Source organism: Perna viridis, chromosome 3 (assembly GCF_037379345.1).
Source record: "Perna viridis isolate PV_CMFRI_1.1 ecotype Kerala chromosome 3, ASM3737934v1, whole genome shotgun sequence".
In the NCBI taxonomy this organism is placed as follows: Eukaryota; Metazoa; Mollusca; class Bivalvia; order Mytilida; family Mytilidae; genus Perna; species Perna viridis.
In genome coordinates, this window is record NC_142447.1 from 1,518,658 (window position 1) to 1,590,746 (window position 72,089).

The window sequence follows — 72,089 nt, forward strand, 5'->3', positions numbered from 1 at the left end:
GGAGAAATATGAAAAAGTTAACTTGGAATATGAAACGATGTGTCAACATAAATGATCGCAAAAAAAGCACAATAATTGTTTTCAAATGTACAAAACAGCATAACTTTGGGATCAAAGCAGATCAAATGCCGTATAAAAGTTGTGTGTATGTGTGTCGTTAGTACCATTCTGACTAATAATAACACATAACGGCAGTATATTCATTTTCTGCTTTCCAGCATTGCTCTTTTTATATTTATGTTGTATATATCATTGATTGATTAAGCAGGGGACACCTATCCTACCGGGCAACTGGTCAATGTTCCCGTTTGTGGTGGGTTGCTCATTTGTTTTTGCTTCTTTGTACGTGTTATTTTTGCTTTTAATGGCCTTTGTTTTGTGCATCTTTTTTCCATGTTTTGTCTGTATATTTGATATATGTATTGTTTTCAATTTCTGCTCGGACGCTAGTTCCCTTGATTTCTCTTTGCTAAAAAGTAAGTATTTGAAAAGATCATTGATTTGTATCTCTTTACGTTTTCAAATATCCACTATGACATATATTTTGTATTATTTTCAACACCATGGGTCTTGCATTTCCACGCTTGCTTCCTTCCAAGTGACTTCTCAGAAACTGTGCAGATATCATTGGTTTTACAAATATTGCCAAACTCGATATCATGCATACTTTCGACTTTGCAGTTCGCTTGATAAGTCCAAAGGTGCGGACATAAAAGTCCAGCGCCCCATTTAATGCTTGTGTCAGACACTCTTGAAAACTTGATGCAACATCATGAGATAGTTGATCTTTTGATCTATCACTTACTAAGCACACGAATACACATTTTCCTTTCGTAAAAAGTCGCATCTCAATTTGGTCATCTACTTCAAGCACTGCTGCTTGATAATACAAGCTTAACTGTCCATTAGTTTTCTTAAAGTTCCATATGCTAGTTACTGTGCTCCAATAAGATGGAAGGCAAGAGCCGATGGAACATCCAAATTCTTAAGACTGTAAGACATGCAAATTGACTTTTGGGCAAGATGTTCTTTTTCCATCAATTCTGCTGGGGCTCGCCTCTTCACCATACTAAGGACTAAAAAGTGGTTTGACTTTTTTTCTTTTTCGCAATTAGTTGGTTCAACTAAATATATTGAGATAAATCAGCAAACGAATCGCAAAATCCTTGTATTCATCTGTTGGCATAGTCTTGCAAAAAATGCAAATCTCCTCTCGTGATCATACTTGTTTTGTGTAAATTCTTAAATATGCTCATAATCTTTTTATCTTTTGGCCAAAACTGTTCATCTGTTATAAAAGATCTTAGAATGTTTACCACTGAGGTCGGTTGAACTATTATAAATTCGTCCAATCTGGGATGTTTGTAGTACAGACGTTTTCCTAGGGTGTGCTGAGTAGTAAGGAAAACTTCTAGTTGTTAGCTTGTTATTGCAAGATCGCCATTGATTGCATTGAAATCGTTTAGTTCATTTTTCCGAAGTATGGTCGTCTCCTGTTCGCATAAATCGGAGATTGACATCTTAAGGGGAACCCAAGCTACTGGCAACATTTGTCCCCACGTTGGTTTTTAAAAGCAATATCAACCAATAATTCATGAAGCCGTAAAATTTCTGACACATCTGGATCTGTGGCATTCATAGAGGACAAATCATTGTACCTAATGTGATTTGATGCCTATGGTTGCCAAATCTTGATTTTAGTTCATTTATATATTCCTTTTCCAGGCTTGCTAATTTGTCCAGAAACACATTTATTTTTCACAATAAATTACGATTATACAAATTAAAATATTAACAGATAATGAGGCATGATAAAGTCAGATCAAAACTCTCTCTGAAACAAACAAAAGAGTACTTATCTGAACTGAGTTATATGTTCTCAAAAATTGTGAACATGTTTCCACTACAGTAATGAAAATGAAGTTTATTAATATACATTCATATATCAAGCGTCCACTCATAATATCTTTTAAATGTCAGAAATAAATCCTGCGCATGTGTGTTATATATTTTCATGGAATCATAATGAAAGTCCGATACAAGTGAAAGTTGTTTTCTAGCGGTAATTATTCTTCAATATTTACCTTAGCTCCTCTTCAATGAAGTCAGTTTTCCTAAATGTATTTCCTTTCCATTCATACATGAATAACATGCAAATTTCAGTGATTTATAGCCAAAGTAATATGCATTCAAGGCTAATAATATGACATATATTTTATCTGTCCATACCAAACATTATGATTTCTTTGAATGATAATCGTGTAGTCAAAAACCGTCAATGTTTCTATGATTTAAAATGTGTCTTGTATTAATTTCGACAAGGAACTATATAAATTATTTCCCAAATTTCTTTCGATTCATTTGCCATCTTAATATGTTCTGTGAAAACCAAACGCCTATAAACGTCAATAATAATAACAGCTAAAACCATAATTTCACAATTGTGACCCTTTAACACAGAGATACAAATAATGGGAATACGATTTATACCGCAGGCAAAATTTTGGCGGCAGCTTAATGCTGACAGATGCTGGCTGTGATTAAACAAATTAAATAAGACATTACTCCATACATTCAGTTTGGTTCAACAGACAAATTAATTTTCAATTACCTGTGGAACCTTGTCTCTGTGTGTGGCTCCAAACAAAATGATTGGCATAATATCGTTTCCAAAACAGCAACATTTAAGTACAGAATCTACTCAATAGATGAGTGTTTCTGCATATGAAAAGTAGAGTAGAACAGTGTGGCTTTTCATTAACTGATTATTACTTATGAATCTGTGACTTTTTATGAGCAACTTGGCGGGTGTTTCTAGAAAAGCAGAGGACGCTTACCCTACCGGTGCACGTGGTCCAGGCTCCCTGTTTTTAGTGGAGTCCGAGTTGCTCATTTGCTTTTGTTACTTTTTATGTATGATTTTAATTACTTTATGTTCTTTGTTGTGTATGTCTGTTTTACATGTCTGGTCTTGGATACTGGATTATATTCTTTTGATTACCGCTATAACCTTAGTTCCCTTGATTATTCTTTTAATGCATACATAATATGATCATTCAACTTAATGGCATCTATAAATGAATTTTAGAAATAAAAACATAAAAAGATAAGAAAGAATAGGTTAAAGTATAACGTTAATCTGAAATAAAATTGAAAATCATGCATAATGCAAAGTACACAAATATTTAATACTTGACTTCTTATACCTGTTTTAAAGCAATGTTCTATAAATGTCCAAATATTTTAAAGTACATGAACATGTTGCTGTTATTTGCTTGTTTGTTTGTTTGTTTGTTCGGTTTTTTTTTGTTTTGTTTTGTTTTTTTTTTTTATCGTTTTTTATTGGTGTTGGTACAACACGAGTGAGGATTGTAAGGAGTGCATAGAAAATCGTTTCCATAAGAAAAAAATCAGTATGTATTTACCAATGGCTGTGATACTAGATTGTTTTGTTGTTATTAACAGCCCTTTGATACCATCAAATACTTGCATTGTGTTTACATACTTAAAATACTGACCAAGTCAAAGTCTCAGGTTCTGAAAGATATTATGACGCAAACAGTGTTTTACTTGAAAAAAAAAATGATTTGATATTATCTTCTGTTGTAACTTTACATAAAATGTTAGTACAGTGTGCATTCTGCTTCATTAAAAATATATTACATTGTGATTTAATTTCAGAAGGAACACAATTTCTAATGTATCAAAATTTGTCTATCATCTCATAGACCGAATATTGTAATTTGGCATCATCAACCTTTTTTGATGATTGAACAGTTCAATTTTGATACTCTAATTAAATTGTAGGGATGATTGTCATATTTTTCTGTCTGTGAAGATATATTAACCTCAAACACATTTTGTACACCATTGCATCACTACTACTTAATTATATTTTTATTGAGGATATTGCTTGACAAAGGTACAAAAGTTATAGAAATTGAACTCCAAGGACTACTGAAAGTATATTGCATCAAAGTCCGCTTGAACCCTTATTTATGCTTGCAGCACCTCTTAAAAAAAGGTAAATTTAATTGTTAACAGATAATGTAGTAAACTTATCTTATTAACATGAAAGGTTATTGTCAATATGTTCTCTCCTTTCCTTTTTTGATTACCCTGTCTTGACTTTTTATGAGCAATTTGGCGGGTGTTTCTATAAAATCAGAAGACGAATCTTGGTTCCCTTGATTACTCAAAGTATCTAAACAGTATATTTTTGATCTAATGAACTTGTAATGTTTTATACTTGCAACCAAACATCAACCAACTTTTCTTAAAGGAACCATTATTCTACACTCGAGATCAATGCCGTTTCTTCCAAAATACATAGTCAACCCGTTTGTTGACAACCACGTCACAGGAATTTCATCGTCTATAAAAGACACTGACTAGTTTAGTCTTTCCAACCATACATGTAAAATTTATTATCGTACGACTTGTATGTTCCTTTTGTAAATAGATCTTTGAAACATTTTCCGACTTCAGCACATGACTCCTTTAATGAATTAAAGGTAGTGTAATGTTTAAAACAAGAGTACGAAAATGAAAATTGCTGTTTGTTTGATGTTTATTGTTTTGTGGATTATAATTTTATAGAGATGGGCATTTATCTTGTATCCAACAAGAAGACGCATACAAATACCAGCAGATCAAGCAACCATTGATATTTAAAGACCTCTGTATGCTATTTATAAACGTAATTTATTACGAATAACATGTAGTTGAACTATGACGAAATTAAAAGAACACACGACCCTTTTAATAACCACCAAAGATATGCCACTGCTGTTGACACCGAGGGTATTTACAAAATCCAGTAGTCCGATATGTCTGACACCGAATTACATCAGATCTTGTTTATCATATTTATCCAAATTTACAGTATTACAAATTTCTAAATACCTAAATCAACGAGGCGTTATTCCATGTATCACACATGGTAGAACTCCAGAGAAAAATATGGCATTCTATTTCGATAGTTTTCGTTTTGAGTATTACTTGTATATACTCATATTTTTATTCAGCTCTGCCTAAATGCTATTGATGAAAAATTTGAAAATATAAATGATTGGTACTTTTTGTATTAAAATGACAAAAACAAAACAAAAAATTTGTATCTGTTTTTAGTCTATCATTTTTATCAAGATTTTTAAAATATTTTCTAAAGAGGTTAACTTAAAATTAGAGTCAACAGAATTAATATTGATAGCTTCCCCTTTAACATATTAGTATACTTTAACGAATGATAATCATCATTGTATGTAAATGTCATATCTAATTGAAAAGGGTCCTTTCATTTGGTATGATATTTATTTCAGGGAATTAAATATCGGAAAATGACCAAGGGGAAATATCAGGAAGGACATAAAACAATGATACTTGCCTTATTTGCGCTTAAAATATAAGTGTCAATCTTCAAAAAGTTTGCCTTACTTCAGAAAAATATTTTTGGTGTGTAAATCTTTGCATGTATTCGGTGTATGTGTGGGGGGAATTTTTTTGTTTTTGTTTGTTTTTGCCTAAAACTTTCAATACGAATTTCGGACTTACCTTCAATAGCACGGTAGCATCTTCTTTATCACGTCTTATTGCAAGGTCTAATGCTGTTTCTCCCTAGATATCAAACATTTAAAGTAAACATAGTTCAAAACATAAAGTGGTGGCAGTGAATTGTTGTAGGTGTAAAACAGTGCGTGCAGTGTAGGGTATTCTACATCGACGTGATGAACATGGTGTTTGCAATGGAACAAAGTGGTTTAAGTTAGGAGTGGGATAATAACTCCATAGAAGAACTGTAAAATACCGCATTTTATTAATTCAATTATTCTACTTTCACCACTGTTTAAAACATTGCATTATTCAATGTTTATATGTCTTTTTTGTATTTTTTAAATATTACGCATTGAGACTAATACAACGCTAGGTTCGTAACAAATCTGAAAAGAAATAAAAAAAAAGAATGCATTCTGTTTCACGAGACCTTAGCCACATCAGTTTACATAAGGGTAAATTTATTATACTGGAAACGGACTCTTCATATCAGACAATTAGTAATTAAGCCAATGAGGGAGAACATTTGGTACTTACAGTGTAATGATGTTCATTATAGTCTGTTGAAACCTATTGTTGTTGAATTTAAAACTATTTAAAGAGTAATCAAGGGAACCAAGACTCTAGCAGAAATCATAAGAATGTAATCCAAGGCCAAAGACTAGACATGAAAAAACAGACAATCACAACAAAGAACACTGAGTCACTAAAATGATACATACAAAGTAATAACAGTAAATGAGCAACTCGGACTCTACTAAAAACCGGAAACATGGACCAGTTGCATCGGTAGGGTAATCATCTTCTGCTTTTCTAGAAACACCCGCCGAATTGCTTATACAAATTCAAGTCCGGAGTAGACAAAAGAGGAATTGAAAACTATGACACGTTATACAAATCAGTTTTCATGATGCTGATGGATGCACAATCCACGAGTTCATGATGACGACCATTAAACTTCTGTAGTGAAGTTTCAATCTTGTAGTAACATAACCCTGCTCCAGAAGCTTAATTGTAAGATGTCTAGCGCGATACAAAAAGTCTGCGTAGATAAGGCAAATTTTGGCATAACATTCAAAGTTTAGCTTCTTGTTATTTCAAAAAAGTCTGTTTGCCAATGTGTTGCCCCAAAAATACCAAAATTAAAAGAAATGAAAACGTAGGGACATGAGGTATATTGGGAACAAAAAGTAATTCCATTAAGTGTCAGTCGATATATACAGTCGTTCCTAACTTCATTTTTTTTTCATAAAAAGGTAACCTTAAAATCTCGCATGTTGATTGATGCGCCATGAGCCACAAGACAGTCTATGGTGGCGTCAAAACCTCTACCTGCTGCTACATGTAACGGGGTTCTACCCTGTAAAAAATAACAAATGATACAGTTATACAATATTTAACATTATTGCAATACACAATATTTAAGTCCTTATTGTCACTCTTTAATATGTTTTGAGCTAGCTTTCAGTATGGTTTATGTGGATGTATTCCATGGCGAGACTTGGATGCATTATTGACTGAACTTTATGGTGTGCTTGTTTGTTGTTTTAGTTCATGTTTTACCTTACATTAAAGAGAGATATTTTGCACCTTATAAAGAGAAATCTAGGGAACCAATATGCTAGTGAATTCAACAGAATGTAATCCAGGGGAAAAGACCAGACATTGAAAACAAACACAACAAAAAACATAAAGGAATTAAAATAATACATACAACGCAACAAAAGTAAACGAACAACTCAGAAACCACTACAAACTGGGAGCATGGACCAGATGCACCGGTAGGGTAAGCGTCCTTTGCTTTTCAAGAAACTTCCGCCGACTTACTCATAAAAGTCAAGTCCGGGGTAGGCGAAAGAACAAGGGAAACTTGTTTAACCAAGCTGCTTATTTCATGTCCACGGTCAGGTGATGCATGTCATTAATGTGTCTTTGGGTGTTATAAAATATTTCTTTGATTGATTTTGAATAATTGACATCGCTCAGTGACGGTGGATGTTTTTTTATTATCGGGATATTTATGAGCTTACGTAAAGATGTTTACAGTTGGAGAAGACCTTTTTCTGCAAATATTTATTATTTTGTATTTAGGCATATTCTTGGGCATTTACTATCTTTCACCATATTCATTCTTTTTATATACCGGGGTATACAAAATTATCATACATACATGCACTTAAAACGTCAATGTCAATTTCGATAGTTTGTACAAAATAAGTTCTTTTAGATATTATTTAAACTTTTGCAATATTTCAGATTAAATACAAATGAAACAAAATATAAATCTCATGCATATGAAATCATTATAATGATTCAATTCTGAATTAATGTGAGTAGGTTTATTTAGGTGCAGATGTACATGATCATGAGTTTTGATAGACGATGAACATTTGTGACAAGTTCCAATTACTGGTAAATATGATAAAACATAACATTTTAACTGTGCCTTAAAACTGAAGACAAAATTAACAACTGAACCTGATAAAAACAAACACCAAGATATAAATATAAACAGTAAATGAGAAAAGCATGATAGTACCAATTAAAAAAAGAATGGTAAGTTTTACCGATGGCAATTACATATTTTACTTCTAATATTTTTATTATAATATATCACTTACTTTGTTGCTTTTTAGATCGACCGTTGCCCCATTCGTAAGTAAACTGGAGACGATATAATCCCGATCACTACATGCTGCGTTGTGTAATGGTGTATCGGGCTAGAACAACGAACAGTCGATAATAAAAAAAAATGAAGTACAGCAGAATTGTTCTAAATTCCGTAACCAGTTTAATTGCCTGGATCGTTATGGTGTATCCATCTGTACCATGAAAACTGATTTATTCAACGGGTCATAGTTTTCCTTTCCTCATTTGTCTACCCCGGACTTGACTTTTCATGAGCAACTCGGCGGGTGTTTCTAGAAAAGCAGATGACGCTTACCCTACCGGTGCACCTGGTCCAAGCTCCCAGGTTTAGTGGAGTCCAAGTTGCTCATTTGCTTTTGTTACTTTGTTTATATGATTTTAGTTACTTTATGTTCTTTGTTGTGTATGTGTTTTCCATGTCTTTGTCCCTGGATTACATTCTTTTAATTACCGCTATAATCTTGGTTCCGCTGATTGCACTTTCTGTGTCTTATTTTATAGCTGAGGTTTCAGTATCTTAAAATATTCACATATTTTTTATACTCAAATGAAAATATCCATTGTATGAACTTATTTGGTTACCACATGGGCTTGTTAATGCTCCTTTATAAAACTTAAACAGATTTTAACGTAGTTAAAACACAACATAACATAAATATTGCTTTATAAAGGCTCATACCGAACACAAGTTTGAAAATGAGAATAATTGTACATGTACAATAGATACATCAAACAGCAAAACAATAATTGAAACGCTTAAACTTTTTCTTTTTGTATTTGATTCTGCAGAGATGATAGAGTGACATTTCTGTGTATCGTGTTTATGTTTGTCTGATATGTCCGTCTGACTGATTCCTTTTGGGTGATTACACCGGACAACATCTTTTACGCATACTGAAAATGTATGAAAATAAAAAATAATCAAATCTCTGTATAATCATCTTTATAAAATATATTTTTGTATGCAATACCACTCACATGTTCAGTGCATCGACCAGAGCCCCATACAATAGTAAATAGGAAACGATAGTAATGACGCCTCAAGCAGTGGCACATTTCCCTGAAATTTTAGACATAAAGAAAATACTCATACGACGTAACTGTATTCTGATTTCAATTCTCAATTTCATTCTCCTCATGAACTTTTGAGTACGTCACTGAACATGATTTAACAGATATATTGACAAAGGTCGTATACTACAAGGATAGTTTATGTTTAACAATGATATTGTTTATATCCTTTGTATAAGACATTTTAAATAAATTACATTTACTTCCAAGGCTGTTGCATTGAGCAACGCCATACTCGACTGCATAATGAAGTGGTGTGCGGTTTTTGAATTCAAGATAAATTGAGACTCACACTATACAGATTAGCTGTTTTTAATTTTAAAATTTTAAAATTTTATTTTTTTATAAATGCAGCACGATAAATCACAAACTAAATATCAATAAAACACATTTCACTGTTGATACAGTCTTACAATCGTTACATAGAAATACAACCGACGCATTTTTATTAATTATAAATGGTAGCCTGTATATTGATATCATGTTCGTTGTTTGTTTGTTTTTTATTGTGAAATAATAATATTTAACTATTGTGTAGGTTTAATACTGCTTAATTTGAGATCTTGCCACATTTCATAGATGGCAGGAGGTGATATGCACTCATTATCTTTGCTACATCTCAAATTTGGTAGAGAAGAAAAATCATGTTCTATTATATATCAGACTTAGGCTGGGATCACACCAAAGTACTTTAACTCCGCTGCATTTTTTTTCGCCTGTCTCAAGTCGGGAATTCCATTATTCTTTATGTCTTGTTTTGTTTTCACTTAACTTTTTCGCTATATTGCTGTGAATATTGTTTGGGGAGGGCCAGCTGCAGCATCCGTATGCTGTTCATGTTGTTCATTGAAAAGCCATGATAGGCCTCTAACTTACATGTTTTATATCGGTGGAGTTGTTGTCTTTTTGAGATATTCACAATATACATGCTATAAGACAATATATATGAATGCCCTAACCAATTCCATTAAAGAAACAGGAAAGTCGAAAATTTTACAGCGTATATTTTTTGCTTAGAGGAGTAAAAAAAACAAGTATTTCTTGAATTTCTTGCAATATCTAAACAAGCAAAAATATTATTAAGTATAAATGTACACTCATTCAAAACACTGTATCTCATCAACTTTGTTTTTGTTTCTGTTTATAGCTGAGTCTTAACAAATGTTCAACTACCCACTTTTTTCTTTAATCATGGCAAACATACAGAGAAGTGCTCGAAGTACATCTGTAATGAATATAGTTTTCGTCAATAGAAATCCCGTAAGGAGAAGGATTATGCAGATCTATGGCCTAGTCTCTGGACCGATTTCTCATCGAACAAGAAACCGAGCAAACATCGGTTGCAAAAAATATTTGTTTTATACTCATAATTTTAGAAAGCAAAATCGAATCGTTGAACATTGAAAATTTGATGTACTTTTTATGACACATTTAAATAAAACATACTAACATTTAATCTACTGCATTGACCAACGATTTATTATCTAATAAAATGGCGACAGTAAATTCGCTTTGAACTGCATAATTTAGAGGTGTGTCTCCCTAAAAGGAAATATGATATCATTTGACCTTGGTACAATACTATTTTTAATAAATACTTTTAAAATCGTAAGGCAAAAACTAAATAAGCGATTTGAAAAATAACTTACTGTAAGTTTTAAGATAACAACGAATTAAAATAAACTTTGTACACCTCACCTTTTCACTAAAAATAGATAAAAGCACTTGATATGAGTAAAATTCAAATGTAAGAACTCAGAAACAAAACAAGTATAGCTATTTTTTTAATCAAGCAATATAAAAGCAAATAACGAACTCATTTTGTCCATATATTACTATAATTTTCTCGATATTATATTACAGTATTGGGATATTTTTATTATCCTCGCTTGAAAAAAATGTTCAGTTATTGAACTATAGATTCAACAAGTTCATCTACATACAAAAATAAGCTTTCAAAAAGACGATGCGATTTCTTACAATAACAAATGCGTATAAAAAAATAAAAAAAGGATATAATCATTTTGTGATTGACTTATAAAGATCGTATGTCAGATAATTTGTGCGGAGTGCTAATTTTTGCGTATAAAGGTGTTCTTTCAGAAAACTTCCCCGGTCATTCTGCAAACATTTTTTCTTGACTAGAGCGCCTATGTGTTTTATCTATTGGAGTCTGCTGAAATTTTAAGTATACATGTGTAACGGGAGAGCATGATTTGACTTCCACCGAGGACCGAACCCTAGACCGGTCGGGGACAAGCCAGCGACAAACCGATTCGGCTAAAGAATTAATCCTTTGGCTAAGTCAATTAACTGGCTATTTAAATCTCACTATTTACTACAACGCAGGTAGGCCGTCCTAACACATTTCCCCCACCTTAAGAGTCTTCGTACCACGAACGACTCTAACACTAGCTCAAAAGCTAACCAAACCCCGTGGGTTTTTTAGTTGGGCTCCAAATGTAACGGGAGAGCATGATTTGGCTCACAAAATTATACTCCGCCACCGAAGATCGAACCTTAGACCGCATGGTGACAAGCCAGCGACAAACCGATTCGGCTGAAGAATTAATCCTTTAGCTAAGTCAATTAACTGGCTATTTAAATCTCACTACCTACTACAACGCAGGTAGGCCGCCATGCCACACATGTTTCTCTCTGACTCGCTTAATTTCACACTCGCCAAAAAAAAAGCAAAAACAAAAAACAAAACAAAACAAAACATAACAAATCACCGTAAGTTCACGCAAGCTGTTGCAATTGGAAATCGTAGTAAGCATTTTTAGTGTAAAGGAAATAATTTATATGTACATGTACTCAAGATTTTGGTAGTTTTTAATTTAAGATTGAATAATTATTTGTAGGAAAATGGCACCGATCAAAAGAAATTGAATGTTAAATGTTATAAAAACAACCTTTAATGACATGGAGTCTTTAATTTCAATACTTAACAAAACTACCCCGCTCCAAAACTTGTCCACGACAAAGCATTGCTTAATATTTATTGCTGTTAAAATTCACTATCAGTTGAGGGTAGCGCCAAAGTTAACAAAGTCTCAATTCATTGCGGATTGATAGAATAAAATAGCGATGATTTTTGCAGCAAGAGTTACTAAGCCATTTACAATTACACAATTCTATATGACTTTTAAGGAAAAAAGACATCCATGTAAATATGTAAAACAAAACAAAACAAAGCAAACACACGAAACAAAACAAAACAAAAAAGATAATATTGTCCATATCGTTTCGGTAAATTGAGTTATAACTTCATTAAAATGCACTAATTTCGAGGGAAGATAACTTTGTCAAAAACCTCATTTTCTGACATTCTATTGAACAATTCCAGAACAAAACAGTGATGTAGAAATCAAATAGTGTTCTTTTCAAACAGAAAAATCATTGTTAAATGACATTTTATTGTCAGATTGATGGTGTTTTTACATGCATGTTTCTGATAGTTTCCCATCTTGCCTGAGATGATTCTAACAAATACCAAAACTTAATAGCTAAAGGAGGAACGGAAGTAAATGTTTCAATAGATAATTTTAACATATCATTGTAAAGAAGACAATTATCATACCAGATCCATTATACCAATACCTTTTGTATCATCGTCATTATATATCTGAAAAATTTGCACGAATGATCACCTCTTCCTGCATTCCGAAAAAAAGAGCAAATAAAAACATTATACAACATTTAAATTATCGGCATGTTTTTGTTATATATCTTTAAGATAAAAAAAGAATCTAGATAAAACTTGTGTTAACATTCCACCATTTCTACAGGTATAAACATGATACTAGTACTAATTTTGTCTTGACCATTCCAACCTATGACATAATAGTCTAAACAATATTTAACCGTTTTATTAAAATTTGTTCTGTCACCATTACACCATATCTTTCTTTGAATAAATGAACAGAAACTAATAAATTAATATCAGAGAAATTGATTTTATCAGCCCCAGGGAAGGCGATGATCAACTTGGCATCCATTGTAAATACATTAAGTAGTAGTTCACTTTAAGAGGCAGAATTGTTTCTTCATTGTAGTTACAGCAGGCTCAGGTATAACGTATGAGTCAGTTGTAATATTAAAACATTATACGTATGTGCTGAAGGAATGTTGCCACAGATGACAGGAAAGTTGACAATACGGAATGAAAAGTCATCCTGTTTCTCGTATATAGTGGTCAATAGTGGTCCTTGTCCATCGATCTTTATGTGTAGGTATAGATATGAAACCGATTTCACATCTTCTGTAGTATCCTTTATCTTAAGTTCTTTGGGGGGTAAATGCGATGTATTAAATCCAGAAACTCTAGGATTGCCTAACGAGTTACAACGATGTATGAAGTGTTTGAATCGGGAATTTAACTGAGTATGACAAAAAAAGAATAAAAAGGGTTGAAAAATCATAGGTTTTAAAAGCTATAGTATTTTAAAAATAATCTTTTGATTTTTTCAGGATCCACATCTAATTAATACCACTACGGGAGTAGCACATGTCGTGGTAGGACTTTGGACAGATGTGAGTATGAAGTCAAAAGAAGTCAAAGGTTAAGAAACAGGTTAAGTGATCCATTTTGCAGATCTCAGCTATGAGTCGCAGAATGGTGTTTTAGATTATAAAGCTTTATTAGCAAGTTGAGTTTTTATGTAGAGATAAAGAAACCTTAAACAACGTCATCATTGAGGGAAACTGTCTGATATGCACGATATTAGATATGTATGTACATGTCAAGTTTAGTTTACCACATTTATTAGCAGTTTATATACATTTCTGAACTTACTATATATCGCATTAAATTTTTTGTGATCATGTCCTTGAGAAACAAGTCCTATGAGGTGACGTTTGTTTAAAATAGGATATGCTAGTAGAAAATTAGGCAACTTTTTTAAGAAATAATGTTAGAAAATAAATTATTAAATTGTTAAATGTCAGTCATTCCCAAATAAGAATGTGCATTGCTTTTGTTTGTTTGTTTGTTTTTTTTCAGTAAATTGGTATTTGCAGCCTAATAAGCAAATTTAAATGTTATACCACCATCCATTACTGTGAAAGCCCTTTAATTCGTTGATACCCATTTCTGTGGACAAGAGAAGAATTACAAGTTTATGTATTCTTGAATTCGTGGTTTTCAGGTTTTCAGTAAACACATGTATATCAATGAATATCTCATTTTCGTTGGAAACCAAATTTTATGAATGGGCCTACCCACGAAAACCTTAAAAATTGGTACCCCACGAACAAAAGTACTTTCCCACTAACACGAGTAAATTGGTGCGATAACGCTTTGACCCTTTTGTTAATCAATGTCAATTATAGCATATTGCCTCCTTCAATATTTGTTTAGTCGTTAGTAGCAATAAAAAACTTGGATGGGACTGATTTTCACAGAAATCAACCAGTAAGGGAGAGGCTTGGTTAATGCCTCCGTTTTGACTGATTTCTTTCAAATTCTAGTAAATGTGTAGCAGAAATTAAAACCTTATTGTGATTTATATCCACAGATTTTGTGAGTGTGTTCACTTTTTTTTTTAATTAAAGAATGAAGTGTTTTTCAGAGTCTTGATTTTGTGTGGCTGCAGTTCTATATGACAGCATACATGTATGACAGTATTGGAATTTTTGTAAGGATTAAAAACCACACCAGATGATTTCAGGGGACCACCAAGAACTGGCGTAAACCATACAAATGAGGAAAACAATGTGTTTTATTAAAAATTGAATTCAAGACGTGAAGGTCAGTAAATTATCAATATTAAAATTGTTTATGCTTTGAATTCAGGCATATCAGAGCTAGTAATGACTATTCTGACTTCTTAATATGCTACCGTGGCCATAGGAACAAAATTCTGGACATGATTATAACAAAAACTCTCATACGCAGTATAAAATATATTTCCGATAACCATATCTCGTTGAAGAATATTCTGTTCATGACAAACATATAAATGATGGATTTTTATAATATATACAAATCATATTTTTGTAGTTTTAACTTGTATATAATTATTAGTGTATCTTGAACTTGATGCACCATTCACACAATTTTTGAAAACTCGTGGCTAGTATTAACATTAAGTATTACTAAGTCAGTGTTATCATTGAATATTACTTCATAGTTAATGATGATAGCGGTGGATCTGTTTGTTTATATTTCATTAATCCTGGACAAATTCAATCTGTTCAGGGTCAAATATAGAGCATATAATTAAGATGTGAACCAAGAAAGTGTCATTTCATAATATGAGTTTTCTTCAATTAATCACTCCACCAGTGCAGGTCCGGCTGTCAAAAGAATAGGTCTGCAGCAACGCTAAGCTTGTCGTAAAAGGCGACTAAACAATGCTCAGAACCCTAGCCGGGGGCTAGGGTGCTCTGCCCACAGAGCAACTGGGTTGTGTGCCCCAGGTGGTGAAATGGGGTTCTTGAGGAAAAATAATGACCGTATTGGTATCAACAGAATTAACTTTACACGTCATGGGTAGAGAAAAAAAAATGAAAGTGGATGATAATGTATTTCTGATATTTCTATCGAAGCTCTAAGAATCTGCCATCACCGGAAAGTAATTGAGTAGCAAATGAGTTAAGGGACAAATAAATTACGGTCAACCAAAACAATAATTTCCTTGAATTCAAAAACGTACATTTAGAAAAGCAGACATGGTCAACTCAACTAAATGACAAGATACAGCTAGTGGCCACATTTATATTGGGCTACCAGAAATTTTGAAAAAAAAATCCAAGTGAATGGCAAGATCCTTTGCCAAACACAGTAGAATGATAGAATTAAAAAAATGAGTTACAAACACACACATACACAAAAATTAGAAACCTTACACAATTTCGTACATTGTAAACATAAGTGTTAAATCTGAAAGTTGAATATGACATACACATATATACAGTAAACTATAAGACAATTGTAAATGTTAATTCAATAGAGAACAAGAACGTTCATTATTTTGTTCATTGATTTTGTTCTTCGTGAAGTTGAAACTTAGTGGTTTACTATTAGAGTTTTGTTTTATTGAAGATAGATTTAAGCGAGTCAACGTTTGCCCAACATTGACGAAAAGTATTCCTATCAGATTAACTTGTGAATGAAATCCGATTTCTGTTTAGAGTACAGATATGATTTTCAAAGACGGAATAGAAATACACTTTAGAGAGTTTAGCAGTAAATTCGAATTTTGAAATAGACTCGATCACTGCTCATCGAAACTAGGTAATTGAGAGTAATCAAGGGAAGCAAGATTCCAGCGGAAATGAAAAGAATGTTATCCAGGGACACAAAGCAGACAGGGAAAACAAATTAACACAACACAGAAATAAATAAGCTAAATAATACAACGTAACAAAATGAGGAACTCGGACTCGAAATTCGAATTCGGGAATTCGATAATAAATATTCACGACCTTAGTGAACAAGATAAATAAAACAAAAGGATTAACTTTGTGATGGCCGCACCAATTGCTGAAAGTAGTATGTGCTCTGTGCGATTTACGTAGTTGTAGTGTTGTACCTATAATGACACTCACAAGCCAGTCTTGTTCAGATTTCATATAGAATTGTACTGTCCTCACAGTACATGTAACATCTGTATTTGACAAATCATTTTCCATAGTAAAGGGAAAACAAAAGAGTGTACTAATAATCAACATAAAAAAATTATATTCATTGAAATATAAATAAACATCTTTCAAATTTTATATAGCTGATAAAATACATGTCATATTTATTTTTGTTACAATAACAATATTGAATTACGTATAGAATTACACAAGTCAAATAAGGAAGATAACAAATAGGACACAAACTTGTGCTAAAAGTTCTAAATCCACCTGATAACGCAAAATAGGCAACGTAAACAAGACAAATTGATGTAAAAAAGAGGTTTGAATCTTTTCTTAAATGGTCTGGGTAAAAAATATCAACAATTTGGTTTAGATAAACGTATCTTATCAATAGGAGTTCTCATGTTTATCCCAACTAAAAAGCAGTTAATGAACTCACATATTCTGTTCCAAAAGTTCAAACAATATTCGTAATCAAATATATTTTGTCTGGAATAATATTTTGTATTTGAATTTTGGACTGTCCGTCATTAAATGGTAAAGATACGGTAACCCTATAAATAAAAACTGGCATGGACCTGCTTCATAATATGACTTTCTGATAATTGATTGTAGGAGAACAATGAAACACTTTTAGTAATAGGGACAGATAATGATAGGAGTTTTTTTTTGTCACATAAAATGAAAATAATCTAAGAGTAATCAAGGGAACTAAGGTTATAGCGGTAATAAAAAGAATGTAATCCAGAGACAAAGACCAGACATGGGAAACCGACATACACAACAGAGAACATAAAGTAACTAAATTCATACATACAAAGTAATAAAATCAAATGAGCAACTCGGACTCCACTAAAAACTGGGAGCATGGACCAGGTGCACCGGTAGGGTAAGCGTCCTCTGCGTTTCTAGAAACACCCGTCGAGCTGCTCATAAAAAGTAAAGTCCGGGGAAAACAAACAAAGAAGGAAAACTATGACACATTGAATAAATAAGTTCTCATTGCGCAGATGGATACACCATAACGATCCACGAGTTCATGATGACAACCATAAAACTTCTGTAGTGAGGACTTCAATATTCAATTCATCACACTGAACAATTATGTTGTCGATTAAAAATTCTATCATTTTGTGAACATTTTCTTCTGAATATTTAGAAGGTGGTTTGGAATTATTTCTTACGAAGTATGAGGAATCTCTACCAAGAACTATACATTTGTATCTAACTGTACAATTTGTGGGAAAAACAACGATATATAATGTTTTAAGTCAGGGTTTTAAATCAGTATGGTGAAAAGAATATACAGTGTTAAAAAACATAGGTTTTTATGCTATTGTATTCTGATTATAGTCTTGAACTGAATGTCTCAAACAGATCTTTCGCATTTTTCAGGATCCGAATATAATAAATACCACTAGGGGAATACCAAGTGTTGTGATAAAACTGCAGACCCTCTCTGACAGCTGTGAGTATAGAAATTAAAAGTTTTGAAAGAGGTTTTGTGGTACATTTTGAAGATCCAGCTATGAAAGGTTGTTTGTATTGATTTGTTGAATTTAAGAATCCAGTATATAGATGGTAAATCACAATCATCGTTTTGGTAAAGAGACAAAAAGAGGATAGCACAGATTTATGGTTTTCCACAATCTTCATTGGAGAGTGTGGTAGTAGAATAGGTCTTATCACTGATTTTACTTTTTACGTCTACTTCTGATAATGGGAAACAGACACACACAATTAATAAGAATAAGAATATTAAATAACAAAATTAACACATATAAAATAACAAAACTAAGTGAGCAACCCGGATTCCACAAAAAAAAACTGGGAGTATCGAATAGGTGCATCGATACTAGGGTTAAAATGCCACACATGTCTCATGCATGTACCTTTAAACACATGTGAAACAGGTGTATCACATACGTATTACGCATGTTTCTTGCCACACATGGGAAATGTCCGTGGCATACATGTGTTTCCATGCGTGTGCTACGCATTTGAAACGCATGTGCCAGAACACAGAAGTATCACGCATTTGTTTGAAATGCGCATGTCACACGTGCGAAATATACATGTTCTACGCATGTGTTTGAAAACGCATATTACACATCTGTTGGAAACGCATGTAATACATGTTTATGTTTTCACTCTATCACAAAAGAAAATGTTGAATAAGTAAGAATTTTAAGAAATTTGAATTCTTATAAATCATTTGGGAGCTGAACAAACATTTTAATCTACCAACATGAAACCTCAATTCTCAAATCTTTCAACGATGTACTTGGTCTTTCATGACTTGGTTAAACTATCAGATTATAATAAGCAATTAGTAAGAACTATTATAAATGCAATGAACTACTTACTTTCTCAGAGTTTTGTTTTAATATGTTAGGCTATGTTGGAGTTATTACTCTTTAATGGCTGTTTTTTTTTGTTGCTATTTTTAATGCACTTTTTTTCAAATATATTTTCCTCTGACACTACCTGACGAATTGGAATTGGTATTAATGTTCTTTGGGGTATCCTGGATAGAACTAATGTGGAGGTTTTTGACCAATCAAAAGACCTGAAACTTTCAATTGCTCAAATGATCTTTATTATAAGGCCTACAAAAGTTTGCAGGGATCAAAGTTGTCAGACTCATACTTGCCCTTATGTTTTCTGCAGTTTTCAGCCAATATCGTGAAAATTATATTAGATGAAATAAAACTTTTTATTGATGAAATGATCATTATGATGCAAATGTCCTAACAAAATCGTCTTGAGCTAAAATTGTTAGACATTTCCTTGTTAGAGTTATTGTCCTTGAAAGGCAATATTTTAACCAGGTGAGCAATTTAGGTTTCTAGGAGCCTCTTGTTACATCATGTGACGGTTTATATATTTCATGGGTCAGTTTGTTCTGATTTTTTTTATTCTTACTCACATTATCTAATTATATACATTGTTAATTTAATTCAGACATTTATAGAATAACCTGTGAAACACATTTGCTATAGTACTTTTTTAATGAAATACAAAATGTTGATCCATCATTTTAAGCTCTAAGTAAATTTGAAACGGCACATTTTTTATGATTTCTGAACAAAACCCTGATATTTACATCAACTGATATTCCGTCATTTTACATACATGTAACAAACCCGCGGTCAGATAGATCATTGGTTACAGTTCCATCAGTGATCATTCGATTATCATATTTATATTACTGTTGTCTTGAAGGTACATGTGTATCCGGTCAAGAGCATGTGTGACATTCGATCAAAATCAGGCTAGAGAACAATATTGAAGGAGGAGGTGATGACCTTAACCAGGATAGAATTAGGGGGGAAATAACATTTTCCCGGTTTCTGCCATTCCAGCCCATACATAAGCTATTTCTTCATTTTTGTGTGAATTGATTGTTTCTTATATTTAATAACAACTTTTAAAGTTCTTTAACAACCTTTGTTCTCGTCATAATCATATATGCTTTGTCAAACATTGAATTACAAGAGAGATTTTGACTTTCCAGAGTTCAGTAGTTAGTACAAGTTTTGATTACTTAAGTTGAAACTGAATTGTTTCTGTTTTCTATGAAACATCATCACAATCCTTTATAATACAAAAATGCGGAATAAAATCAAGACCTTAACGAATGTGCTCTATTGTTTGTTTGTATTGAATTGAAACAAAGTACAGCCCTTTATATGCAAGTATAATGCAGCATAATTTAATGAAGGCTCATTGTGGGGGCTACTTTTTATTGATTATCTTTACTTGTTGAATACAGGGATATGGTATGATGAACACCAGGGAAGCAGATATGGAGTAAAATAAAGAATCCAAATGATGAAACCTGGATTCGTGAAAGCAGAAATAACGTATACGTATGAGTTGTTATCTGAAAACTCCATACGCATGTGCTGAAGGGATGTTGCTTTTTACCTTTTATTATTATATTAATCAAATATCATCATTTTGATGGCAAACTCTGTACTTCTAACTCAAGTCATTAAGGAAATATCTACAAATCATAATTGCATTAGTTACATGTTTCGGAAGGATGAATTATTCATTGATTTATGAATATCATCTCCACTTGAAACATAAGAAAAAATGTAGATATTTGTCTTTACTTGTGAACTTACCTGTTTTTTCAAGTAAGATACTGTCTTATATTTTGCAAAATAGGTCTATTTTGAAAACAAATCTTTAATAATCTTTATCATTAAGCATCCCACTTTCATTCTTATTTTTATTATTATGTTTGATTGTTTTTTTTTCTTCTCAATTAAGATAATGATTTTCTCTTCTACGTCCAATGATTTAGTTTGAAAATCACGTTTTTCGGAAAAAACTTGGATGTTTACAACAGTGCTAGTTCTTATATTTTGTCGAACAGCCTGGTATAATGTTGACTGTTTCCATTTCATAACTTATCTGGTTCGTCAATCGTAATTTAAATATTTAAGATCGTTATAGCATACTTGTTAAGCTTATAACAGCGACATGCACTGTAAAGCAGTACATTCTAAAATGTCAGAAGGACAAATTATTGTGACAGATGCAATATTAAGCCATATAATTATTTAATTGATTGCGTAAAAAACAACATTCCATATGTCTATCAGCAACAATTCCATTTCCTGAAAAAAGAAGATATGTTTAAGTAGAATACACAGTTAAAGATGCTGTATTTACATACATTGAATAACGCTTTTTTCTTTGTTACATTTGTTTCATGGATGTAAAATGCGTTTCACGATACAGCGTTCCGGTTAAAAAATTCTGTGTTTTCAAAAAAAAACAAAAAAACAACAGCTTTTTCTTGCATTCCGACACATATTTTTTTTATAAGAAGGGAGTAACAATTAACCCATGTTTAGACGTGAAATGATGTATAAATTATTCTTGAAATATTTATATACAACCATGCATATAAAATAAAGTATTGTTTATACTTACAGTATATTCATTTGAAAAAAGGGGAAAAAGTGCGTATTATACTCCCTTTTCTAAAAATCTTTCTAGAAGTAGGGAACAATACTTACATTTGTTTCACTTTGAAGACGTTAAGTTAGATTGAAGATTGACAAGACTTGCCACATCCGTGTGAGCAGCATTTTTCTCCACCTGGACAGTGTTTATCTTCGTAGCATAGGTCAGCGCAAATTCCAGCTGTATCAGGAGGGAATGTTGGACAGACTCCTAGCTTTCGTTTAAAGGGTTCAAGACATTCATGTCCGCATCCATTACTGCAACATTTCCTGATACCTTCACAGTCGTCGTCGGTGTTACACTCATTGCCACATGACATAAAAGGACCATGTGCAGGGCAAACCCCAGGTTTACTACTAAGGGTCCTATTCACAAAATAATCACTATAACATTTCTGTTAAACACTTTCAAATTAACAAAAGACTTGCGCCTTCTATGCATATGCATTTGTCTGGAGAAGATATTATCTTCAATTTTGTGGCAGTACACACTTTCGATCTATAGTTAAACTCACGTTTTAGCCTATTTGAGTTTTGTTCATTATCAAATAATTGGAAATAATTGTTTCAAAGCATAAGTTTGTAATTGAAATATTTGTCTGCAATTATGACATCTCTTGTGTCTTTATATTTGACACTGACAAATTGTGTTTTAGTATATCTTTATTCAGAGGAGATTTGTCAACACAAAGCAACGCCGGAGAAATAAAAAAAACAATAGGCAAATAATACGATACATATTTAGCGCTAATCTTGTCGTAAAAGGCGGGGTTAGGCTCTCTGCCCGCACAGCAACTGGTATGTGTGCCACAGGTAGTGGAATGGGGTACCGTTGGTGTGTTACATGCTGGGGTTGTCAGGCTATAATACGGAAAACCTAACCGCACATCATCGTGGTGCATCGTATAGGGAAAGATGCCACGTTCCTCGCACGTTAAAGAACCCTGCTGTAGTATTTGATAGGAGTAGGACCCCACAGAAGGCTGAATTGCCCGACCCTACCCATCCCTCCCTTTTATTTTGTGGCAATCAAAATTTGTCAACCCTATTATCCTTGTGTTCCATCCTTTCTTTTTCATTTCATCATCATCATGTCATGTTCATTTTATCATCCATTTCAGGTTCATTAACTGAACACAGCTGAAATTTTGCTGCTCGGTCGTTAAACCCAAAAAATTAATCAATAAATAAATAAATCTTTTCAATGGGAGTGATTATCATGTCAGTTTTAATTTTATGAAACATGACTAGCGCTTAGTGGTTTTTAATGATAGATCACTAAAATATATATTTACCTTGCTTCACACAAGTGTTTCCACAATGCACTTTACAGCAAATCTCACCTTAAATATCAAATACTGAAATATTGATGGTAGTTTTCCTAAATACAGCACGAGGGCGGCTTCCATTTTACTTTAAAAATATATGCTAGTTCAACTTTGAGACTCTGTCATTTTGTTTTTTGCATGCATCCTGTCAGTAAATTTAGTTCGTTTTTGTATTGTTCATGTAATACCATTTTTCATTTAAGAAACTATACATTTACATTGTTTAGGGGCGGAAAAAGTACAATTTTGTTAAAGTCAAGATGAAGAAAAACGATAATTTCTTTCACTACCGTTTGTCAACAAAGGTATAGATGCAATTAATTTGGCTAACATCCCCCATCACAAAAACGTTACCAACAAAATTCCCCCATATTTCAAAGACAAATCCATACCAATTATTTCATATTCCTATACTTCACCCATCGCATCCAAAATTTCAATTATAAAAGGCTATTGCAGAACCTCGAGATTGAGGACTTCAAGACTAAACCACCTGACTGTTCTTGCAAAACCTCTCCATTCAAATATGGTCCTTTTGGTCACGTCGTTACGGGAGATTTAACCATTATCGAAAACGAATCTCTGCGTAATATCCTTTCTAAAGGTCCCAAGTACCGTGAACCACCCTCTATAAATTGGAATTATAACTAAAGTTCTTATGGATGCCGTCGAGGACTATGCTAGACAATGGATAAAACGAGAACAAGAAGACATTGATTCTCTGTCAGAGTGGTTAAAGGCCGTGAGGTCTTTAATTTTGAAACGAATGAAAGTGTTAAGTAGGTCAATGAGTGCCAAGGCTACATCAGTTTTCAAATACCCCGATGTAGCAAAAACATACATGACAAATATGTTGTCGTACCAGCAGACAAAGCCCAAAACAACATTGTTTTTGTCTGCAAAACGTTTTATATCCAATGTTTATTATCAGAGGTAGACGTAGAAAATAATAGCAGTGATAAGACCTACACTGCTACCACTCTGTCCAAAGAAGAGATTGTGGAAAACCATAAATCTGTGCTATCCTCTTTTGGTCTCTCTGCCAGGGACGATGATTGTGATTTACCGTCTATGTACTTGATTCCTAAACTTGACAAGAATCCATACAAACAACGTTTCATAGCTGGATCTGCAAAATGTACCACCAAACCTCTTTGAAAACTTTTAACTTCTATACTCACAACTGTCAAAGAGGGTCTGCAGTCCTACACAACACTTGTTACTCCCGTAGTGATATTAATACAATGTGGATCCTGAAAAATTCGAAAGATCTTTTGGAGACAATCTATTATCTGAATATAATAGCATTAAAACCTATGATTTTTCAACACTGTATACTTCTATTCCCCATACTCAGTCAAAATCCCGACTTAAAAACATTATACATCTTTGTTTTTTCCAAAAAAGATGGTACACCTAGATACACATATATAGTTCTTGGTAGAGATTCCTCATACTTGGTAAGAAATAATTCCAAATCATCTTCCAAATATACAGAGGAAAATGCTGGAATTTTTAATCGACAACATATTTGTCCAGTGTGGTGGACGTTTTTTTTCAACAAACGGTTGGCATTCCAATGGGAACAAATTGTGCTCCTTTACTTGCTGACCAATTCCGTCACTCTTATGAGGCTGACTTTATAGCTGATCTGATCAGAAAGAAAGAATATCGTTTGGCTAGATTCTTCAAGCTCAGTTTCCGCTATATAGATGTATTATCTTTGAGCAATCCTAATTTCGGGGACTTGATACATCGCATCTACCCAAAAGAACTTGAGATAAAGGATACTAGAGACACTGTGAAGTCAGCCTCATATATTGACCTACACTTAGAAATCGATGGTAAAGGAAAACTGTTAACCAAACTTTATGACAAACATGATGACCTTTCATTCAGAATTGTCAACTTTCCTTTCATCTGTGGGAACATTCCTTCGGCTCCGCGTATGGAGTGTTCATATCAAAACTCATATGTTATGCCAGAGCTTGCCGAAACTACGCAGACTTTTTGTAGACGCTAGAACTCTAACAAATAAGCTTCTGAAACAGGGTTATGTTGCTACAAGATTGAAGTCATCACTACAGAAGTTTTATGGTCGTCATCATAAACTCGTGGATCGTTATGGTGTATCCATCAGGACCAGGAAAACTGATTTATTCAACGGGTCATAGTTTTCCTTTCCTCTTTTGTCTAGCCCGGACTTGACTTTGTATGAGCAGCTCGACGGGTGTTTATAGAAAAGCAGAGGACGCTTACCCTACCAGTGCACCTGGTCCATGCTCCCAGATTTTAGTAGAGTCCGAGTTGCTTATTTACTTTTGTTACTTTGTATGTATGATTTTAGTTACTTTATGTTCTTTGTTATGTATGTCTGTTTTCCATGTCTGGTCTTTGTCCCTGGATTACATTCTTTTTATTACCGCTATAACCTTGGTTGCCTTGATTACTCTTTGTTCCTTAGCAATGTTAGACCGGTTATGATTTCAGGGAAAAAAGAAACTAAACCATAATCTATTTTCAAAGTCAAAGCAAATTCACATGAAATTTATGTGAAAACCATGTGAAATGATTGTGCCTACGTATCGAATGAAAATAACAAACCTGATGGACAGTTGGCGTCGTTGTTTTTACACTGGTCATCATACACACCACATGGTGCAATTACAGTCAGTGGAGCACAACCTTTCTTCTGAAATAAAAGCACATATATTTGTAAATGCGTGTTTTCCATAAATATTGTAAAAAAGTAAAGATGAAACGACATGTATTTTTTTTCGTTACCATGAAGATGTTTGAACACGCATTTATCTGAAAAATCTACCGAATATATAATTAAATATTTTCTTACCAATTGTGTTGTCGGGTTAGGTGATATTCCCTCAGCACAGAGAATAATCAAAACGAAAAAAGATGTGAAGACCATTTTTGGTGGTAAGGGAATATGCGTAAACGATTAGATTTTGGCTACTAGTTTGGATTTATATATATACTGGATTTACCGTCCCTGTTTCTGGTTAATCCTGGTAATGTTACAAGAATTCCAAGAAAGTTACGGATTCTCTCATGCTTTTAAATGAAAAACTAATTACTTGTGGCATTCGTGTAAATTTGTCATACATAACATAAACATTAAATGTATATTACAAGGACATTATGCATTTATTGTACTTTATTTAAACACGTACAGATATAATTGTGTTTTCAAAATCTTTGACAGATTGGTAATTTCAAAAGTATGTCAAAGTAATAACTCAAGGTTTTGTTTACTAAATATGTTCAAACTGTGACTAAATATGCTACGTGCTTGCTAACGGGGCACCTGAGTACATCAACAGTATTTTGTGGTATTAGTACTATTGCCATTTAATTGTTCTTTGTCACTTGTCCTTTTGCAATACGGCAATTTAATCAATTCTATATCTCTAAATATATCGAATTACTTTTATATGTGAAAAATAATAATATACATTTTTTAAATTTCATTTGACAGTAAACGTCCCCGAGAGAGTGATTAGAAGGATAAATTTAATGATTTTGTTGTATTAAAGCAGTATTATCAATTATCAATTATCAATTAATTATTAATTAATTATTATCAATTGTCTGATTTGTTAGCTTTATATGATCAATATGTTTGAAATGCGGATTTAAAAGGACTAAAATGCATTGATATATATAATAAGTATTTGTTTCCTTTATCAGGTCTTGCTTTATTTGGAATGATGCCTGGTATTAGACACAAAGGAAGATTACATTGATAGACGGTTTTCCAATAATATTTAATCAGTCATTGTAAATAGTAGAAATAATTCTGAACGGATTACATACAAATCCTCAAAACATATTTATCCTAATTACAAAAAGAAGAAATGGACAATTTCAATTGATGGACTATTATTCTATCTTGGTTCCATTGATTACTCTTGTACATGAAATGGAGAAAAAGTTATGGATTAGACAATGCTTTTTTTTTTGGTCTACATGTCCTTATGTGTATGAGACATTTTGAGATAACTAGACTTTAACTTCCCACAGAAATCAACCAATTAAAAACCGATAACCCTTGCAAAGTGCTAATTTCATGTACAAGAGTAATCAATGGAACCAAGGTTATAGCTCTAATCAAAAGAATGTAATCCAGGGACAAAGACCAGACATGGAAAACAGACATACACAACAAAGAACATAAAGGAAAAATCATACATACAAAGTAACAACAGCAAATGAGCAACTAAACTAAAAAAACTGAGAGCATGGACCAGGTGAACTGGTAGGATAAGCGTCCTCTGCTTTTCTAGAAACACCCACCGAGTTACTCATAAAAAGTCAAGTCTGGGATAGACAAACGAGGAAAGGAAAACTATGACCCGTTGAATTAATCCGCTTTCATGGTGCAGTTGGATACACCATAACTATCCACGAGTTTATGATGACGACCATAAAACTTCTGTAGTGATGACTTCAATCTTGTAGCAACATAACCCTGTTCCAGAAGCCTACTTGTTAGAAATCTAGCGCGATACAAAAAGTCTGCGCAGTTTCGGCATGCTCTGGCATAACGTATGAGTTGTGATATTAACACTACATGCGCAGGTGCCGAAGGGATGTTCCCAAAGATGAAAGGAAAGTTGACAATTCTGAATGAAAAGTCATCACGTTTGTTATATATATATTTATATATTTTTTGTTCTCAAAACCGCAGCTCCCAAGCGAAAAACTAGTTTGTGATCAATAACGATTCTGAACAAGAAATAACACTGAGTTTGGTTCGTTTTTGACATTTTTGAATTATATCCTGTCTGATTTTAATAACGACTGTTATTTAATTCCTGAACCATGAACAAAATTTGAAATTAAGATAATAGAAACCTTTGGTATGCAGAAAATGAAACCAATTTGAAAATAAAGAAAGTTTGCTCTTCATAGTTATTTTATCGAAAGATTTCCCTTTCATTGTTCCTTTTAAAAAATAATACTTTTCTGGACAAACCACAAAAAATAGAGGAAGAATTGTTGTATACAAACACATTATAACACTCAACATAAACAATCGATGCTCTTTGATTGCGCTGAACAGTGATATCATATGAGGTAAGTAGATCATGTAAAAGGACAATGCTGAATATATTTACACTTTTGTGCCTTTAACAGTTATCCATAAATAAAGATTTATTTTCTTCATAATTGGACAATGTTTAAAATGTAAGAATTGACTTTAAATATTTTGTTTTCTTATTAAAGAAACGAAACTAGTAATGATCAGTTAACTTTATTACAGATTAACTTCCTGTCAAATTTAATAAAATCCACCGTGCTTCTATTATTAAATTTGTTTTGGTTCCTGTTGAGATTATTGATCGACAAAGTATCAGATTGAATTTGACAACAACCATGTATCATTTACGAAACATGAGTAGCGGATAAATATTTTGTATGGTTGACTCTTTTGTATTTGCATTTCAGTAAAACATGAGGTAAAAAATGGAAATGGGATATCAAGTCAAGAAAAGATCAACAAAAAAACAAAAATTATTATTCTGGGGTCTAATTGAATTCTCTCGATATACAGAAATTAATAAAAAAAATTATTATCAGTCATACGACATCTTTCCTCATTAACACTAAGTCAAAATGTGGTATGTTATTTGTCGATGAGGTAAAAGGTCAAGTTCAAATGTCAATTAATCTAGTATGACGTCTTGCCTTAATGAATACAGCCCCATACCAAAAACAGATGTCTAAGTAAAAAGACAAAAAACATTATTGCCCTGACAAAATTTTGTATGGTATTTGGACAAACTTTTGTATTTCATTTGACCTTAAATTTAGATATCAAGGTCAAATGTAATCCTATCTAAAACATTATTGAACATTACACGCGACCTTAATGTGATTTACTTAGATACTTAATATCAGATATCTTGGTAAAAAGACTTTATGGCCAAGACAAAGTTTTGTATGGTATTTTGTCAAAAGTTCTATGTTATTTGATCATGAGGTCAGATATCAAGGTCAAAGGTCATCTACCTAAATAATTATTCTCTGCCTTGATGTGAGATACTTATATGCCAAAGATCAGATATCAAAGTAAAAAGACCAAAATGTGATGGCCCTGACAAATATATGTATCGTATTATTCCAAAATTTGTATGTGATATACCAGAATACTAAATATTATAAGTCTAGATCAAAAGACAAAAAAGTTATGGTCTAGACAATGTTAGTATGAAAAGCGTTCAGAAGAAGAAAATTCTTTATGGGTAGTGAGTTCGGGTCCAGATGAGCAAATAACAAAGATAGGTTACATATTTTTGTTTTTATATGTTTCAGTGGAGAGATCTTGCTACACATCAATGCATACATTTGGATAATATCTCATTTCTAGTGCTGGTAAAACGGGTCTGAACATAGCCTATTATCGTATATTTCAAAATGTCAAAAATTAAGAATTTTGGTTGCTATGGTTACCAGATCTAAACCAATTAGATTGCTTTGTATTTTATTGTAAATTGCTTTCCTTGAGACACACTTCATTAATATAATTATGTAGTTTGACAAATTTCCACCATTAGATATATAAAATTACATTCAAATTGTGATGTTTTTGTGAATTAGGCCCTTTATTGGTGGTTGCTAAGGAGTGGTTGTTGCAATGGAAACGGTGTAAATATTTTTCATTTTTTCATTTTATTTATTGTTTTTCTAATATATCCAACTGATTAAAAGTCAATTTGGATAAAATATCTGACATCGATAAATCACACATTGCATCATTCTTAGTCGGACTGCTACTTTTATATATGTAGCATTTCAATGTAGCACAAGGACTTAAAACAGTGAACACACATTGGTTTCAAACCAGACTAATTTAAACCGAGGCAACCGGTCCATGCTCCCAGTTATTTAGTGGAGTCCGAGTTACTCATTTGCTTTTGTTAATTACATGAAAACTGATTTATTCAACGGGTCATAGTACTCCTTTCCTCGTTTGTCTACTCCGGACTTGGGTTTTTTATAAGCAATTCTGCGGTTGTTTCTAGAAAAGCAGAGGACGCTTACCTTGGTCCATGCACCCAGTTTTGAGTCCGAGTTGCTCTTTTGTTTTTGTTACTTTGTATGTGTGATTTTAGTTACTTTATGTTCTTTGTTGTGTGTGTCTTTTTTTCCATTTCTGTTCTTTGACCCTGGATTGCATTCTTTTGATTACAGCTATAGCTTTGGTTCCCTTGATTACTCCTTCCCTTGATTACTCTTTCCTTTTATTTGTTTTGTATTTATTTTGTTCAATATAATTTTGTTTATTTTGTTTTGTACTTTTTGTCGTAATTTTGTTTATAAATGTATGTTAAATCAAAAACAACAAACTTAAATATTTCAATGATAACAAAATAGCCAAGTTAACGACTTTATTCCATATAATAACTCTATATCAGAAAAAAGACAAAACTGAATCTTTCGTAGTATCCCATTTACTCTTTTGAGAAAAAAAAAACATTCATATACTTTCTTCTTATAATTTGACGTCATCCACATCGGTGAATAAAAATAATGCAACTTTCAATTTCTATATCCAGAGAAACTTCACAATATATGTATTTTTTTAAACAGAGTAACACTTGGTATTATAAACGCCACGCTATCTTTGAATGGCACCCTGCTTTTGGTAGATGTTTCGACTTTTAATATGTGCTTATTTACGATTAGAGAACATATGGTTATATTGTTATTCGCATATTAGGAATATCTAAGATCTTGTATGAAATCTACCTTAATTGAAACTGAATCTCGATATCGAAAAAAGTGTTACAAATTCGCGATCATGATGTAATCGAACACTATCAGCAAACATGACGACTTTGATCTTGAATTTTCTATTTCTACTTTTTACTGTTGTGAAGTTGTTCAAACTTTTACAGTTTTATATCCATGTAAGATTGTGTTATTCATAGGTTAATATTTCTCTGAACGTAATTCAGTCCCCTCTTTTACTTAACTAGCCGATAAATACTAGCCCTTTTAAAAATAACTAATGTCCAACATCTGTCATACATTTCAATGTTCCTTAGATATACTTGACAATCGACAAAATCCACAGTGGATTTCCTGCAAGAAGCAGAAACTGATTATACTTATCGTGCAGAGCATTTTACTTTTATATGCGATTTGATTTGTACTTTTTGTATATATTTTTTATCGATGGTGCTGTATGATTATCGTAATTCAGTTTCCTTCTGTTACTAGTACGCAAATACTCTAATTAATGCAGTTTAAAATGGTTACTAACATATACCACATGCAAAAGCACGATGGACGCAGACATTTCGTAAATAGGCAAACTGTTAGATTGGATTACCAAGGAGTGCATACGAGAACTTCTATTTTTGTCTAATCTTTATTGTTTCTAGCTTTGTTTGAGTACGTTTGTGTTTGAAGCAACCTATTATTCATGTGCTTTCTTTATGAATTTTTTGTACAGCGTTTGTCTCTGTTCCCTGTATCTTCAATGTTCCTGTTTTGACATTTTTAACCCTTTTGTATTTTTCGTTATTAATTTTATAATTTGTTAAATACACGCTACAGATAAACCTTTATTTCCTGTAGAAGCCTGGATGTACTCCAATTTCCGGTCAACACATTGCATGTGCAACTTTTGACGACCAATGTAAAGGAAATGATTTATATTGTACAACAGGTTTGTTATTAAAACGAGTTTAGAAAAATATTGATTTATTGTCAATTTAATCCGGACATTTTGCAAATTTGTTTTTTCGATTGCCTCATTGAGTTATTGATAATTCATTAACAAATTAAACCCATTTCACCAGAGTGCTTAGAGTGATCAAGAAGAATATAACCAAAGATAATCACAACTTGAAAAAAGACATAAAATAACCATAACAACACGCCCATAGAATCAAAAAGTATATGAGCAACCCCTATTAACTAAAAACTGGGAACATAGATTAGGTGCACCGATTGGGTTAGGGTTCAGAGACATTACCATTTCATGGAACAATTCGATATAAATATTGTTAGTTTTGCAAGGACATACACATGCGTATGTCAGTATTCTCTCACCAATAACATTGTCACATTATTTTCTTTCTTTTCATTCTTGTGATGTGTTCATACAAAATTTTGAGATAGATATTATAGTAGCTTTTAAACTTTTAGGTCAAATCTGCTGTAATCATATTTGTGGAACAGCTTGTAGAACACCTGGTAGGTAAATCAATATCTAAATACTTTACGACAAGATAAACTTGGTTTTGTATACTAGACACAATTATCTTTTCAATCATAAATTTAATTACAACCTTTTGCATAATTCCTCAAAAAAAGTTTAATTTTGAAATTAAAAAATTGTTTGACATAAGTTTAAAAGCAAGTTGATAATAATCTAAGCGTAATTCTACAAAATAGTCATCAATAAAGTACACCATAGATATCACTGATAATTGTATAGTTTAGTCTTTTCTTATTTATTAACTGATGCTCAATGATAAAATGTCTTCTTCGTTTTTCAGTCTGTAATCTTCCCAAAACTGTGAGCTTGTGTGGCCCATTTAAATCAGTTCCTCTGTGGTATTACGATAGAAAAAAGAAAAGATGTCGTAAATTTAAAGTTGGAGAATGCAGTGGCAACTACAATAATTTTTTTTCCAAAAAGAACTGCAAAAAGGTCAAAGATGGTTGTGGTAGAAATGTGATACTTGAACTAAAACTCAGTAATAAAAACTTGTCGATCACCTCAAATCAAGTTATAGAAATTTTCGAGATTAATGGCTGGAAAATGAATATAGGGATGATAAAAAAAAACTTCTATTGGATTGAACTATGAATATCCGAAATTAAAAATAAAAAAAAAACATTAATATATGCTAAACGATATATATTAATTTAATCGATAGCATTATAGTCTAGATGATGATGATGATTCTGGATAGACCCTCGGGCATGCGAATATTTTTTTCTTTATGAACTATGTAGGAATTTTGGAAGAAGAGATCGTGAAACGCCTAAATTTATATATCTAGCCTGAATAATAATAATCATAGCTGTATAATAATTGCTTGCTAGATTAGTTATTAATGACATTTTTTCTTTTTCTACATTAAAAACGAAATTACACAAAACAGGTCTCCATTGAACCAAATTGCTCTCACAGTATTCTTGAGCTTGACAAGCTATAATTGTCGTATTCTGTTATAGTTTGTCTTCTTCCAAAAGAACCTGGATCATGCAAACGAAATCTCACAAGATTCTTCTACAATCCCATGAACGGTAAATGTGAGAAATTTGTTTATGGTGGATGCAAAGGAAATAAGAATAACTTTAAAACTTTACGAAAATGTAAACGGAAATGTGGTATGTATTTCGATTCAAAACCGAATATATAGTGTTGTATCGTATACTCTGTCCTCTTTTTTTTATTAACGTGAAACGTCGCGTCATATTTAAACAAAATAAAATAAAAACAAATACTATTTTTTTCTTAAAGGTTTAATAACACATATATCTCAAATAACACATATATCTCAAATAACGCATATATCTCAAATAAGAAATAAAAAAATGTTGATTAAGATCTTGCTATATTTTAGAGTGTCCAAAAGAATCCCAATTAGAAATAAAATGTCGTTTTGGGCCTGGTGAACCTGACTGTCCTGTGGGGACTTATTGTTTTGTACCATTTACTGGTGATAAGAGTGTTGGTTTATCAGGTTTATCGGAGCAGTAAGTACATTCACAAAATAAACATACCACAATAAATTGATGCCGGTATAAAGAGAGCTATCGTAAGAACTGTGATGCGTTTCATAGTCTTTTAGAACATGTGTTACCCAGACATTAATTTTCGTGGCTTTTAGTTTTTGTTTTTTTGACAAGCTTAGCACTGCTGCAGGCCTATTAATTTGACACCCGGACCTGCACGGGGCCCCATTTAAAAGTAAAAACCATCTTTTTGTCTTTACCCATATTAAAGCCACGCTTTTAATTGATATATACAGTGTCGGTGAATATCATCTTTAGATTCTGCGATGTTATTTGTGTTACAATGTTTATGTATCGTATTATTTCCCCTTTCTTTATTATTATTATTTCTCTGGCGTTGCCTTGTGTTCACAAATCTTCCCTGAATAATGATATACTAAAACACAATTTGTCAGTGTCAACTGTAAAGACACAAGGGATGTCATAATTGAAGACAAATATTGCAATTAAAAACTTATACTACATAAAATTATTTTCAATTATTAAATAATGAAAGAAACTCAAATAGGCTAAACCGTGAGTTTAACTATAGTTCAAAAGTGTATACTGCCACAAGATTGAAGATAATATATTCTCTGGACAAATGTATATGCATATAAGGCTCAAATCATTTTTTCTTTTTTTTAATTTAAAAGTTTTAAACAAAAATTTTATAGTGATTATTTTGTGAATAGGACCCGTTAGTAGTAAACCTGGGGTTTGCCCTGCATATGGTCCTTTTATACCATGTGAGAATAAGTGTAACACCGACGACGACTGTGAAGGTATCAGGAAATGTTGCAGTAATGGATGCGGACATGAATGTCTTGAACCCCTTAAACCAAAGCTAGGAGTCTGTCCAACATTCCCTCCTGATACAGCTGGAATTTGCGCTGACATATGTTACGAAGATAAACACTGTCCAGGTGGAGAAAAATGCTGCTCAAACGGATGTGGCAAGTCTTGTCAATCTTCAATCTAACTTAACGTCTTCAAAGTGAAACAAATGTAAGTATTGTTTCCTACTTCTAGAAAGATTTCTTAGAAAAGGGAGTATAATACGCACTAACTTTTTCTCCTTTTTTTCCAATAAATATACTGTAAGTATAAACAATACTTTATTTTATATGCATGGATGTATGTAGATATTTTAAGAATAATTTATACATCATTTCACAGCTAAACATGGGTTTTTTGTTACTCCTTTTCTCATCAAACTTATGTGATGAAATGCAAGATAAAGCTGTTATTTAATATGAAATCAATTTGTTTTGAAAACGCAGAATGTTTTAACAGGAAGGCTGCATGTTACATCATGAAAGGCATTTTGTAAAGGCAAACGTAACAAAAGAAAAAAGCCTTATTCAATGTTTATAAATGCAGTATCTTTAAATGTATATGCTACTTAAAAATATCTTCTTCCTCTTTCAGGGAATGGAATTGCTGCTGACAGACATAAATGAAAATTAATTTACGCAATCAATTAAATAATTATATGGCTTAATATTGCATCTGTTACAATAATTTGTCCTTCTGACATTTTAGAATGTACTGCTTTACAGTGCATGTCGCTGTTATAAGCTTAACAAGTATGCTATAACGATCTTAAATATTTAAATTACGATTGACGAACCAGATAAGTTATGAAATGGAAACAGTCAACATTATACCAGGCTGTTCGACAAAATATAAGAACTAGTATTGTTGTAAACATCCGGGTTTTTCCCAAAGAATAACATGTGATTTTCAAACTAATGGGAACTTAAATCATTGGACGTAGAAGAGAAAATATTTATCTTAATTGTGAAGAAGACAAACAATCTAACATTATAATAAAAATAAGAATGAAAGTGGGATGCTTAAAGATAAAGATTATTAAAGATTTGTTTCCAAATTAGAACTATTTTGCAAAAACATAAGACAGCATCTTACAAAAAAAAAAAACAAAACAAAACAAAAAACAAAAAAAAAACAAAAACAAAAACAGGTAACTTAACAAGTAAAGACAAATATCTGCTTTTTTTATGTTTCAAGTGGAGATGATATTCATAAATCAATGAATAATTCATCCTTCCGAAACATGTAACTAATGGATATATGATTTGTAGATAGATGCTTAATGAGTTAGACGTACAGGGTTCGATATCAAAATGATGATATTTGATTAATATAATAATAAAAGGTAAAAAGCAACATCCCTTCAGCACCTGCGTATGGAGTTTTTAGGTGACAACTCACACGTATACGTTATGTTTGCTTTAATAAATCCAGGTTTCATCATTTGGATTCTTTATTTTACTCCATATCTGCTTCCCTGCTGTTCATCATACCATATCCTTGTATATATTAGTAAAGATAATCAAACGTAACCCCCAAAAATGAGCTTTTATTAAATTATGCTGCATCATTCTTGATTATAAAGGGCTTTTGAGTCTGACAACTTTGATCCTTGTAAACTTTTTTAAGCCTTATAATAAAGATCATTTGAGCAACTGAAAGTTCCATGTCTTCCACATTAGTTCTATCCAGGACACCCCAAAGAACTTTCATATCAAGTTCGGTTCCACTTGGTCAGGTATTTTCAGAGGAAAATATATCTGAAAAAAATACATCAAAAATAACCAAAAAAAAACGCCAATAAAGAGCAATAACTCCAACATGGCCTAACAGATTAAATTAAAAATCTGCGATTTGACCAATTTTAAAGGCCTTATGGGTTACGAAATGTACTTTTTTCTGTTAGTAAGCGGTTCATTGCTTTTATAATGGTTCTTACTAATTACTTGTTATAATCTGATAGTTTAACCAAGTCATGAAAGACCTTAGCAAATACAAGGTTTGAGAATTGAGGTTTCATTTTTGCGGATTAGAATGTCTGTTCAGCTCCCATATGATTTATAAGAATTCAAATATCTGAAAATTCTTACTTATTCTGATCCTGAAAAATTCGAAAGATCTGTTGAGGACAACCAGTTCAAAACTATAATCAGAATACAATAGCATTAAAACCTATGATTTTTTAACACTGTATATTCTATTCACCATATTCATGTAAAACCCCGAGTTAAAAACATTATATATCGTTGTTTCTCCAAAAATGGTACACCTAGATACACATATATAGTTCATGGTAGAGATTCCTCATACTTTGTAAGAGATAATTCCAAATCATCTTCCAAATACACAGAGGAAGTTGTTCACAAAATGCTACAATTTTTAATCGACAACATATTTTTTCTAGTGTGGTGAATGCGTGTGTCAACAAACTTTCGGCATTCCAATGGGAACAAATTGTGCTCCTCTAGTTGCTGGCCTATTCCTTCGCTCTTATGAGGCTGACTTTTTAGCTGATCTAATCCGAAAGAAAGAATACCGTTAGCTAGATTCTTCAATCTCTGTTTCCGCTATTAATATGACGCATTATTTTTAAACAATCCTAATTTCGGGGATTTGTTACATCGCATCTTCTCCGACTTGAGATAAAGGATACAACAGACACTGTGAAGTCGGATTCATATCTTGACCTACACTTAAAAATCGATGGTTGAGGAATACTATTGACCGACAATTACCACAAACTTGATGAATTTTCATTTGGAATTGTCAACTTTCTTTTCATCTGTTGCAACATCCCTTCAGCACTTGCGTATGAAGTGTTCATATCACAACTCATACGTTATGCCAATGCTTGCCGAACGTACACAGACTTTTTGTATCGCTATAGAATTCTAACAAAGAGGCTCCTGGAACAAAGTTACGTTGCTACAAGATTGAAGTCATCACTACAGAAGTTCTATAGTCGTGATCATGAACTCGTGGATCTTATGGTGTATCCATCTGCACCATGAAAACTGCTTTATTCAACGGGTCATAGTTTTCCTTACCTCGTTTGTCTACCCCGGACTTGACTTTTTATGAGCAACTCGGTGGGTGTTTCTAGAAAAGCAGAGGACGCTTACCCTACCTCCGCGCTCCCAGTTTTTAGTGGAGTCCGAGTGAATTGCTCATTCATACTTTGTATGTATGATTTTAGTTACTTTAAGTTCTGTGTTGTGCTTGTCTGTTTTCTATATCTGGTTTTATCCCTGGATTACATTCTTTTGATTTCTAAATTCAATAAATTCAAGTTTAGACATGAGTCCGCACACATTCAGAAATAATACTTTCAAGTTTGAAATTGTCTTTTCTTTATTTTGTTCTTGTTGGATTTCATTCCCTCTCGTACACCTGTCCTAGGTCGGATTCTCCCTCTGAGCTGTCTGCATTGGAGAACCCTGGCTGTTTTGTTTGTTTTTAGGTTGAGTTGGAGGGGGGATATGGTACAAAAGGACCCCTTAGGATGAATCTCCTCCCATCTATATAAAGTTTGTCCTCTTTTAAAACTGCATGATGCTATTCATATGCACCATGAATGCCTTTATCCATTTTGTTCATTGTCTCATTGTTTGATTTCATGTTCTGTTTTATTTCACATATTTCATTGTCAATTCTTTTAACATTGTTCTCCATAGCTACAAGTCTTGACAAAATGTCATCTGATATATCTAACTTTTTAGCTTTTTTGTAACAGTGCTAATAAAAGTATCAATTTGTGGATGATATATGAGATGAGGTGGAGATGGCGATCGTATAGGCTGCAGTGGTTGAATTTGTTGGGGCAACATATTGGGTGGTATATTGGCTGGTGTTGTATGAGGCGTGGTGGCTAGTTATAAAGTGTGAATGGGTATCCTTGATATGGCCCATATAGTGTAGCTGATAATACCGATACATTGCTTTGATCTGAGGTATTATGATAAGCCTGTTTTAATTTCGTATCAGAGTCGGACCTATCCGCCATTTTATCAGGTCGGGGCGAAGGTGTGTTTGAGCTCGCAGCTTGTTTACGTTTTCGTTTTTCGGTCCTCTTATGATTTCTTCCCATTTATTCGTCTTTTCAGCGTTTATATACATTAACAATAGTTTGTGTTTCAATATTTGGTTACATTTCTGTAAAAGGTCTTTTTCTTGTCTATTTCAAGATTTTAGGTTCGTAACTTTCACCGTACCTCACTCTTGCCGCCATCTTTTTCAACAGGAGTGTCAATACTTGTTTTGTAAAGGGAATGTAGTAGAGTGAGAGGTATAGAATAAAGTTTTGTTCTAATGTGATGAAATCCAGGAGGTTTTTGTATGAAATGAAGGAGACCATCTATGGAGACATCATGTAACTTAAGTGACGTATAGTGGCGATAGCAAACAAACACAGTAATGAACATAAAATAACCGAAATGATAATAAGAAGTACCAAAAGTAAATGAGCAATTAGGACTCCACCAAAAACACTGGGAGCATAGACCAGGTGCAAACTTATTTTTGTCTAATGCATGCATCACCTAATCAGTAATAAGTTTTAATGAAATATCACCCTGTTTATTTAAGTAACAAGACATGTCAAGTTTACTTTGCATGTAAATAGCATTCATCATGTACTTTCAAGTCTGTCATATTACAGTTGAACGCTACGTAATTGTTATTATGTGCAGTGTTTTAGACTTCCAAGAATTTGTCTCAATTAAGAAGAAATATATATGGACTATAACATTTATCTTATTCTACCACAAGTTAGGAAATTACCATCTTAAAAGGTAACCGGATGTAAATAGTATTTATTCATAGACAACCTGAATTATTGAATAACGACAATTACGGTATTCGTACTGCTTGTAGCCTTCACAAATTTTTTGCGTTGAAGGGGCATCAGATTTAGTTTATGGATTTGTGGTAAGATCTTTAACAAACATTGTGCCAATTTGAATTGTTTGGTTTTGTTTTTGTACCGTATTTGTTTTCTCTTTCTATTTTTCGTTTTTATTAATACTTTGTTCACTTTTCTAAATTGCGTATCTTTATTGACTCAGTCAATATTCTTGAACTCCGAAGTTTCTACATTGTCTTGTATTTTGACATGACGTTTTTGTCTTGCCAAGACTTGTGAAAATAAAATTGAAAATTATTAACATGTACCAGATGCAAATCAGTTTTTGTTCAAATTCATGTATCTTTAGCACAAGATAATCTGAATGAAGAAGTATTTTTATCCGAGGCATATGCAGAAAAAACAACTTGAAAATGAATTTCTTAACCAAAGGCTGTCATCAAAATAATAATTAGTCAAAAACAAAACGATAATAATACAACAGACCGTTGTTGTCTAGTAGGTCCGTATGTATAGAATATGCAACATATCACATAAAAGCAAAACCAGGGCATTATTGAGCCTGCGAGCGTTCAAACATTAATTGAGCAATTATAATGATGACGATATACACCATTTGGGTATAATAAGAGTTCACTAAAATATCATCTTATTCTTTTATTGATAAATCAAAATTGCTAATACTGATACAAAGAGTATCACTTTAAGAAGTCAGGATGTGTTCCTTCTAATCCAGATATTCGATGCATTTGGTATAACGACGAATGTAAAAAACCACGACTCAAATTGTCCAGCTGGAAAGTTGTCACAATAGAATATATTAAATACTGTAAACTAACTTATTTTATCGATTATTTATTTTGTTGATCTCACATGTTGATCAAATATTGCAGTTCTCTCTAAACGATGTACAGCTTAACCGTATTGTTAGTTATGCGAATGTTTAATTGTTTGACTTGAAGGCAAAATGGTATGAGAAAAAAACTGAGCTTCGAATTGATAGTTTAACTCAGAATAAATATTTAATGAATTTATTGGCGCCTTGAAATCACTTGAAAATGAATCACTCTCGATGGAATAAGGCTGACAGTATACAATGATATTTAAACGATGACATATAGAAATAAACACTGCAAATAATAAATCAGAGTAGCAAAGAAAATAATTCAGCTTTTAATTAATCTCTGTTTACACATTCTTATGTATTGTATAAGATGTATATCTTGTTTCGATCTCAACTTATGCTCCCAAGAAGACATTGTATGAACACATCTTCTATTGGAATAATGTAATATGAGATACTCAGTCATTGTTAATCAGTACCCGTAAGTATGATATCACACATTATTTAAGATGTGAACGATACAATTCATCCAATTCGTTTCATATACTTGCACTTTTCATATATAATCAAGGTGAACATAAATATATATGTAAACCTATATTTTTCAATTAAGGCGAGATTTGCTGTGATCATTCCTGTGGAACTTCCTGTAGAAAGCCTGGTTAGTTTTCATTTTTCATTTTCTTTCCAAGTAGACTATGAAGTGTTTGATTTTACATTAGATATGTAAAATATGGGTTTTGTTCTATGTTGCTGCTTTTGGCTTTGTTTTTGTTTTTTGTTTATTTTTTGTTTTTGCTTTATTTTGACTACAAAAGTAGAAAAAAGCACCTTTATCAATATTAAATGAAAGGGAAAACCTTCTGCTCTTGTATATTGAGTGTTGAGAGTATTTTTTTTTTTACCTTTAATTGTAAATATTTTATCGCTTCTGCAATATTATTTACTTGTAGATTTATTTTATTAGTTGAATCCCAACAATCAATAAATCGATCAATCATTTAAATCATTTGTATTCAGGGGATGTCTTTACCAATTTCAGTATGTAATCTACCTAAAGTCATTGTTTCATGTCCAGACGATGCTGTACGCCTCTGGTACTATGACAAAGCAACTGATTATTGTCGTAGATACGGTTATGGGGAATATGGTGGAAATGCAAACAGTTTTACATCATTAGATGACTGCAAAAAAGTTAAAGTAACTTATGGCAATGATTTAACCTTACTAAAGTAACTAGACATGAGAAATTTAAGGTTTAAGATATGTTGATCCGTTTGGAGACTTTTATATTCTTGCGCTTTAGGTCTTCAAAAACGGACCTCCGTCATAATTAAATTCTTCTGTTAGAAAAAAAAAACAGAGATCATTTTAGCTGCTGCTACCAATTAAAATACTCTTATGCTAAATGTTTAAGGACAAAACATGGGTATGTTAACAAGCTTAGGACATTTTTAATGTGTGCGCATTCTTAGCGCATAAATAAGTACTAGCCAGCATAAGCTTTTTACGCGTTCCGTCTAAAAATGTACTAAAATAATTATTTTTTTCTATTACAAATAAGCTCACAAATATTTATACATAAACTATCTGAGAATCAGATGTCGATCTATATTTTTATCACTTGTAGTTTGTCGCCTGCCTAAGTATACAGGTACATGTGAAGCAAAAATAGAGAGATTGTCTGTTATCCATGTCTGGTCTTTGTCCCTGGATTACATTCTTTTGATTACCGCTATAACCTTGGTTCCCTTGATTACTCTTAAATATTAACTTCCGTGTACTTTAATATAAACAAATATTAATAATGTAGCTTATCCTTCTCAAGTATTACATTTATTAGGTAAAACAAAGTAAAAAATGTACCAAGACTTATTTCTGAATTGTTTTGTAAAAACTTACCTTTTTCATAATCTTGCTTTCGAGACAGAAGAATTTCATATTAAGGTAGCTCAGTACATGTAATTGAAATTACATTCACTTTAACTTACTACAAGTAATACCTTTCAAACTTTGTTTACATTGTTTCAACGTCAATGTGAGATCACTCCTTATCCGGGTTCTACTAAAACAAAGCATGATTTAACCCTGAATTATTTTCACAAATTATGTAAATTTTGTGTTTATTATGTCATTAGAGTTTTAATTCAGGTCCAATGGGTGAATTAAATTTAATGACGTGATTAGCATTTTTAATGATTCATTAACATTAATGAAATGTTGAACAACAATTACATTATTACTTTTAATCTATTGATTAACTATTTTAGTTACTAATTAAGATAAATGACAAGTTGAACAACAAACCCCTGATATATACATGTACACCACAGCTCAATGCACACATTCATTTACAAAATCAACGACAATGGTACTTATGCCGACTATGTCGTCACTGATATAACCAACGAATACAAGAACCAAATGAAATTATATCTTACCTGCCCCGATCAGAAACTGAGAACAGTTCTTAATAGATGTGAAGGTTGTAATTATTTAACATGAATATCGTTATGATAACTTAAGATGACTTACGTGTTTTATATAATACAGCATGTAAAAAGAGAAAGCCACTAGCATCTAACAGTGGTGTACCTGGAAATAAAATGTGCAAACAGGGATACTACTGTGTCTATTAGCCAACTAATGGTAAAAGTGCCTGTTGTCAGATCCGTAAGTTTAAACAAGGACAACCACCAGACTACAGGTTCATTTCTGGGGCGGATTCAGGCGGGTGCGTGGCTGGCGTGCGCCCCCTAAAATTTCCAAAACATGGGTTGTCAGGGGTAGAATGTTGGCACTTTTAGGTTGAAACTTAAAGCACATTATAATTACAATAAAACCTGTCCGAACCGAACGCTCAATAATCTGAAAATATGTCAAAACTATGCACTGTTGTAAAACACCTGCCTAAACTGACCCAATATGACTGATCATTTTAAATAGGTTTCACTGTATAGTCATTGCTGTACATGAAAAAACTGTGCTTTTTAAGCCATGTAATAAAAACGATTATAGATTATTTGCAACTAACATAGACAAATTGTGAGGAATTTTATATTTTTGTTTATAATTAAAAATCAATATACATCATTTGCGTATTTGCTGACAGGAAATAACAATTATCTTATAATTCTACAAGTTACCTCTCTAAAGTTATAATGATCAAGAATAGTTCAAAGGACCAAATTTATATTACATAAATAATGGATACCGTATTTTAAAAGAATAGTGACGTTAACCGAGTTGTTTAGCAGAGTTATTCCATAGTATCCCTTTTGTGAGCAACAAATCCATTTAGGAAATAGGGACTTACGTGAAAAATAATAATCATGAATAGGATGTGATATTTTCATTACGTCTATAATTTTAATCCACACTACAATAATCATGACACAACAAGCCTAAACACCTTATTTGTCAGGGAAATGCCTTGCCTCTTTTAATCAGCCTATAAATATGGTGTACTACATAAAACTTTATCTTGTGAAATGAACGCAGGTTCTAATAAATGTCAATCTGGATATCACTGCCTAAGCGATCAAGCTGATGAATATTTTGCATGTTGTCCAGATAGTTGGTTTCAGTATGTTCCATACATTTTTTGTCTTTTTTATCATTTTCCATCATTGTCCTTCAGCGTTATATTAGTTTAAACATATTTATTCGGCAAAGAATACACATGTCATTTAACGCAAAGCAATTTTATATCTGATAGGATCTGGAAACAAGCATCAAGACTTTTACAAGTCCATCTCCTGCGATATTGCCAAATATATAACACAAAAATTGCATGCTCTTAATAACATAATTTAAACTGTTAACAATTTGTGGAAACGGAAACGGTGCAGAGTTCAATTCGGACAAAAAAAATGAAATTAATCAAGTTGCAAGTCAGTTAATAAATCTCTTACTCTGTAAAATAAATTTCTGCACCTTGATAAAAAAAACTTGCTGATTTTGATCATCGGTCATCTGATCAGAACCAAATCGTAAAATATCAGTATTTAACACAACTGGTATATTTAGGGAAAATGGTGTCTCAATGCGAAGTTCTCGATATCTATCACAATGTAATAAAAATGAGATATTGATTCATTTCTACCGGACACGCAATTCGGTAAATCCCCTAGGTTGCGGGAAAAAAAAGTGTTCAATTAAAAAGCTACAATTCATTCGCAGACTACCATGTAAAATCTGTCTCATTCTTGATCCGTTATGATTTTAGGCAGGACATTTTTTTATCAAACCTTCGTGATCTTTAAACGTGTTTAAAATCTGGAATCGCGTATTCAATAAGGCAATACAAATCTTTTTAAGTAATTGTAATTTATGTAGTTCTCTTCTTACGGGAATATTTTCCCAACATGCTTCCTTATATATTTTATCGGTAAAGGTAAGTTTTGTAGCCCCAGTTACAATTCTTGCGGCGTCCAGTTGAACGTTTTCAACTTTGTCTATGAGGGACTGGTTTTGACAATCCAAGATTACATCCCCATTCCAAATTAGGTCGAATGAAACTCATATATACTCTCTGCAAAGTATATCTTTCGACAGAGAACTTGTTTTTCTAATAATGTTTAGTCGCGTATATGCTTTTTTAACGCTATAATCAATATGATCGTGCCATAATCCATTGTTCGATATTATAACACTAAGAAGTTGATGACTAGTTACCTCTTGTATGTCATGTTGATTCATAGCAACGGCGGGTGAAGTAGTTTTGTTTGTTAACGTCTATGACCATTGACTCAATTTTCTGCGGATTAAATTTTACTAATCACCCTTCTGACCATTGTTGATTATCGATATTCCTACTCAGTATCTTTACTGATTCAGCTGCATTATCTATATCTAGATAAAGACTTGTATCGTCAGTAATAATTTCTTTCACAATATCATTAATTAATATCAGAAATAAATGAAATCCCAAAATAGAACCCTGTGGAACACCAGCATCTATTTTCCCCCAATCGGACTTATTCCCGTTAAGGAATACTCTCTGTATCCCACCTGTGAGGTAATTTTAACTCAATTTAATAAATTGTCATATATTTTCTAAAAAAATAACCCCTTATGCCAAACACGATCAAAAGCCTTGCTAATATCGCAATATACTACACGAACTTATTTCCCGCTGTCTAATGCCCTACCAAATTCATTTGTAATGTAAACAAGTTGGTTGATCGCTGAGTCACCGCAAGTGAAGCGGGTTACTCTAGATTCTGGATATGATTAATAAAAACTGGAAAAGAAATATAAAAAAAAGACAATTGCAAACATAAATATATCATATGTTTTTGGACCTTTGCAATGACCTACACTATTGTCGGAACTTAAATATTTAACATGCATGCATAGACATATAACAATTCCAATAGCATTTTGTTTGTTAGATGACAATAACACAACATTGATACACAGAAATTCAAAAAGATTAAGGCGTTTTTTGTCCCATGAACGAAGCTAGGTAGAATATAGATCCACTCTCATTGTATATAACTGTAAATTAATACCCATTAATTAAGTGACAACCGTATTATCTATCATAGAATGACAGAGGTCAAATAGTAGTAACATTTCAAAAACATTATTGCGTTTCGATAAGGACGAAATAAATAACACAATAGGACTTGCACAAGATATGGTTTAAGCTCTTCACTAAATGCAAAATAGGTACAATGCGGGTAACTTAAGAGAATAAAAGAACATACATGAAATAAGCATGTCTTTAGAAAAATAAATTATATAAGTGAATATTGAAACAATGGTTGGTTCATCATAGGTTTTAATAGCTAATGCAGAATAAATATTTGTGAGAAAATTTACCAATTGATCAGACATACTTAAAAAGCAGTAATACGCGTGCATTTTAACCGAATACTTTATTAACATAATACATATAATGTTCGGAATACTATTTTATAGGGAGAGAAAACAATATGTTTAGTGATTAAATAGCGATTGAACAAAAGAAAAAAAAAGAACGATGTTTTGAATAAAGGTACTTAGATAAATTAATTGGTTGAACAAAATTGGACAAGTATATGATACAGGTTTATGACCAAAACAAAACAAATCAAAACAAATCACGTAATTCATTTCGACCATGAACTATAGAGCAAGATTGCATACATTTAAAAAAATAACAACATAAGCTTTACCTATTGACATGTGAAAAATAACAAATTCAATACATAAATCAATATTAATCCATGGACCTTGATAAAAATTTATTCATTGGGACAATGTTTTTCTTTAATCAACATTTAATTTATAACTGCTGCAGCTGCAAATGACAATTTCGGAATTGTATTTGTTTGATTGTGTCTCGGATCAGGTTCATCTGTTGGATGAGGAGGATATATAATGTTCATTGCACATGGACAATTGTCACTTATGAAATCTCGGAGCGCCAATTCTGTATTTGTGACAATGAGACGGTCCGCATTGTCTTTCAAGAAGATCTTGCCATCAACTGTCCAGGTTTACTTTATGATCTGTTTGTTTTTTTTTTAATTCACGAGCCTTGTAAGCTATCGAATTACGAGTTTTTGTTAAGCACATCACTGTAATCTTCACTCTCTTTCAGATTTTTACTTGATTTCAAGATTCGCTTTTTGACAGATCTTTCAATCTGAGGATAATTTATGTACAGAGTTACCGACTCGATGAGATCGGAGAATGTCACAATTTTTATACTCAGTATTAATACTCTTCACAATTTCTGTAATGATATCGGTGGTATTTTCAGTTTTGACATTCAGGTATACCGCTTACCCGCATTAAGCCCTGTCTGTCATACTGTTCGAGGACATCGATGTCGTTTCTTAATTTATTGTTCTCGTCTGAGAGACGTTCAATTCCACAAACATAAGGTTTTAACAGCAGATTATATTGTCGAGGTTTAAAATGAATTCCATTTCTTCTGAATCTGATATTATCACACTAGTTTTAATTGCCCGAAAACAACTCGTATATAACGTACTGAACGCATAAAAAACAGTGTTTTGTCATTTGCTCATATTTTTTTTTCTTTTAAACCCTAGTGCTTCGTGAAGAGAAATATGGAGCTGGGAAATAGTACAACAAAGATAAAATTACTTATTTAAACAATTATGTTGAAACTAAATTGCCTGTATTAACTAATGACAAAATAACTAAAATACAAAATAATTACGCTTTTATCCATGTTGCATCCGATTTTATCCTTGGTTTAATGAGTGTAAGCATGTATGGTATATGTACACTGCATGCTCACGTTAAAATCTGTTTATTGGAATATAATATGTATTCTTTATAAAAGCAAACACACACACACACACACATATTTTATATGTTCATTACAATATACAGATAATGCAATGTTTCTTCCGTTTCTTTTTAGCTTACAACGGCTAAACGAAGATGAGTACAAATATTTGCATATTTTTTTTTCTTTGAATAAAAAGAATCAATAGCAGGGTTGTAGGTTGTTCTTATAATATATATATTTATCCAACATACTTTTTTTTGACAAATAAAGTGAAAACAATCAGTTTAAAAGTTTTGCTAACCACCGAATAAACATAACATTCAATTAACAACAACTTAAGTAGCACTCCACATAAGAATCATGCAAATTGTGATATTTTGTTCAAAATGTCATAGTGAACAGGAAATAACATGTGACTTTTCATATAAACCTTGTTCATAGGAGATAACATATCATAAAGAATGTACTGTAGAATTCAATATTAAGGTAGATAACTCTGGAAATGACACTAACATGCAATAGAAACTATTGGATTTTTTATGTGGGTTGTCTACTAAGAGCAGACAAATTGAAATGAATAATAATAAATTTTACCATAATGCAACTTAATACCAAAAATAAAAATATGAAGCCTTTTACATAATATGCTGGTCAAGTACCGGAAATGAAACATGTTCAATTTTCGAATTCATCAAGTTTTATATTGTAAACTTGAACAAAATTCACATCGTTCATATGTGTCGCTATAAAATCTAGATAAATGACATAAAGCGAGTTCAAAATATCACAATTGGACAATTGATCAGCATAGAAAGATACCTAAGGAAACAAACAACATTACTAAAATTGCACCGATGAAAAAAGGTTCTATCAGATCGTTTCATCTATTTTCATTAACAAAGTTCCATCACTTCCTGATTCTTACAACAATTATTTGATCAATAATTTTAAAACTGAATGTAAATGGGTAATTTGAAAGGCAATTTATGCACAACATTTAATGAGCATAGAATTTTACATCTGTTTCTGTTTTTCTTCAGTAATGAAATGCTTGAATGAACAGAAGTTGATGTTAAAATCCGCCGCCAAGAAAAAACTGTTATACTATCAGATAAATCTCCAACAATGCATCGTTTATATCTTAAGAAGTAAAACTTAAAGTGTAAGTATCGGCAATTAATTCAAGTAATGAAGACAGTCACAACGCATGTGATATCCCGTGAAAGGATTGTATACCTAAAATACATACGAATCCGCTTTTTCGCTGGATTAATTAAAAACATTGGCAAGCCCTCAACTCAATTTCATCTTTTTAACAATTCTAACAATGGTTTTCAGTCTGATCTCCACACACGTTTGTCATGAAGTACTAATTCTATAAGTTTACAAAAACTAATATAATATATGTTGGAATATCTCGATTTTATTTTCCAAATACAAAATATATTTGATTTTAAACATTGTCTACCCTTAACACAACATTGATATTGACACAGGAAAATCATACACCTTTGATATTTAATGACGTATAGGTTATCTTCATATAAATACACTGTTAACCAATTTTCTTTTCATGAATTTTCTTTTCGTACATTTCGCCTAGAATATTTATCTTTTTCGCGGCTGTTGAATTTCACGACTAAAGTTCTCTCAGAGATGTACAGTTTTAAAGATAATGCAATGTTTCTTAAAAGTAACGAAAATCTTTTGCTAGCGAAAATATGTTGGTTTATTTTATAGTCCTTGGCAGAAATTCTCCTGGTGTTCTTAACATTAACTTTCTGCTAGGTAAATAGATGAGGATATTGTCAAATGTAGACATTTACTATCGATAACATGTTTTGCTAGCGTGGTTGACATATTTTTTTATCGATAGTTAGCATGCCGAGGGACGGAACTAGTTCATTGTGTTGTCCAAAAGAAAGAACGGGACTTGATAAGGACTTTTAACATTAGTTTCGCTCCTTAGATGACTTTGTTTATTTGAACAAGTTTAACTTTTTACATTATATCCATCCCAGTGATCTTTTGATTAGTAATACTACAAATACTGAGCGTGTTCTGCTTAATATCTTTACCTACTATAAAACTTTTAATTGCATCAAGGAGAGAATACATATTATCAAATGATTTAAAAAAAAAAACAGGATGAATGCCCATTTCCAATCATTAAGTTTCCGATTTTCAGGAGAAATATTTCATCACCTATATATTTCGAACTTATTTGACGGCGAATTTGAAGCGATATATTTCCTTTTGTTCTAAAACAATCAGAAAAATGAACAATTGTTTGTGCGAAATAATTTTTCTGATATCCATGTATCTTTGACAGTGTACCTTGATGGCATTTAAACCTAGTTAATATGAATTCATTACGGATAATATAGGACTATTTATAAAAGGTAAAAACAGAACATTGGCGTAAAAGGAATCATTCCAATTTAACACTTTTAAAAAACTTCAATACTTTAAACAATCCTTAATGAAATACTCATTGATATGACAAAACAGCTTACTAATTTAAAACTCTCTTATATTTTCACTCTAGGTTTTTTTTACCGCAAAGACGTCATAACATGTTTTGGCTTCAGTGCTAAATTTTATTGGACATCATTAATGATTCTGAATATTAATATATCATTATGCAAAACACAATAAATGATTGAGAAAATTTACGTAACAAAAAGAATAATTGTTTGGTTACATTTGTATAGTGAATTAAATAAAGATATTATCACTCAGGCCGATGAAACTTTTACAAAAAAGTTCCAGGCACTCGTTAGTTTACCTGGATAACATTCTTTTGATATCCGCTTAAATCTTTGTTCCCTTGATTACTTTTTTGTTGCAAATGTCGGCACTTGTGATTATATTTTGGTTGTTTGTTAACTATTCTTTTAAATAGTTTACCTTATGAAGAATGGGACTAAAATATAGTGTACGGTGAATTGCGTGAACAGAAAGGGTAATCAAGGGATCACAGATTCTAGCCGTAAATCAAAGAATGTAACCTAGGGACAAAGACCGGACATGGAAAACACACAACAAAGAACATAAAATAACCAAAATAATACATACAAAGCAACAAAAGTAAAGCAGCAACTCGGACTTCATTAAGAACTGGGAGCATGAACCAGGTGCTACGGTAGGATAAGCATCCTCTGCTTTTCTAAAAACGCATGCCGAGTTGCTCATGTTCCAGATGGATACACCGTTACGGTCAACGATAATGAGGTCCATAAAACTTCTGAAGTGATGACATCAATTTTTTAGCAATATAACCCTGTTCCATAAGCTTACTTTAAGAAGTCTCGAAGGAATTTTCGTACAAATTATTAAATTAATCTGAATATTTGTTTTTAAATTCTAAGTGAAAACAATAACAAATAAAACAAAATTAACAAGCACACATTAACAAATCATCCCTATTTACATGACAAACATGACAACTACATTTCATACATTCAGACAAAATATATGATACAATGTTCAGGATGTTAAAACTAGTTACACATTTCGAAAGTACTTTAAATTATACATTGTTTATCGTATGACATATAATCCGTCAACTTTCCACACATTGTCCGAAAAAAAAACATGAAATAAGAAGGATATATCCTATTTTTATATACTAATACATCATAAACAACCACAAATTAGAATTCTACAAGGTAAACAGATGTGGCTACATAACTTGTGAAACTTTAATGTATTTCAAAAGTATAACTTGCATGTATAAGGAACATGACGATCTTTTTGTTGTATCTAGTTATTTTATCTAATATTTTTAGTGTTGAGGGAATATTACATGTCCCACCTGGATCATTGGTAAGATTTTATATTTGTTGTTTGCTTTTTTCAAAATGTTTTGTGTATTGCAGTTTCATATTTTTTTTCCATGTTTTTTTTTTGTATCATAATTATAGTATTTTATATAATGAACAGGTTCATGTAACAAAGGTGCCATAGAACAAGATATTGAAAAGTTTAAATTTCTTGTTATTTGTGCATGGAAGTCATATTTAGATACTACTCAAGTTTGTGAAAAAAAGGCATCTAGTTATTGAGAAATATGTTCAACGATATCACATCATTTTCACACGACCCTTGAATTAATTCATATATGAACACATGTTAAATACATATGTTATTTTAAACTTTACCATTTGACGTTTTGTAAAAAAAAATAACCTTTTGTTCAACAGTAAAGAATTTGTTTTTAGAAGCCTGGCTGTGTCCCTCCTAATCCAGACATAAGGTGTGTGTGGTTTAACGACCAATGCAAAAGCAACGACTTTAATTGTCCAGCAGGTTGGTAACTTAGATAAACTAGTTCTAAAGGGAGGTTCAGCTTTAACTGGAACAAGGTAATAAATACTCGTGGAAGTATATATCGGGCATCCTTTGATATGAAGATAAAGTCTACAAATAGAGCTGATTTGCTAATACTTAGATTTGTACTTGTTAATTTTTACAATGTTCTAGAAAATTATCTTCGGATCAATTAACATCGTTTACTTCTTTCAACGTTTTTTGTTTAAGCTTTCATTTTATACTTAGGATATAATTCTTTGATTCTTCAAACAAAAAAGACTTCAAAAGGAATAGAAGATAGTTTAGGATTTTTTTTTAGTATTTTAGGAAATCCTTAATGCATTGTTTAAATGTCTTCATAGCAGGTAAAAAAGCCGAATTCAAATTATATTAGACATATTAAAGCACCACACGTGCTGTACGCTTTAAGCAATGGAATCACATAACAACATGATAAGATAGATTTAATGCACTTAAGGTAAAACACTTTAAAATGTTTATTAAAGATTTTTCACAAACTTTGAAATTTCCTTTTATCGATCCTCTTGCATGTAAAAAAACATTAATATTTATTTTAATGTTTAATATTTTAGGCGAGATTTGCTGTGGGGATCAGTGTGGAACCGCTTGTTCAAAGCCTGGTATGTATTTTATGATGTCCCTAATTGAATAAAATGAAAACAATTCATATCATATATTCAGCAATAAAGATAAGATGCAATTCAGTCTAGCTCTCTACATTCAATCACGAACGCCATGTACACTTGAATCACGCCTAGTTCATTTACAATGATAGTACTTAAGTATATATATATATATATATAACAAGTCGTAATGGTTCTTTGGTGAATACGATTTTGTGATAAAAATAACATAGATTGTGTATGATATTGGCACTTTGCTGGTGTTGTCGTTCTTGATAAGGTTGATTTTAGTGGACGATGAATGTATGGTTTTCTAAAAAAGTGCAGATCAAAAGACAAGAAGGACTATCGTTACATTTATATGATAATATAGCATATATAGTCCGAAAAAAAAATCCTATGTTCGATGGGTTTGCAACGCAATGAATCACCTCTACTATAGACAACGGTAAAATTTTGTATGGACTGGCACTTTAATTGTATGTCATGATTGTTGTAAGTTTGCATGTTCGGTACCATACTGAAGTTACTTTATAGATTTTCAATATTTATTAACTAATTCCAGTTTGTGACCTACCTAAAGTTACTGGTCCGTGTCTAGGTGACACTGTACGTCTCTGGTACTATGACAAGGTCACTGATTCCTGTCGTAGATTTAACTATGGAGAATGTGCAGGAAATGCAAACAGTTTTACATCATTGGATGACTGCAACAAAGTGAAATCAACTTGTGGTAATGCTACATAAGTTATCATGGTATATTTCTGGCTAACAACTTCACATCAAGAACTACAGCTGTTTTCAATGCATTCACGGATCAGAATCAAATAATGATTATAAATACTTCATGTCGGTATTGTCACACAAAGTCGCATTTGTGTAAAAAACCTGTCAGTTTGTCAAACTTGTTGAGAGCTGACGATCAAGCAAAAGGTGTTCTTTATGTGTTTATCATTCTTTTCAAAATGCAAGATATGAAAATTATGCACATTGTCGATCTATGCTTAGCATTTACGCGGCGTACTTTTCTGCAAATTGCACATAAAATACATTTTTTTAGTTTGTCACGTATCGTTATTTGAATCAATTTCAGATATCATAAAACGAAAATGATTTCAATGACCCATTTTGTAAAATTGTACACTCGGTTCAAACATAGCTAAGATGCGGTCATTTTATATTTTGGATCCATGGAGAGTTGGTTTTATCATTTATTTTTTTTTATGGCGGAGACATCTGATTTGTAACCTCATAATTGCAATCTTTTGTAATTTTACATAAAAACTGACTTAAAGAGGTGACGCATAACGACAGTAATTTCGTATGAATTTGGACTTGTAGGAACTTCACACAAGACACAAAACAAAAAAATGATACATATTTATTAATTATACCTGAATATTATTTGTCAATTAAACCATAAATGTATAAGTTTTTTTTTTCTTCTCTAAAATGTAATTGAAAATAAACACTATTAAACAAAGTTCATGGATTCTTTTTAGTTCAAATAGAGCTCCTAGGATTCCAGGTTTTGGTGTATACATGTAACAATAATAAAAACACCTATAAATCATATTTTTACGAACAGATATAGAAATGATAAAATAATTTGCAGCCTGTCACCTACCTAAGTACACTGGGCCATGTAAAGCAAGCATAGATAGATATTATTACAATCACAAGAGCGGCATGTGTGAGAAATTTATATATGGTGGATGTCAGGCAAACAAAAATAACTTTGAAACTCTACAAGCATGTAAAACAACATGTGGTAGGTATTGCAGTTTAAATATTAAATGGCATTCTTTAAGGTTTTGTTTCTTGTTTTACCATTTTTATTAATTTAATTTTAACGTTATTACATGAATTTTAATTGCATTACATTAAAACAAGTACAGTTTGTGTATATTATGATATTATGACGTAGTGGTGTTCATATTGCCCAAGTAAAAGGTCAAAGGTGTGTCAAATTGGCCCGGGACAACTCTAAAAGCAAATAGGACGAACCCAGAATCTAGAGTTTTCTGGAAGTGCGTTGGTAAGACTGGTATTATTAGAATTTGCTTATATTGGGCTTACTATTTTAGGAGTATTTAGGTAGGACCAATATACTATAGATATGAGCTTAAACATTCATTTTTTGTAGGTGATTTCCCTAACCCTTCTCCAATTAGTAAGTATTTATTGTATATGATAGTTGCGCGGGCGTTAAACCCAAATAATCAATCATAGTATTTGATTGTAGATCCAAAATGTTCTACTCACTTTCTTGTTTTGTTTAATTACAAATTATAATCATTTCCAGATTTGTAGCTATTAATCTTGATAGTATATACATGAATTTGTCAATGGAAAGGGAAACTGATTTTTTTTTGTCTTTGAAAATGTTGTACCTAAGCTGTATATCTTTATATAAGAAAAATACAAATAAATAAAAAAAATATAAAGAATTATCTTGTCATGAACATTATGATCAGTTTAGACAGAGAGCTATGAAATATAAAAGAATACAAGCATCACACGTTACATATATGTGGTCCTTTTAGTAAATTATGGTTTCGTAAGTACAGCTCTTCAATGATGTAAACGTCTCATTTCCGCAATAAACCGTCCACACATTTCCCCTAGAAAAATCCCCACCATCCATGGAATCCCCATTGTATTTTCGTTATGAAATATTTACATTATCAAATTATATTGAATATTTCTAAATATAAACATGTTATTTTCAATTAAATGTAATATATTTTGCATATTTGACCCCATTTAAAATCACAACTTCCGCCATATATCATCCCCATTCTCCAACCCCATATACCATATATCGGAATATTCCCAATACTAGACTGTAATTGTTTTTTTTTTGTTTTTGTTCTATTATAATACCATATCTTTTATACCACCCATTTCTAAACTAACAACTCATTGTTAAAGAATAATCAAGGGAACCAAAGTTATAGGGTAATGAAAAGAATGTAGTCCAGTGACAAAGACCAGACATGGAAAGCAGACATACACAACAAAGGACATAAAGTAATTAAAATCATATATACAAAGTAACAAAAGAATGAATGAGCAACTCGGACTCCACTTAAAACTAAGAGCATGGACCAGACGCACAGTAAATATATCACTGCTTTGTACCACATGTACTAGTGTTCTCGAAATTATCCGTCCACAGTTTTCCATGTATGTATATTAAGTATCAATATTTCACGTTCTTCGAGATGTTACTTTTCGTAATAGTAGTAATGTCTGTCTAAATCTTTAAACGAAAATCATATTAATTTTAATTCTGTAACACTTCATGTAACATATATTTCATAGCGTGTGAAAAAGGAACTCCGCAAGGATCTAACTGTGCTGGGCCCGGAGGTGAAGCATGTCCTAAAGGGTCTTACTGCGTGTATCATTTTAGTGGTATAAGTGCATGTTGTCAGATCCGTAAGTCATATTATTTATATTAAATTCGGATACATTGGTAAAAAAATCTTCATAATTATTCTGTATTGAATTGAGTTTTATACAGCCTAGGAATGAATAACACTTGGCAAAAAATTAGTTAAATGATTTTAATTTTTTTAATCAAAGACACATTTAAATACAACCTTCCATTAAATATGTGTTAACTTACTCATATTAAATTGCATATAACCGCATCGTCTAAGTGTACACAGCTCGAATAAGGGGAAGGTTGTCACAAAGACTATAATTGGTAAGCATTGTATGTTTGCCAAGCACGTGACATATAGAAGAAAGTAACGAGTGATTGGGTTAGAGTCCTAATGATATGTCCGAGTGGCTGACATTACTTCATACGGGCTGTTGCTTTTGTGAGCTGGTCAATAAAACCTCAGATCGGCGTGTTGGTCTACTAAAAAGCAGGATATTTCGATTGATCAAACCTGTCTATATCTACAATGCATGATATACAAATGTCTCTGCCTTAGAAATGAGACAGCAAAAATCAATATCTCAATACCGCTTAACAAGCATTTTTACAGTTGCGAAATTTAAGGATTTGATGTATAATTCAGTGACATATATTGTTTGCATCGTGTGTAAGGCATGTATTCGTGTAACTAAAAGCAAGCTTTTAATATACTATGTTTGTACATTTATTATGTCAAATGTAACTGCAATACAGTCCGTTTGAACAATAAAAGAAATAGAAGTCTATTGTGCCTATCAAATGATATTTAAGGATCTGGGAGAGAAATTTATAAAAGTGTTCAATACTTGTTTTCCGATCTAAATGTTGTATATATCCAACTGTATTTGTCATGCTATATTATAACAAAAAAAAAATGTTTACATGTAGCGAAATATTTTTCTGTGAAGATTTTAAATGCTTATGGTAGAAACTAAATCTTAGCAATTTTATATTTAACGACGCAATTACACGTTCCATATAAAACTTTCCTATCTAGTCATAACATATCGATAACTTGAACAATTTAGTACCACTTAAATTATTTTTAGCATGTAAATATGGTCTTCCACATGAAACTTTGTCGTGCGGAATGGTAATTGGATCTGATAATTGTCCAAAAGGATATCACTGCCTTGGGGGGCCAGCTGATGAATATTTTGCCTGTTGTCCAAATGGTTAGTATTATAATCAATTTGAATAACTAGACAAATGGAGCGGTAACTCGTTTATACATATTTTTAAAAAAGTAATAAATTACATTTCAAAACTAAAAGCAAATAAACACAAAATAGAAAATATGGATGTCCCTGGCGTTCCTAGTACTCAAACAATCATTGTTATCCTTACCATTTCATAATATAGGGTGAGAAAAAAAAATTCATCGTTTTATTATTGTGTTACTTCAATGTTATAAAGGTAACTAAATTTTGTTCCTGAAATTGTCAGTCCACAAGGCATTTGTACGAAACGAATATCAAGGATAACTATTCAAAGTGTATTTTAAACTATTTACTCAAAACTAAAAATATATCATTAAGTTTCTTAACGAACGAAAAATCATCCATTATATTTCACCAAGTATAATGTTGAACGAATAAACATGACATATATATCTACAAGAACGTGATATATGCTTAACATTGAAATTCAAATAATTTTTTTTTCTATTTTCAGCTTACAATGGATAAACGAAGAAGTTGATGTTCATTCATGTAGATCTTCTCAATAAAACTGAGGGCTTGTTTGAGTTTACTGTCTAACATTCTTGGTTGACTAGCCACTGTTTCCATAGAAAAGAATATTTTATCCCATAATTTCAACTTATTCATCAAAAGTATACAAACAAATCAAAGGTGAATATGAATAATGAACCTACAGAATTACTGATCTGGACTACATTAATTGCAAGGTTCGGTTATCACGGAAAATATTTAGTGAAAATAATATATTCGATACTGTATGTTAACTCAGAGAGAACATATGCAATGTCACTCATTGCATTATTGTTGATGTTGTTTCATTTTCATTTTAAAGTGCAAATAAAGAACATCGTTAAATTATTAAGGATTCATCCGATGTCCTTAATAAAGCATGAACAAAAGGTCAAACCTTAATCAAGGGAACCAAGGTTATAGCGGTAATCAAACGAACGTAATCCAGGGACAAAGACCAGACATGGAAAACAGACAGACACAACCAAGAACATAAAATCATACACACAAAGTAACAAAAGCAAATGAGCAACTCGGACTCCACTAAAAAGTGGGAGCATGGACCAGGTGCACTGGTAGGTTAAGCGTTTTCTGCTTTTCTAGAAACACCCACCGAGTTGCCAATAAAAAGTCAAGTATGGGGTAGACGTAAGTGGAAAGAAAAACTATGACACGTGGTACAAATCAGTTTTCATGGCGCAGATGGATACACCATAACGACAATATTGCAATAGAATATTTAAAAAAAAACAAAGAAGGAGTTTGTTGCTTTGATTTGAGTATCATAGCTTTAACATTTTTGTATCAGCCATATTGAAGAATGTCAACCAATGGCTGTGAAGTATGACTTAGTTAAATGACATCGGTTATGTTAAGACAGTTAGTAATAATGTATTAAAAAAATAATTTTCTTTACAAAATATCCTTGAAATACAACCGTTCGATATTGGTATATCTAAAAAAAAGAAACATCTGATTTACAAGACTTGACCTTCCTTACTTGCCCATGATGTAACCTAAGTTCAACAATTTTAATCGGGCGTTTCTATAATGACTTCCTTCCAAGAAAAATCATAAGCCCTTCGCATTTGGTACGTTTGCTAAAAGGGTATATCAAAATTTCGCTTATCATCCTCCATTTCTGTAGGTCGTCGGGGAAACGTTGACGCTTAACCTACCGGTGCACCTGGGCCATGCTCTCAGTTTTGACTGGAGTCCGAGATGCTCATTCGCTTTTGCTATTTTATATGTATGGTTTTAGTTACTTTATGTTATTTGTTGTGTATGTCTGTGCAATCGGGAGTTTTTGGCCGTAAAACACAATAACACTCCTTCGTAGTTAAATTAGAGGTCTCAGACATTGAGGAAAATCTAAAGTTAAGATGAGACCATACAAAATATATAAACATCATAAGTACGGGTGCAAGAAAGATAACTCAAATGACAAAATATGACATTTGCACCAAAGGTACTGAATAGATATAAAATAAAATATAACATAAATTGGTTGTTATCTCATCGACTCAAAATTACATTGTGTCTCATTCTACATATATTTGAATAAATCTCGTGTGAATGGTATTTTACACAAACCGATTATTATAAGCAAGATAAGAAAGCGTTAGAAAAATATCGCAAATAATAAGCAAACTAAAAATATGCAACACTGCAACACATAGCTTACCTCACATGAGGGTGTAGGGGTCTGGTTGTACAAAATACAGGATGATAATAAAAGCACACGAAAACAGCAGCTCAGTTAATACTAACTGGTTACATCATAATACCTGAAGTAAAATAGGATTTATAACTCTTGTGTTCAGTACTAAAATATAGTTACATGACAATCTGAACACAAAATGATACCAAACTCTAGGTTTTATGTGACGTCACAAATACCTCTGATCCAAGTAATTTTATACTGTTATTTATGAGTTTACTTAATGGAGAAATCACATTCACTCCATATACTATATAAATGTATTCTATTCTGTTTATTAAAATTAGTGAATGCTATATAGTGAAGATTTATAGATTTTAATATTGTTTAATGTAGTTTTAATTGATTTACAACCTTCATAAAGATCTGACCCATTCTAGTCTCATTCCTGCATTCAATCAATCACTCATACCAAAGTGCAGAAATGTTAAATATGGAATTATCAAAACATGCAGTGACTCAAATCTACTGAACTGACCTTCATGCCAAGAATAAGATGCACAGAATCATAATAAATTTGTAGAAAGTCTAAAGTGGTTGGAAATCTAGACAATACCCATTTTGTTCGAAATGGCTTCTGTACTGCTTGAAGTGTAATAATGGAGTAACAAGAAATTGAAGGGAAAGTACAAGTGACAAAAAAATTTCCATATAAGGCAATTCAGGTAAATCTACCTAATATAGGCAGCCACGTGTGAAGAATAACACAAGTGAATAAAGGTAACAGATCAATGAAATAATCAATACTCTAAGAGTAATCAAGGGAACCAAGGTTATAGCGGTAATCAAAAAAATGGATTCCAGGGAAAAAGACCAGATATGGAAAACAGACATGCACAACAAAGAACATAAACTAAAATCATATATACAAAGTATCAAAAGTAAATGAGCACCTCGGACTCCACTAAAAACTATGAGCATAGACCAGGTGCACCGGTAGGGTAAGCGTCCTATGCTTTTCTAGAAACACCCGCCGAGTTGCTCATAAAAAGTCAAGTCCGGGTAGACAAACGAGGGAAAGGAAAACTATGACCCGTTGAATAAATCAATTTTCATGGTGCTGATAGATACACCATAACGATCCACGAGTTCATGATGACGACCATAAAACTTCTGTAGTAATGACTTCAAGCTTTTAGCAACATAACCCTGTTCCAGAAGCCTATTTGTTAGAGTTCTAGCGCGATACAAAAAGTCTGCGTAGTTTCGGCAAGCCCTGGCATAACGTATGAGTTGTGATATGAACACTCCATACACAGGAGCCGAAGGGATGTTGCAACAGATGAAAAGCTTACTAAATTGTATTTGAAAATTTTAATTGTAAGAAGGAATAACCCGTGATTGATTATTTCGTGCAGTTTGTTAATTTGAAGTGACCTATAATTTAAATAAGTTCGTGATGCATCATTTGCTAGATTGAAACGTAAACAGCTGTCAAAAGTTAGTTATTTGTATCCAAAACATTTAATCTGAAAACTAAATTGACATGAGAAATATAATCAACTACCACCTTTCTTCATTCAAGATTTGGATAAAAATCAGACAATATTTTGATATGGTATAAGGGTAGCAATAAAACTACCGAACACTTTTCCTATCCATAATAAAGTTAAATCCATAATAAATATGACAACTTAGATATTACATCATTGGAGTAGCTAATGTCACAATGTTTCTGAATTGATACAGGCATTTCGAATGAAATGGTGGGTTAAATCTGGGCTTTATAGCGCGCCAAACCTACCTCGTGTATTACGGCGTGATCATACCGGCGACGATTAAATAGCATTTGCATGCTATAGTGTCGTAATCAATATATATGTGGTCATATCAATACAAAATAAATACAAACACTAATTATTACTCATTGTTTTAGAAAAAAAAAACTGAGTATTTTCCAACCAGGAACTGATATCTGAAAACGAATTTGGTAGGAAACCTTTCGAGACGCATATCCTCATATCCCTGATTCAAGAGTCTGTCACGCAAATATTTATGGCGTTCAAAGAAATTAGAGTAGACAGTACTTGCTCTAGCGTAGCAAATCAATTGTGTAATATAATCACATATACTATTCGGCGGAGTCTCGTTGGAGAACGATGAAATCTAACCCCGGGTGTCTGTGATTTCCCATTCTTGCACTGGTTTTAGATTCTTTATTTCTTTTTACTTCCTTAAGATAAACTTCGCATTCAAAATATACGTGTAAAAATAAAAACAAGTATTAATACGAAAGACGTACGAGTTGTTGACAACGCTTGAATAGAAAATAGAACGGATATGGTGAAACACAACAAATGCACCCCCTTTATAAAAAATAAACACTTACAGAGATTCCCAAAAGAAACGTCTATTGTAAGTGTAAGCACATATTCAAGTAAGCTCTGAAGGTCCCGACAACAAAAGTGATATAATCCACGGTAGCAGAACAATAAATTTCAAATTTCAAAATACACGACATTAAGACACATTAATGACCAACATTATCTTATGCAATTGTCATTAGGCCGAAATCATTCATTTCTAACGTAGTATCATGCGGTGTTGACAACGCTTGAATAGAAAATAGAACGGATATGGTGAAACACAACAAATGCACCCCCTTTATAAAAAATAAACACTTACAGAGATTCCCAAAAGAAACGTCTATTGTAAGTGTAAGCACATATTCAAGTAAGCTCTGAAGGTCCCGACAACAAAAGTGATATAATCCACGGTAGCAGAACAATAAATTTCAAATTTCAAAATACACGACATTAAGACACATTAATGACCAACATTATCTTATGCAATTGTCATTAGGCCGAAATCATTCATTTCTAACGTAGTATCATGCGGTGATTAAGGGAAATCGTCTTAACGCATGCGCCATTTATAATTTATCTTTTTTTTTTAATTTTGAATTTAATCTTGAATTTGATATCACAAAACAATAAATCAGGTGAAAAATTCCAGAGCAAAATAATGTCAAAGTTTAAACGGAATATTCGCGATTAGTTTTGGAGGAGCATTCTATTTCTTTTGAAACAAAAGCGGAATATACTTGCAAATATAAGAAGCCTATTGTTTTAGTTTAAACAATACACGATTCTGAGTAAAGAATATATCTAATATATGTACCTTGTACTTGTGTTAAATTATATTCATCTTAAACGTGACGCTTCTTCCCCAAAATATCCAAGATCAATACTTGAATTAACCTTTCTCTGTTTTGGTCGATTCAATGGAAACCCCGATTCTTATGGTATAACGAAAAGGTGTGGAAAAGGAACCAGAAACAATTTTAAGACAACAATGGATTGTAACAAAGCTACAATTGCTTGTGATGAGGTGTTGTTAAGTATATGAGTAGACTATATATTCCTATTAAGTAGGATGGTAATACATGTACATGTACATACAATTTTGGGAGAGGAGATTTTCGTGTAATATTATTGCAATATTTGGATAATCTTCATTTTATATTCAATACTTTTATTCATCACATGGCTTGTTTATATTTTTAATTCATGTAACTTTAAAAAAAATTAACATTACATCAATTGAGATTTGATTTGATTTGATTTGTAAACAGCTGTCTTATTGGTTGGTTCTCCTGAGCAAACCCGGTTATTTTTTTGCGGGGGGACAACGACGTCATTAACGTCGATTGGTCAAAGTTCGACAAATCAAATAATCAGTACAAATAAAACGTTTTTATAACCAATCAATTTAGTCCATGGGCTGGGAAGATCAACCGTGCACCCCAACTTATCAACTTCATGATGATTTAGGTACCTGTATACAATGTACCTTAATACCTCTCATTACTGAATAAATTTGTCGCTAAAGAATATTCTCGGGTCCTTTTTTGAGTATAAGACTTTATGTTTACCCAAATGACACAAAAAAGCCAATATTTGTGTTACTCAATTGTTCTATCGTTTAAGACTTCCCAGGACAACAAGTGTATAGAAACAAGCCTATATATATAGGCATCATTTTTCTCATGGTACAAAACAAGATGCAGTAACACGTAGGGTTATGGGATTTTAACTGTAGCATAGGTACTCTAGAAGTTTTGACAATGAAAATTATGTCAATTTAAGCGATTTTTTGGAGGGGTAGCGGTACATTTTTTTTTATTTTACCAAAACCTTACGTGTTACCGCAACTTGATCTGTACCATTGGTACGACAAGGTATTAAGGTGGCCAAAATAAAATAATGCTGCAGTTTATTTTTTTGATGTCAGGGGTTTGAGGAAGCAAAGGTAAATCCTGACTTGGGAGGATGACATGAGGGCAGACCGGCCTATTCTAGCTCGTTTCTAATTTGACATACTGAGATTTTTTTTTTTTGATAAAAAAATGTAAAAGCTGTATATATAAAGGTATATTTCCTCAACCACCACGATCACCACAACAATCACGACCATTGGACTCGCAAGGTGAGTAAATATTTTCTTAGAAAAACAATGTTGTTACTTTTTGCAGTTTCGTTAACCATAATATTAGTTGTTATTTAACTATCGATAAATAATGTCAAGCAAAAGTTTATTTTTAGAAATAGGGTACTCCCTTAACGCAAAACATATTGTTTCGCAATTATCTCATAAAATATTATAGGTACGCTCAAACCGGAATCTGAATATTGTTACGAAAAGGATCGCAGTAATTTGAATAGTTTACTAAATAATTCGAAATTTCTGCAGCGTTGCGTTCTAAACAGATGAAGTCGATTGGTTACTGATACTTCTAAACCGTGGGATGTAGAAACTTGTGTCTTTAACCGTTGATAATAGATCATATATATATATATATATAGTATGTTTAAAAATGTTCAATATTTCTAGAATAGCAAACTGAACATGTATACGGTTCACTTTGTGTGGTTTTCTTTTCGTAACTGCAACATTATTCGCCGAACAGTTTTTATGTTTTTTTATATAGCAATGGTTATTTCTTGGGGAAAAGTGTCTAATAACAATACATATTTTTTAGCAGGACCAAAATCATAACCTAACAATATCAAGGTCTAAAATGAAAGATCAAGATTATGAGAGAGTAATCAAGGGAACCAAGGTTATAGCGGTAATCAAAAGAATGTAATCCAGGGACAAAGACCAGACATGGAAAACAGACATACACAACAAGGAACATAAAGTAACTAAAATCATACATACAAAGTAACAAAAGAAATTGTGGTAAAAATTGTTTTTTCAAAAGATGATGTTTTATATAAAAGGCATCTTATGGAATTGTATGTTAAGTGTCAGTCCATCTAAGAATCAGGCAGTAGGTGAAACATGGTATAAAAAACATCATTGTGAATTTGACTATTTGGACCATACGAACAGGGGAAACAAACAAGATTTTCCATATCATGCTGCACCGTTGAGTTTAAGAGTAATCACGGGAACCAAGGTTATAGCGGTAATCAAAAGAATTTAATCCAGGGACAAAGACCAAACATGTAAAACAGACACACACAACAAAGAACACAAAGTAACTAAAATCATACATACAAAGTAACAAAAGATTTAAAATACCATTAGAATGCATTGAACACGATTATTCCAAGGGCAGATAATTGTGTTAAAAATGTCATTTTCTAAGGTTCTATTGAAACTTTCCGATCAAATCTAATGATGCAGATAATGATCTTTTCTAATAGAAAAAACATCCTTGATTAATATTTTACTTTCAGATCGGTTGGGTTTTGATATGCATGTTTCTCATTTTTCCCATTTTGCCTGATTCTTAGACTTACACTTACCTTGTTATTAGATAAAGTCAAAAGGGGAGATAGGTACTAGGTCCTTTGATTATTATTATTATAATCGTATCATAAAAATGACAATATTATCATTATTAATATTACGTGCTTCACATTGGAATTATCAATACAAAATTAACACAAAAAATGCATTTTTCTTTATGTAGAAGTAGTATAGGTAGTAATTTTTAAATTAATTATCCTATACAATCATCTATAACCAATATTATATTTCTGCAGTTGGACCTCCACCATCGACGTTTATACCACCACAAATAAGTGCATTCAGACAAGCCACGGGATTTGATGGTATGTAACATGATTTAATTTTGAACATTTTTTTGTGTTTGGAAGAGAATACTTTTGAAATATAGAATACAAGTTTATTAGCCTTCGCTACTTTGTTGAGTACTGAATAGTGAAAATATTGGGAACTTCTATCCACATACGTTTCCTAGAGATCATAGATCCGGCTAATTAAAGACAAACGATTCAAAGATGCCCTGTCTATATCCAAATTCAAATATCAGACCTGTGGCCAGCTAATTCATGGTTTTTTATAATCAGACTGTCACATACATTGGAATCTCACACACAAAATGTAATCAGGATTACTTATAAATACATTGAATGCTAAGATAAACTAGAATATACTTTCAGTAACCTGCGATCGTGCAACATAAAGTAAAAACTATACATGCATATTTTTTCTACTAGGTTGTTTTCAGTTGGTTTCAATCCACACTATGGTCTCAAACTTGTAATAAGTAAAGTGTTTACTTTTGATCTGTCGTTATTCTCGATATTGTGTTTAAATCTCAATAAATTCCCTATCCAGACAAATATGTTATCTAAGAGAATCATACGGTCGGCAATATGTGCTTATCGTATCATTCCAGAATTAAGTATACATATGATTATCGCATTGCTATCATTCTAAAATCATATGCATGTATCTACTATTTATTTCGATAATTTTGTCTTTTTTGTTATTCAGTATGTGAGAAAGGATTTTCTGAAGGTTACTGTACAGGACCTAGAGGTGAATCTTGTCATATAGGGCATTGTTGTGTTCTTTCCAGCAGTATATGTTGTCAGATCCGTAAGTTGCAACTGTTCATTGTATTCAGCTTCTATTTTTACTTCTGTCAAAGAGTACACTTTAGACATAGAAAGACTCAAATTAAATTTTGCTTAGTGCTTCTTTGAGTGAATTAAAAAAATTTCTACACTCCAATATCCTTATTTGTATTTATTTTTGTTAAAGAAAATATTGTAAAACTGAAATCTTCTGTTATTAGAAAACTTTGTCGAGAAGGCAGTATGTTTTAATTGTAATTTTCTAAAATTCATTAGTGATTGAAATCGGACCAATTAATCACAAAACAAGTAAGTCCAATTTTTGATTTGTTGGTTTTTATCGATACATTCGGGAAAGTCAGTGTTAAATTCTGATAATTCAATCATAAAAAGCATCTGAAAGTATATTTATCATGAGGTTAAATTGCCATTGTTACTTTTTTCAATTATGCTATTTTTTTATTTAGCTTGCAAACATGGGCCTCCACATGCAACTTTGTCTTGTGGAATGGATACAGATTCTAACAAATGTCCAGCAGGATTTCACTGCTTTCGTGGTCCGGCTGATAGATACTTTGCATGTTGTCCAAACGGTACGAAAACAAGAGAACTCAAAATGTTAATTGAAGTAATTTAAAAAACAATCAACGCACTTTAAAAACTATATAAAACGAAATGTTTCCAGATGACACAGATATTTCGTCACTTCAAATGTTTAGCAATCAATACAATCCTTTCATAAAGGTGGTATATGAGATAAACGAATGTGTAAATTTGGAATTCGGATCACAAATACACTCGTATATATTGATTAAAAAAGCCGACATGAAATGTTTAATCAATTTACAATTTCAAACAATTTAATTTGTTATAAACAGTTAAAACCCACATGATTGTGCTACACTATATTTGCAATAATGATACTCATTACGTGTGTTAATGTTCATAATGCCTGTCTGATAGCTTTCCTTTAAACGGCCCTTTTTTTCTGCACATGTAGATTTGTCTGTCGAGGAGTAGATAAAGATACACAGCGATATACTTGCTGAAAATAATGCATTTTTTTCAGACTTTTAGCTCCAAACGGATGATTAAGGAAGACTAAAGACGTAAATTAAATCTTCTATAATAAAATTAGTATCACATTTCTGTTAATTGACAATCATTCTAATTTGTTTGAATCATTATTGTCATGATAAACCTCGATATATTAGTTTCCTCCCAAAACGAATTTATCGAGATAAATTTGAAAAAAAATTGCAGCAACTAATCAAACTGGAATACTAAAACCATTTTCTATAATATCCTGTTTTAATTACTTTTGTTACTAAATGTATTTTTTTGTTTGTTTTATGTTCTTCGTTGTGTGTGTCTGTTTTCTCCGTCTGGTCTTTGTCCCTTGATTACATTTTTGATTTCCGCTAGAAACTTGGCACCCTTGATTACTCTTACTTATCTCTGTTAGTTTTCATTTTAGTAATAATTTAAAATATATCATTTGTGTTTGCTTCATTGTAAAAAATAGCTTTTTTAAAAGAGATTGTCATGAACACTTTCTTTGATAAGCGCAATTTAGTTTATTTTCATTTTTTTAATTCCGTTTGCACGGCATTATCGGAACAGATGTCAGTAATTATTTACTTCGAACAAATACATAAATCCTGAGCATTCGCTACAAAGTTAATAAAGATTATAATTAAATGCTGCAAAAATCTGTTAAGTTTAGAATACATAGACGTATGTTGAATGAACGATACTGCAAATTAACGAGATGTATTATTCTAGTAAGTTCATATTAGATGCCGCTAACAGATGTGCATATTATAAGAGCGTAAAAGTGAAATACCAATTTATCATTAAAAGCTGGTCATTGACAATGGCGGTTCTGACATTGTTGTTGTCTTTAATAATACTAGTTTTAGCCCTTGAGGGAACGACGCCGATTTCACTGAAACAAGGAAAACTGGTAAATATTGAAATTCCACTATTATAAAATCATATTATTAAGATATTATCATTGCATTTTATTTTTTATGTTTGAATTTGATTGTATTTCATTCCTTTTAAAGAATCATTCTATTCCCTGCTTTCCATGTATTTAACATCACGTAGGAGCCTTTTAATGTTATCTCAATTTTGTCTTATTTGTATTTTTGTATTGTTACATCTAAATTGCAGCATTTTTCATCAACGGATCCTTGTGTTCAAAGCTTGCTAAATACAGTTGGACAATTTTCAAGTTGAAAAAAAACATGTATTATATTCATTTCTCCTGTTTTGTTTTAATGAGTAATCAATGGAACCAAGATTCTCGCGGATATCAAAAGAATGTAATCCAGGACAAAGACCAAACATGGAAAACAGACATACAATAAATAACGTAAAGTAACTAAAATTATACATACAAGTAAACGAGAAACTCGGGCTCTACTAATAACTGGGAGTATGGACCAGATGTACCGGTAGGATAAGCGTCCTCTGCTTTTCTAGAAACACCCGTCGAGTTGACCATAACAAGTCAAGTCCGGGGTAGACGAAAGAGGTAAAGCAAATTATGAAACGTTGAACAAATCAGTTTTCATGTTGCAGACGGATACACCGTAACGTAAATAGGCTATGTTTTAATGTTTTTTTGCTTATCGTTGATTTTCAAACGCTTGATGAATTACAAATCAACTACAACCTGTGAATCCTGAGAAATCGCTTGTTTTAATGAGATGATTTATTCTTATTCAAGGCGTCTTGAAAATGACCAAAGTACACCACTTTTCTGAATTTAGACAAAAAGGAATAAAGAAAAATATCAAAACAGCAATCTCACGATCTTTTTTTTTTTATTTCACCTTTCATTACCTGTACAACTGTATCTGATTAGATAAGTTTATGACGTGCATGTCACACGTATATCTATATAATCGGTATTTTTGTATTTAATAGCAACTGGGTCGATGACACTGCTAGTGGGCCAAAGGTCTCCGAGGGTATTAACCAATTCAGTAGTCAGACTGTTTGACCCCGAATTATATTAAATTTCATTCATTACATTTATCACAATTTGAAGTATGACAAATTTAAAAATACAAAAAAAAATGAAGAGGCTTCATTTCTTGTATTGAAGAGGTTAGAAACTCTCTTGTTGAAAAATTAGGCTTCCTGTTTCGATATTTTGGTATTGAGTAATTCTTGTATGCAATTAATAATTGGATTTATATCTCTCTATATTAAGTATATAATGTTAAATCAATAGTCGTAGAAGGTCGATGATCATATGGTCAATTCATTTTGCTTACCTGTTGTTTTGGTCCAATATAAAAAAGGACGGAAGATATATAAAATACTAGGAATTTTATGAAGATACAGTGCATATCCATATGCTCATTGTATTTATTAAAACTACATACAGTAATCAGATTATAAATGATAACTTTGCTGTTATATGTTAACGTGTTGAAATAGACTAAAAAAACGAGGTCAAATTTAAGATTTGTTAATTAATCAATTTAATGAATACAATTGGTGTGTTTACATTGCAATCCTCAAAATCCGTTTTGTTTTGTTTTGTTTTGTTTGTTTTGTTTTGTTTTGTTTCTTTTGTTTTGTTTTGTTTGTCGTTTTGTTTTTGTCCCGCATATTTATACTAAGTGTTGATTTTATGGATGATTTCACTTAATCAAATTCATCCCACCTGGACAAAGAGTCCATGGGACTTATTGTCATCATTATGCATTCGTCGTCGTTTTCTGGAAAGTACACAGTGACATTGTTGTGGTTTGTAAAAGATAATAGATGCAATGCCTCCAAAAGTCAAGAAAAGTCTAGATTATATACTGCCTCTTTATGTTTTGGAAACAGTGCCTTTAGTGCACCAAAAAGATTAATTATGTGGTGTTTGCTTATAACTTGATAACTGGTGGATTGATCCTTAATCAAGGTAACAAAAATACTAAGGTATCTAACGGTACAAATTGCATGACAATTTATTGCCACATGGCCATTGAAAAGTAAAACAGAACTTTTCATATCAAGTGAGCGAGTCGGGCTCTCCAGAGCCTTTTGTTAATATTTACCAATCCATAATAATCCTAGAAACATGTAGAACTAAGTCTCTAGTAAAGTATTTTGTAAAGTCAACAATCTTTTTGGTTCAATATCTCAATATATAATTTGTTCAGTTGTACATATGTAATGTTATAGCGTATATATCAATACAATATTAATGTAACAATGTAATAAACAAGGTGCATTCTAAATGAAATCAGAGCTATTACTAAATGCATGATACGAACATGTTTTTGGTACCAGAAAATCTAACAAATGGTAGAAATACCAATATACGTGGCCTTTATATAATGTAGTCGTGAAGTAAACAAACAAAGGACAATTATCAATTTACGAATCATATGTTATGTGCGACACTGTCAATTAACGAGTTTCAGATTTGGGAAAGGCAGATAAAACATTTGGAATATGAATTGTGTCTGTACATTGATATTCTTTTTTTCTAAAAATGGCTTCTATATGGGTTATTTCGACAACCTGTAACAATGTTAAAGCATATCAAACATTTCAGTCAAGTTAAAACTTCTTTAAAATGTAAATGCATAGTAGTTTAAAGTCAATACTAAACTTATCGATTTGGTTTCGAAAAAATTAATACAGTTAAGTAAGAAAGTGAATTTGAATTTCCTCTGCTTAATTTAAACTTTTTAACCCGGTATGTAAATAATTTAGATAGATATTACATACAATAAGGGCATAACCTGTTTAGGTTTAAACTATTCTGGAGTGAATATGTCAGTTAACTGCTAGAAGTCTTTTGTTTATGCATTTGTGTAATGCATTATCAGTTTATTTATGTTTTAACAGGGGACTCAGACCTTTTTGAACTAAGTTGGGATGTGTTTAATTGTGTAATAATTTTTTCCACAGTGGTCAGATTTAAAAGGTAAAAGGTTGTGATCACGCCAAAGTACTCTAACCATGCCGCATTTTTGCGCCCCTCTCAAGTCAGGAATATCTGGTGTCTGTTTGTATTATTTCATCTTCATTTTCAGATTTACTTTTTAAAAAATCTTACGTGTATTGGGGGCAACTATATCGCCTAACCTGTGTACACAGGCAAATATTTTTCACGTGAAATTTATGTTAATCGAGTTTCACAGGAAATTCATGTAAAAGTCACATGAAATTAACATGATCTTCATGTGAAATTCACTAAACACGAATTTCATGTGAACATTTAGTGTGAATTTCACATGAAGGCTCCATTCACCCGAATTGCATGTGAACTCTGTCACTTAGATACTTTGCTCAATCAGGTGAAAATCGTGTGGAATTCGTGTGAAAATCATGTGAAATAATTTTGCCTGTGCATAACATTGATCTGGGGCCAACTGCAGCCTGGTCAGTGGTGTTAAGGTTTCCTCGTCATTCATTGAAGATCCATGAGAAGCCTTGAGCTAACATTTTTCATTTTCCGATGGAGTTGTCTCTTTGACATATTCACCATATCCATTCTCGATATATTTGTTTCATGAATAAAGGATCTAGGTACATTGTCCATCAATACAGGACTGCGGGATTTTTTGCTCATACGAAAGATTGGTTTCCTTTTCAATTTTTTTCAGCTTTAATACCTCCTTTATGCATACCAAATTTCAGTCATTTCGCATCACGACATTTCATGCAGGTTATCGGTTCAT

The 72,089-nt window shown here is 32.1% G+C and overlaps 2 protein-coding genes, 1 long non-coding RNA gene and 1 pseudogene across 3 annotated transcripts in view; 2 read left to right on the plus strand and 2 right to left on the minus strand.

Annotated features, from left to right (window-relative positions):
- LOC148620595 (uncharacterized) overlaps window positions 1–1,639 on the minus strand; it is a 3,835-nt pseudogene extending 2,196 nt beyond the window's left edge.
- A 19,781-nt stretch (window positions 1,640–21,420) lies between these two features.
- LOC148620596 (uncharacterized) lies at window positions 21,421–26,177 on the minus strand. Its single transcript, XM_088573912.1, has 5 exons — window positions 26,025–26,177; window positions 25,778–25,865; window positions 23,141–23,188; window positions 21,900–22,211; window positions 21,421–21,494 (listed from the first exon to the last, which is right to left on the minus strand). Exons 1-4 carry the CDS (start codon window positions 26,097–26,099, stop codon window positions 22,057–22,059), a joined length of 366 nt encoding a protein of 121 aa, XP_088430038.1. The 5' UTR covers window positions 26,100–26,177; the 3' UTR covers window positions 21,421–21,494; window positions 21,900–22,056.
- A 13,400-nt stretch (window positions 26,178–39,577) lies between these two features.
- On the plus strand, window positions 39,578–41,654 carry LOC148620597 (uncharacterized). The gene is made up of 3 exons (XR_015920918.1): window positions 39,578–39,694; window positions 41,087–41,134; window positions 41,516–41,654. It is a non-coding gene; the product is annotated as an uncharacterized LOC148620597 (long non-coding RNA).
- Window positions 41,655–68,200: 26,546 nt separating this feature from the next.
- The window catches only part of LOC148620598 (omwaprin-b-like), an 8,750-nt gene continuing 4,861 nt past the window's right edge, over window positions 68,201–72,089 (plus strand). Inside the window, exon 1 of the mRNA XM_088574279.1 lies at window positions 68,201–68,353. Within this exon, the coding sequence (XP_088430405.1) occupies window positions 68,264–68,353 (90 nt within the window). The 5' untranslated portion in view covers window positions 68,201–68,263. The remainder of the gene's footprint in view (window positions 68,354–72,089) is intronic.

Excerpts from the sequence above, each read along its gene's own strand:
- LOC148620596 (XM_088573912.1), bottom strand. The coding sequence starts at position 26,099 with ATGGTCTTCACATCTTTTTTCGTTTTGATTATTCTCTGTGCTGAGGGA. Across the intron at positions 25,866-26,024 it reads CTAACCCGACAACACAATTG|AAGAAAGGTTGTGCTCCACT; the intron begins GTAAGAAAATAT and ends CTTTTATTTCAG. Across the intron at positions 22,212-23,140 it reads AAACACTTGTGTGAAGCAAG|GACCCTTAGTAGTAAACCTG; the intron begins GTAAATATATAT and ends TTTTGTGAATAG.